At 35.0% G+C, this 72,089-nt stretch overlaps 4 protein-coding genes across 4 annotated transcripts; 1 reads left to right on the forward strand and 3 right to left on the reverse strand.

The window, feature by feature from the left end:
* The first annotated feature begins 11,870 nt into the window (after positions 1-11,870).
* LOC120334074 (uncharacterized) lies at positions 11,871-15,385 on the forward strand. Its single transcript, XM_039401528.2, has 3 exons — positions 11,871-13,435; positions 14,197-14,320; positions 14,674-15,385. Exons 1-3 carry the CDS (start codon positions 11,939-11,941, stop codon positions 15,105-15,107), a joined length of 2,055 nt encoding a protein of 684 aa, XP_039257462.2. The 5' UTR covers positions 11,871-11,938; the 3' UTR covers positions 15,108-15,385.
* Positions 15,386-24,925: 9,540 nt separating this feature from the next.
* On the reverse strand, positions 24,926-26,375 carry LOC120333992 (glutaminyl-peptide cyclotransferase-like). The gene has a single exon (XM_039401429.2). It carries the CDS (start codon positions 26,060-26,062, stop codon positions 25,004-25,006), a length of 1,059 nt encoding a protein of 352 aa, XP_039257363.2. The 5' UTR covers positions 26,063-26,375; the 3' UTR covers positions 24,926-25,003.
* Positions 26,376-31,012: 4,637 nt separating this feature from the next.
* Positions 31,013-39,721, reverse strand: LOC120334601 (uncharacterized). The gene is made up of 14 exons (XM_039402106.2): positions 39,632-39,721; positions 39,230-39,303; positions 38,670-38,772; positions 38,016-38,154; positions 37,516-37,612; positions 37,123-37,235; positions 36,607-36,758; positions 35,793-35,869; positions 35,379-35,581; positions 34,746-34,980; positions 33,783-33,892; positions 32,531-32,683; positions 31,636-31,812; positions 31,013-31,536 (listed from the first exon to the last, which is right to left on the reverse strand). Exons 1-14 carry the CDS (start codon positions 39,679-39,681, stop codon positions 31,252-31,254), a joined length of 1,968 nt encoding a protein of 655 aa, XP_039258040.2. The 5' UTR covers positions 39,682-39,721; the 3' UTR covers positions 31,013-31,251.
* Positions 39,722-52,836: 13,115 nt separating this feature from the next.
* LOC120334324 (nucleolar protein 10-like) lies at positions 52,837-65,363 on the reverse strand. The gene is made up of 19 exons (XM_039401808.2): positions 65,227-65,363; positions 64,771-64,915; positions 63,562-63,639; positions 63,453-63,490; positions 62,369-62,505; positions 62,019-62,084; positions 60,865-61,011; positions 60,334-60,412; positions 59,517-59,666; positions 58,873-58,992; positions 58,482-58,608; positions 57,661-57,839; positions 56,844-56,936; positions 56,583-56,768; positions 56,106-56,186; positions 55,748-55,926; positions 55,258-55,360; positions 53,403-54,446; positions 52,837-53,050 (listed from the first exon to the last, which is right to left on the reverse strand). The coding sequence occupies exons 1-18, from the start codon at positions 65,290-65,292 to the stop codon at positions 54,321-54,323; spliced, it is 2,100 nt and encodes a 699-aa protein (XP_039257742.2). The 5' UTR covers positions 65,293-65,363; the 3' UTR covers positions 52,837-53,050; positions 53,403-54,320.
* Positions 65,364-72,089: the final 6,726 nt, after the last annotated feature.

Consider the following 72,089-nt stretch of genomic DNA (forward strand, 5'->3'; position numbering starts at 1 on the left):
ACGTTCAGTCACGTAGCGAACTACGGTATTTTGTTCGGTAACCAGTTCATTTTATATGATGGAATAGTTGAAAGTTCCTTCTTTCTGTTGTCAGGGCATCATAGTGGAGGCCGTGACTGACAGATGATCGCCCTACACTAGAAAGGGGTCAAGCAATCCCTGAAATAAGCATTCGCCGCAGTCCGTTCGCTTTGCGCCCGCATATGACAGAGCATTAGCAGATTTGTGTCAAGAGGCCCAACTACGCACTCACTTTTCCAAAAACAGTGCTGTTTTATCGAAACTATCATCTTCCACACTTCTTCTGGTTCGGTCTTATCCTGATGGTCAGACGAACGTCGCTCTTTTTAATCTTATGCATAGGTACATTTGTATTGTATAGTAACGACTTAGATCCACACCTGTTTTAATACTCATTCCAAGTATCTTGCAGTCCAGAAGCTCTAACTAAAAATGCATTGGCGATTTTGTTTATTAATCGAATATGACAACTACTAGTCAATATTTCTGATATTTGCAAACGATCCTGTGGCTTTTGCGTTTTGGAGAAATATTCACAACACATGCAATTCGAATGTCTTGTTTTAATCACCATAAAAATATTTGTTTTAATCACCATAAAAATATTTGACAATAAGCTTGCAATCTCAGTGATAATATGTATTTCTATTCTGTACAAAACCATGGAAGTTCGACTTGATACTGGAAAGTTGAATTTACCTGATTATGCGTTCAATCTCGATCAGTGGTGACAGTACATTTTTCACCCGTGAACTCACGCAGGACATTTGCACCCACCGATTTCAGTAACCGGTTATAGATTGCACCTGTCTTTTAAACTCATGGCCGTTCGCACCATTCAACATTTGCAACTGTGGACATTTGCACTCGCGAACATCCACTCCCACGTACATTTGCACCCATGGACAATATCACGCATAAACACTTGTAAGTTGTAACGCACGGATTGGAGTTTCGAAACTGCGTTACATTACCCAACCACTGTAAATTATAATCACGTCTCATACAACTCGCAATGCAAACTTGCTGTATTCAGTACTTACTCATATTCTTTAACCCCCAAACTCTTGAACGTTCAACCTCAACCCCCCAGACAATCATATACGAACTGAAAGAACTTAGTTGTAATGTACAACATGAACACACGACTGAACACTAACACTCAGTGGCGGCGCGTCAATAGGGCCAACCGGGGCATTGTTTTTTCGGTATAATGAAAAATATTCGAAAAATACCTCAATATCGGTTGCACAGACTGTCTACACTAGCCATATTCTCCCGACATGGTTCATTTTTCGCTCGCAAAGCCTTCGCCGAACGTCGACGGGGCGACGCCGATTTTGCCCCGGTTGCTCATTGTATATCGTATTCTCTCTTTTATCTTCCACTTGCCGCGTTTGTCTCGTTTGTTTTCTGTTTCTTTTACTAAATCATCGGGGCTAGCCCCGAAATTATGACGACACAATGCCGACGTTTCTTACAACAACGTGTTGACATATTCACGCATTCCTTCTCGTTCGTTGGTTGCTTGAAGAGTTGATAGTTTTCCTCGCCTTCGTTTTTGTCGCTTGTTTCGCTATTTGAATCAGTTAGAGACCTTTAGTCCATTTGCTTTCGATTTTCCACATTCCTTTTGAGCTCCTCACTTCTTTCCGGCTTCGCATTTCTTCTTAGCTAGACCTCATAATGAATAAGGTTGATGCACTACTTCGCACTCCGTTTTCGCAGCTGCCGCTGGAACAAAAATTAGAGGTACAACGTCTTGGGCCTTTTCAACCAAAAAATTGTTCACTGGAACAATCCCATGACGGAGGAAAGCGTCGGCGTACATTCTGCGCAGAAACTTGGTATAAAAAACACGAATGGTTGTGTTACAGCGAGGACAAAAATGCACTTTTTTGTTTTTATTGCCTACTTTTTGCTACCGCCCGTGACTCACGTTGATGTAAATTTGGTTTTAGAGATCTTAAACATCTTTCCGAGCGTGCCAGGGATCATCAATCTTCTATGGAGCATCTAGACCAGGGGTCGGGAACCTTTTTGGTCAAGAGAGCCCTAAAATATACATATTTTCAATTGCATTTCCGTGCGAGCCATATAACATTTCTTCACTTAATCAGGCCTGAAACGTTTACTCAAAAGTCAACACATTCCATGTCAATATACATTTAATGTGACTTCTGATGCTGCATGTTGTCGCTGCGGGCCTTGAACAGTTGCTCACATGCAGCCCAAGTTGAAATCTACGATACTCATCACCCTTTTTCGTTTAGGCATCTCCGTAGTATTTTAAAATTCTATCGCTTTGTGATGTCACAATATATGTTCCAGAATCCCGATGTTTTGTCACAATGCCTGTCTGGTAATTCTCTTACATAACATAGACATGCGCTGGGCCCGCGTTGTCAAACGTATTAGGAATTTTTTGCCAAATTTGGCCATAAAATTGTTTGAATTCTAGCAACAATAAATAGTAAGCTTAATCTTAGAATAATAGATTTTTCTGGGAGCCATATGCCGTCACCAAAAGAGCCATATATGGCTCGCGAGCCATGGGTTCCCGACCCCTGATCTAGACAATGCAGTAAAATACCGAACATTCGGAAATGTTAATATTGCAGCACAGTTGGATGAAGGACGCGCGGTTTCTATTCGTCGGCACAACCAAAACGTCGAGAAAAACCGCCATGTTTTCGGTCGATTGATAGATGTTTTGAAGTTCATTGGTTGTCACGAGACGGGCTGGCTCTTCTAATAGAGGGGTATTTTTGGATATGGTGGAATACACCGCATCCCTAGATACAGTATTGAAAGATCATCTTGGTGCCGCAACTTTTTCGAAAGGGACATCTAAGGATATCCAAAATGATTTGCTCGACTCAATGTATAAAATTTATTTACAACATTTGGCTCTGGAAATTGAGAATTGCCAGTTTCTTTCGATTCAGTCTGACGAGACAACTGACATCACGTGCATTTCCCAACTGGCTGTGATTTTTCGGTTTGTGAAAGATGGTAAACCTACCGAGAGATTTCACAGCTTTGTACCAATCCTTGATCGCACGGCTTGCGGGATATCGGCTGTACTGAAAGAAGTGTTACAGCCTTACAACGCGAAGTCAAAATTGATAGCTCAAACTTATGACGGCGCGGCAGTCATGAGTGGGTCGAAACATGGTGTTCAAGTTTATATAAGAGAAGATTTTCCTCATGCGCATTTTTTACATTGTTATGCACACCAATTTAACCTCGTTATTAAAAATATGTGTCTTGATACCCTTCTCGTCCGTATATTTTTTGCAAATTTTTCGGGGTTTTCTTCATTTTTTTCCGTTTCGCCAAAGCGCTCTGACCTCCTTCGCCAGATATGTAGCCGCCGTCTCCCAGCTTGTGCACCAACACGTTGGAACTTCCAATCACGCGTGGTGCAGGGCGTGTCCGAAATTAGGTCTGAGCTCATTGAGTGTTTCAATGGCATTCAGAGCTCTCCGGTTTGGGACGAACGCTCTGTGAGGGAGGCGACAGGTCTAAAGCGTCTGCTAGAAGATGGTGAGTTTTCATTTTTTCTCGCTTTTTTCTCCACAATATTCTATCACGTGGATGTATTATACGGCACATTGCAGTCAAGGCTAATAGATGGAGCGTCTGTGCAGTCGTGTATTTCAGACTTCTGCGTTGCTGTATCTCGTATCCGGGAAACAATAAAATACGACGACACATGGAGTGCTTCTTTACGCCGCGGGCAAACAACGCAGCGTTTGATTTTGTCTGCAGAGGAATGCTGTGACATTCTGGTGAATCAAATAGGCGATCGTCTGCGCACTGAACACCTTGCCGCGTTCTCTTTGATGAACCCCAAAAATTTTTCAAAATTTGCACGTCAATTTCCCATCCATTTGTTGGCTACTGTCTTCAAATTTTACCCCATGATAAACGTGGGTAAATTGGGAATTGAATTGCGATGTATATACACCAATCAAACTTTTTTGAACATCACATCAACTTGCGCGCTCTATGGGTTCCTCATAGATAACACTCTAGTAACTACCTTTGCGGCGTCTGCAAAATTTCTGGACATCATTTTGACGACGCCTATTTCTTCCGCCGACGCAGAGCGAACATTCAGCACGCTGAAGCGTATTAAAACGTATCTCAGAAACACAATGAAGCAAGATAGATTAAATTCCTTGGCTGTTTTATTCATTCACAGAGACGTTATTTCTGGGATGCATGACTTCAATCAGCGCGTTATTGAGCATTTTGCTTCCAAGAAACCGCGGCGTGTTGCATATATGTTCAAGCAGTAGAAGTCTAGCAGCATATTTATCTATGAGTGAGCGACGCATGTCCTTATCTTTGCATTACCTTTCCTTTCTTCATAGTAACGTTTTAAACCTTATTTTAGGTTTTGTCTGTTTTCCCGAAGTTTCTGTTAATATGTCATGGAATTTATCTGGGTAAATATTGCCTTTCCTTTTGAAAGAGGTTTCAAAATAAACTATGTCTATATTTATTAATCCCTTGACTTGGACCGGTTTTAAAGACACTTTCTTATCGTTAAAAATTGTCGATTTTGCCGATTGGTTGTTACCGATGGAATGGTTTTTATACTCATAAAATGATGGGAGAACTTACAGCGCTCATCCTGTCCCCGTAGATGGGGTTGACTTGCCCCGCAGTAGCTTACCCGGTTGTCAAAATGACCACGCGCCGCCACTGCTAACACTCCTATTCAAAGGTGCGAATGTACATTTTTGCCAACGCCCGCGAGTGCAAATGTATGCGGGTGCAAATGTCCGTGGGTCCGAAAGTATGCAGGTGCAAATGTTTTGGTACTAATGTGAGTGCAAAGTTAATAAAACACGAGCAGTAGGCCCACCTGGTCTTTGTTGTGTGTAGCGCGAAAATCCCTATTCGTACCAGTAGGCTACATCAATGTAAATTGTAAACGATGATATCTCACAAATAGCTTGCTTTGATCATTTCCCATATATATATATTTTTGAATTGAATTTCACCTGAATACAGTATTTGGAACTTCTGCCAACAAAGCATTCAAAAGACTGTCCGACGTGCTTGCTAATAAATATTCATAGACTATTGCTGTAAATTTTACGATCATTTCCGTGACCTTGAAAAGATTCTATATCCAGAAATCACTTTTGCTCTGTAGGTTTCGGGAATTTTCAATGTCATTGGCAATCGCATCTTGCAAGTCTTCCCCCGATTATACAATCAGTTCTATATAATATGATGTGGCGATGCCACGAAAATAAGGTAAAAATACAAAAATGGACAAATTAAGTTCGTTAGTTGTGCAATAGCCTACTCGCAAAATTGCTGATTTTGGAATCATCCAAGCTGGAATTTGAGTTGGTATTGCTGATTGTTTCTATATAATTAGGGATGTAAGTTTCGAATATTTTATTTTCGGATCGAATTCCAAATCAGAATGTTTCGATTCGAATATTTCCGATTTAGTATAACATTACATTATCATTAACTTTCTTTAAATTTGGAAGAACTATAGCATAAAGTGTGATGAAATATCGATAATTATTCTAAGAATGAGTCAAGATAATAAAAAAACACATTGAATGGATGCATTAACTACCTAATATATATCTTAGAGAAAATTTATTTTTGTTACATAGAAGTACACTCAGTTATATTAACTTATTACATAAATTTATGTTTGCAAACAATACCGGATGTATAGTGATCGTTTCTACCTAAATTACTCTCCAAAATTCATCCAAATGATAAACTCCAATGAAACATGCGTTAGTACCGCTTGCGCTGTGATTTTAAAGAAAGTAAATGCTAACGAGGGAAGAATCGCAGATCTATGTTTTAAAAGGGGAATAATGTTGTTATTATAATGACATTATATAGGTAAATAAAAGAAACGTTTATATAATTTCATATTTGTAAAACTTCTTAACATTTTAAGTAGTCTAAAAAAATTGAAAGAAACCATTGGTTCCTCTAAATCTGTGACTCATATGAATTACCAGAAGTGTTAAGACTTGGAAACGCTGTAAACGGAGGTAATGACACTCATGTCGTGCCGCGGCCTATATTTCAGCCGTTGTACACCACATAATTAAACTTTCTGTATCTAGGCGTATTGCCACATTAAAATGAATACACTTTTTTTCTTTTCTCAAAATATGTGATATGTTAATATATACCTTCTATGGATAAATTGGATCTCTATATCATGCTGACGATATTGGTGGAATACAAATTAATTGCATTATGGAAATTATTCAAATATTGGAATTAAACCTTCATACATACATCATGGATTATGAATTCTATTGACTGTATAATTTGTATTATGTTAATAATCAAACATGGTGTGCTGGAAATCAATTTAATGTCAAATCCATGTAATGATATTATGAATTGGATCTCATGAATTGTTTAATTGTTACATTTTTTTAAAAGAAAAAAAAATATTTTCGACCCGGAGAGCTGGAACAGGCCTTTTTATTTAAAAGTTCGTCAAATGTGGACTACCATTATGCTAATATTGTATATGTCATATGGAATTTTATAGATTTTGATTCAAAGATAAAATCCTTCCAGCGCCCACACATGGATTGCTTTCAGTTATTATATTACTACACAAAATAGTTTCGTGAGTTTCAGAAGTTTGATATAGGAAGAATATTTTTGCACAATAACGATTCCATTTTCATGCATATCAATTGCGGTTAAGATGATGTTGAAGAACTTGTAAGAGTTTGAACATTTTATTAGTTGGTAACGCATGTTGATAATAAATAAGCACACAATTTCACCTGTCCAAAGTAAACGAAAACTAAAGTTTAGGAAGTATGAAAAAACGTAGAGCATTGCTATATCACGACTTTAACATCCAAGTTGACTCTTGGGAAAAGCGGAAACAGGTATAAAAATACAATATCACGTTGTTACAAAGCAGACATGCTGAACGTGCCTGGCTGCGATTTTCGTAGAAATTACAGGTCGGTTGGATGAAGGTCGACTAGAGTCATGACCCGCACTTGACCTTTGCCGATATTTTAGGTTTAAACTATAACTATCAAAGTTTATCATTGTCGTCAAATTTTGACCAATACCAACAGAACACAGAAAAAGAGTAAAATCAAATATATATACGGATTTTTTATAGGGAAAATATGCAACAGTTGCAATTTTTCTGAAAATTCAATCAGTCGAACTAATTTGATATCAATTCATAATGAATTTCAACCAGACTTATCTTGTAAACATAACCAAGCAAACATTGGCAAATAATATCAGAACAATATTAGCAGAGATTGTGCATTGACTTTACTCACTGAAAGTTTTGTAACACAAATGTTGGAATTAATTCATCATCGGTTTGGATACTTGATCAATGAAAAATGACTAGTATTTGTTGTTTTGTTCTGCCCAATCACGCCGTTAAGTTTTGTCTAAAAAGCATGTCTAGACACAACAATTGAGTAACTTTTTAAATTTATAATATTGAAATTTTTTATTATTCATTGTGTATTAGAAAATGTAATGCTGCAACAAATTTAGGTCCAAATTGTCGCACTGGTATAACAAAAAGTAGCGGGTGTGAACAGGACAAGGGTTAACCTCTATCGCGCTCGCGAGAAGCGAGCATTTTGCCCAGTAACCGCCCTATGGAGTAGTTAAGGCAGTTATTACTTTCAGATGTATTGACACTGGTTCCGTATTGGATTGGAAAATTCGGCTTAAACTCCAGGTTGATGCTTTCTGTTTTTTCTCACTGAGCAAGCTCTACGCCATAGCAATAATTACTAGAAATCAGTCAATAAGTGCAATCTTATCCTGAAGGCCATCATCGCGAACCGTTAAAAATACAGTAAAATCTGAAAAGTCAAATCCAAAAATAAATGAATAGCAGAAAAACAATGACTTTCACTGCACTGCAGAAGTCTCTATTGCTTTTAAACAACTTTCAATACGGTATTTTCATTCTAAATCATATGATATTGAAATATCATGAGGAAATCTGCATATAATATGAAGTTGTGAATAAACATGCCCAAAGATGTAATAAACGTTTTGAAATGACCGTAAACGTGGCTGTCACAAAACTTCTTCGAAATTTTCATGCAACTTTATGACGTAATAAACTAAAACCTTGAAACGTTGGATTAATGCGAAATATTGATTTTATGTTAGAAGTAAATCTTGTCGTTGCGCAGTCATACTTTGAAACGTGTTTTTGTGGAATCGATATTACATTATTCTTAGCGAACAAAAAGCAGTACTAGGCAAGAAAAATACTTTTATTCAGATTTAACAGGCAACAGCAAAATTGCACTTTATACCGCACGTATCAGTATCGAGAGACATTAGTATATCCAGGTTAGCGATTATGTCATCCCTTTGGATCGAAGGTGGCGCCTGTGTGATATTTCGTCGCTCTACCTTTAACAGCAGACATCTTAAAATTCCATATTATGACGTCATAATATGAACGGGTTATTGTCGACCTTTGGTGCCAAATCGCGTGAACCACTAACTTAAGTCGTTTGCTCTAATCTAATTGACTCTTTCAAACATGCATGACCCATAGATAAACCTTGAATAGTTGCCACATTACTCTTGTTTATTGGTCGATTCTTACGTGCGCACGTATTTCTATTTTCTATACTGGCTTTGACAAAATTACCTTTCAGATATTCCATTTTGTGCAATGCAAAAACTACGAGATGAAATAGACACATGCTAACAGGGTTGGGAAGGATCAGAGTTAAAGTCTGTAGAATCTAGCGATTTCGAGGTTTTGTTGTAGGCAGATAGGAATCAATGTATATTTGAATATCGGTCACCAGGCGAGTGACAAGTTTATTACTATATAGTGATATAAGCCTGAGAATAGACAATGCGTATGCCATTTAGTAAAAATGTTTGATATCCATATTGGTATGCTTTGTAAGGACATTAGATCTTATTTGCAATTCTGGAATGCTTCATTCGCATTAGACGTATTTTATTCAAACTTTTTATAGTTTATTTGTTTTGTCTTCTAATAATAGATATCAGCAACGATTTGCATTATTCATTAACTTGTGTCTACCATAATCATGTAAGTGATTAGCAATGGTTTAGCAATCAGTTTATCCGTATTTTTTCTCCATAACTTTGTATTGTTTAGAACAGTGGTTACCATACTTTTTTATTAAATTCATCCCTTTGCCTATTTTGGACTATTTAAAAAAGTTATGCAAAACTAATAAATATACAAATTTGTTGTTTTAACATATATGCAAATCAAATGCAAGAAAGCATTATTGCTAATATAACACCATAAATTATTTTTAACTATGAATTATTTTAGTCGTGTGTAAGAAGACTGAAATATGTTAATGCTACTTCTAGAAGACTTAGCACAGCGAGATTTTTTACAGCGTACTTTTTCTTTTCACATTGGTACATTTCGCAGAACATATAGCTAATATGCTTCAAACCGCAATCTTGATGTGAGATTCTTATTATTAAATTTATTTCTCGTTAGGAAACTTCAAAACTAAATATTAAATTAAATGATTAATATAAATCATTCACGATAAATGTTCCATTGAAGAATTAGTATACGTTTCCATAACGCATCGTGACGTGATGACGTCATATTTTAAAGAAATACGTCACGTAAAAACGTTCGGTAAATATGAAAAGATCAGGCGAGCCAAACTAGGTAATTTATTCCCAGGAGATCAGGTAAACTCGCTCCTTATTTCCAAATTCTATATTACAAAATTTAGACAAATTTCAAAATCTCAGTGAAGTTTTCGCAGCCTGACGTAACTGAGGTAACAATGCCTGGATTGAATTTTATTAACAATCAAAATTGCCGTCCAATAAATGCATTTATAAATTAGGTGATTTTTTGAAAATTATATATATATATATATTATAGCTAATCTGGGTATACAAACCTGTTCTAGCAGGATAATGTAGTATTATTCCACTAATTTTTAAATTAATTAAACCTAATTTATATGTATTATAAGGTTGGCCATTTTATTTTCGGTGCAATAAATCGTGTCAGTATTGACATCCATTTTCCTAATCGAAACTAATTCGCATCGTGATACAGCTCGAAGCCAGGAAATCAATATTGGGATTTTTCAAGAAATTGATTTTGGCAAAGTTTGTGGAAATATATTATAATATTTGCATCATGTGCTGTTCGTTTCAAAACTTTATTTATAATTTTAAAATATCAATTGAACATCCAAAATACTTCGAATTTTATAAAAGCAGATATCACCTCTTTGTAGTACCGTAGATATGCTGACCACAATACATAAAGATGGGGAAATAGAAATATTGAATTTGGGAACCAATAAATAAATAAACATCGTACCCACAAATAAAGTTATATGCTTCAATTTGACCTTTAATCTAATATCGGACTATTTCAACACTGCTCATATGTAGTCATGGCGTGTCAAAGACATTTATAAGATAATAATAATTTTTAGGGAAAAATATTTTACATTCAAGCGCATGATCAATACATTTTTAGATGTTATTTCATAAATTGGTATATGTTCTGGTAGGAAATCGTGACGGTAGACATTTTTCTGATAATGGTTGGTGCGTAATTTTATATATTAGCAACTTTTCGTGATATATCATTAATTTGCCTTAATATATTGATATGGAATGTGCAAATGCCAAAATGAAAATTCAAATTAAATCTAGTGGGATCAGATGAGTTGGAAAGAAAGACTCATATGATAGGTGCAGAGAAAAAGAAATTTGCAGCTGATTTACCTGAGGTTTGTTAACGATGGCGAATGAATATTTCTATGGCACAGTGCTATCTTTTTATGACGAATAGGATTTACATAGTTATTCCGCGGGTAGGAAAGCCGATAAGACGGCTTGGCGAACCACGGCCTCTCGTCCGGTTACCATTCCATGTCGGTTATGACATTAGTTAGTACAGGGTGGTCTAAACCCAGGCCCGCGGGCCACATGTGGCCCGCCGCTCCATTATCTGTGGCCCGCATCACATTCGGAGAGAATCAAAAAATCGCATTTTGTAATAAAATTAATCAGAAAAATATTTTTACGTATTGTTACATCTCCAATGGCACTGAATTGACTAGTGTTATGGCTAGCTGTGAGGCAACTAGCGAAGTTGAATGATGTGCTTTGTAGTCTAAATTAGTATCTGGCTTTCTATCTTTTTGGTCGGGAATATATGCTAACAATATAGGCATCATAGAAAACTAAGAATCGAATGCGGATTCTATTAGCCAGAGCAGGCTATGTCTTATAACTATGTGTTTGCACAATAAATGTTTATTTTGTATTGCACTGTTTACCTATTCCCGGCACTATTGTGGCCCGTGAACAGTGCAAAAATAATTTTGTGGCGCGCGGAGCCGACAATGTTGGACCACCCTGAGTTAGTTATTTGTTTTCGGAAGCATGGACTTGATGTTGGAAAAAGCCGTAACCGACCAGCGATTACGTGAACCACCCTACGGCGGCGAGGAGTTCAGAAATCCTCGCGCACATGACCATCCCCGCATGGGATTCGGTGCTGTGTCGAGCGTATTCCTAACGCTTAGCACGATGAGCCACACCGCCGCGCCATATACCTGTTTGTAACCTGATCCGAAATCAACCATGAACCACTCATGATCGCTTTGTAGTTCATGTTATTATGGGAATAAATTGTATACAAACTTCAAAGTTGAAACTTGTGAAGCAGTATTCTTTTTAGAAGAAACACGATTTGTTTGCTTGTTTGCGTGCCGTATTAAAAAATGGACGCTTTAATCTGTACAATGCAAATTGCAATTAACTATTGATTTTTTAACAGGCTGAGTATTATATAATTTGGCATAGTCAACATGCATACGTGATATTTAATTAAGATTAAAATATGGAGCCACGTACCTTGGTCATAACATTAACAATCGCATTATTCAAATTAGGATATTCATCATCACAATATACTTCTCCCCCGTTCCACAGGACGTTTTCTGATGCTTGCATTTCAGCGGGCATAAAAGATGAAAATGCTTGTCCGCGAATCGCTGGCAAAAGTCAGTGGTCAAAGGAAAAACGAACTTCTGAAAGTGACACGAGGTTTAAACCAACTAACCCTAGGAAATGTTTTTCAAAAGTATTAGTGTCAACCCAAAAGTGTAACGCAAAACCAGAATGTGTAATGACAGCTTACAAATACTCACTTCCAAACAGAGGTCGTTCAGCTGGAAAAAGCAATCCTTCTCATTGCATAAAAGACTGGTCTATCGAAAGTACATGTAAGGCAAATGGACCAGGTGGAAAAAATACCAGAACTACATATTTTAATTGTTTTAGAAAAGGAGCGAGGAATTTTTGTGGAGTCAAATTTGAGAATTGTAAACCGGTTCCTTGTTTTACTTGGACTGGTTATAAGAGGCAATGTTTCATGGAATGTAAGACGCCAAAATTCACTGGGATTGCGATGCATTTTGTAAGAAATTGTAAAGAATGTGGCGGGGATATAACAAATAATACTAATTGTTCTGGGGGAGAGGAAGCAGCAACAAGGTTAGGGCGATGCATTGTGAGATCAAAGGCAAGAGCTAGAGCGCCAGATTGTGTTTTAGACACGACAACTGCAATTGTAACCACGGCTCAACCGGAAACAACAAGGGGCATCACTACCGCTAAGATAACAAAATTAACAACCACCACAATTCAAACTAGTCCGCATACCACATATGGGAGGACCATCACAACACCAGAAACTTTCAGAACATCTACTGCTATAAAGAAATTGGATGCGACAACAAGTCATACCACAAAAGCAAAAATAACAACTGGACCAAATAACCACATAAAAACAAAGCCCACCAAAACCGTTCTTAGCACAACAAAACAGGACAAAACTGAACCGACTACAACAACTTCAAAATCCACAACTACTAAACAAACCACAGGTTTTACAAAATCAACTGCGACAATTACCACTACCTCCACAACTATAGTACCAGACTATATATCAGTGAGCTCTACAAAGTCAATTGTAAGAGCTACAACAACAAATCCTCGAACTACATCTTTAAATTTTAACCAGGAGGAATCCACAGCTATTGTAGCTGCAATACCTGGTGGTCAATCAGGTCACGATGATAATCCTTTCAACTTGGTAACCATAGCTGGCGGTGCTGGTGCTGGCATCATATTTATTGTGTTGATAGCAATCATAATATTTCTGTTGATGAAAAGAGACACTAAAACGCCGCCCGGACCGGCTTATAGCTCATCTTCGTTGTATAGATCACGAAGTGGTAGAAATCCCGTTGTTGATAGTTCTTCATTTCGCATTGCCACTTGGATTAGAGAAAGGCCAGCATTACCGAACAGAAGCCGAACGTCATCTGATTCGGTGAGTTATTAGATAGGCATGATAAATATTTCAGTTTTAGGTAATTTTTTCATGTAAGAATAGTAATTTAAATAAGTAAACAATTATATAATACTTTATGTTTCACTTACTTTGCTTGGCAATTACTGTGATTGTTTGAAAATTATATCCGCAAACAGAATTTTGTTAAATTTATATGCAGCCTAATGCCTTTGTTAGTACATATTGTAACATTCGTTCGTTCAATTTTATACGAAGAAGCAAACGAATAACAACTTCACTAGGACTCAAGACTATTCAATAATGTATATAAGTGAAGGCGGTCAATACTAATGGCAATGCAATTCACGAAGTACTAGAAATGCCAAATGATTAAATCGTGACGTAGAAAATCATTATATATACAATAGCGAATAGGTACATCTGAGCCTACATTTATTGTATTGTAAAATATAAGGTTTTATTGGTGCGTGATGTTAGTTACAATGTCACAATGCTATTTATTTAATTAAATTTCTAAAATCTTAGCCGTGTGAGGCGACCATGGACCAAGATCAATGCTTATTGAAAATGCATATGCTAGAATTCGTTCTTTGTACTCTGTCAGAACTTGCCAAATACGTTCTCCCGAATTAAAATAGATTATTTCGTCGGCTTTACAAAATAGGAAACACAAAATCGATTAGTAAACGTCAATGTTGTTAGAATCGACCCTATTCTAGTTTCCAAATGGTTTCTGCGGGATGGTGTACATTTGAATTCACTTTAATTTCTCACTTTAGGGGGTGTCTGACGCTGAATATTGGAAAATTGGAGAATCATCAGAAGAAAAAATAGCAACACCCAATAAATCACAAACATCTATAGTCCCAGATATTGTGAAAATTATTCAAGTCGAAGGGGAAGGTACTATCATTTATTTCTAAATATGCAAGAATTTTAGTTTCAACATGACGACTTACAAAAACAGACAAACTGATATTTAAATGATATTAGAACTGTTTAGTCACATGTAATAAATTCAGAATTTAAAAAATATGAATTTCATTTTGCAGTGTACAAAATGAAAAAAAAAAATAACTACTACAAAGTATCTATCACTGCTTTAATATATATTAGCATGGCGATTCTGGAAAAATTTTTAATGGTAAATATCAGAATTGTTTTGGCAACTATTATTTCAGAAGCATGATCTAAGTTAATTTTGAAAGTTGCACTATATATTTAAATATTTTCCTAATAAATTCTCATATTTTCAGAGCACATTTACGATGAAGTATCCTTTGGTATGGTGCAAGACGACATGCAAAAGTTTGTACCGATTACTCGAGACAGTCCATTTAAAAATAGTCGAACATCAGCCAAAAGCACTCATAGCGAACCGGCGGAAACGTCAACATCTCGTGAACAGGAATGGCCAAGGAGTGAAAGCGCGGTATATGCAGTTGTACGCAAAACGCGTAAGAGAAATGCGAATTCTACGAAGAAAAGTCCCTCCGAAGCTGGAGATGGAGACTTTAGGCGAAGAGTCGCCTCAGAACATTCCGCCAGTATTACTAGATTAAATGGACGACACCTTCGAGAAGGGGTTTTGCAAATTGAATTTGATGAGAAAGAAGGCCTGCGATGTAGATTATCAAACTCTAATGTTTATATGAATTTTGAAGAGACGGAACCTCCTCCGGTTATATAGCGAAATAGTTTCTCTCACCGTAAAGCGACGTATTCACCTACGGGCGTACTCGACAGCGTATGATTTGATTAATTAATTTGATTATGATTCATGAATAAAATAGTTCTACAATTGTTTTAGTTGTGTAAATATATATCAGTTGTTTGCGTAGTTGTTGTTCTTTACCTAATAAAATTAAATTATTTTTTCAAGATTTAACTTTTGGTGGATGCCTTAAAATGATACAAAGACTATATATAAAAGATAGCAGAATAAATGTACAGTTAAGATTGAGATTGGGAGAGTTGATGAAAAATATAATTATGTAAATAATTAGATTAATTAGTAGTTGGCCTGATCGGTACAAGTGCTGTTTTGGTTTATACGCTATCATCCTACCGACTGATGCCAAATTAACTGATAAAGCAAAGACGCGATTACGCAAGTCTCAATCATGCAATACAGATGGTACTTTACATTCACACTTTGCGCAAAAGAAATTTGGAAATTACGGTAAACAGTGTACGTGAACGTACACCAACTTCTACTTACCTGAACCAACGCTTTTATACCGATAAAATACATTTTAAACGTATGAAATATGATTGCGCAACATTCATCGAGGTTATTAAACAATATTGACACAGTCGATCATGTCATTCTGCGAGATAAATTGAATGATTATTACAAAAACGAATAGAACTGTACAATATTAACTAAACGACCACAATTACTTACAGTCTGTAGCCTACCTTCAGTTATTTTTTGATCATGACTTGATTCTATGTTCACATCACTACTCAAAGTTTCTACGGCGTCTTAGTCAAGGAGAATGTCACTGAAACCTTAGTTCAGAGGTCATTAAAGATAATTTGTGACCTTTTCACCATTATGTGACTTTTTGTAGTGACCCAAAATCGCAATTGATATTAACCAAACATTCTTCTACCAATGAATATTTATGTGGGTAGTTTATGCCATTTTCTGTACGTTTATATCGTTCGTAAAATACCTGCAATAAACACTCTTTCTACTCTTTTTACTTTCTGAAAGTTATTTCGACTTCAAACTATCGCATAAACTAAGATTAGTATTAAGAATTATCGAAACATTTTGTAGTGAAATCGTCAACTGCGGTTGTTGCGCATTCTCCACAGAATGTCTTCATTTTCTTCTGCAAAGTTTCTTTAATACGCATGCGATGCATTGCAGATGAAGCACGATCAGATTTGTTCCTCGGTCCGACTTAGCAATGATTAGAAATGTAATAACTCCCCACTTTGAAAATTCCTGTCTAAGCCCCGGCAAGATATTCGGGAGTGTTACAAATGTCTAATAAAAACTTTGCGCATTTTCTCCTATAAAGTCAGCTTGTTAACGCTACATCTGCAAAAAAGTACCCTGAACTTATCACAGCCCTGGACCAATTGCTTCTAAATTTTCAGTGGTTAAAGATTGTTGTTATCGCTAGAATGCCATTAATTTTATTTATTTCAAAATTTTCCTGCGGGCTTCATGGAATTCGATTTCACTTCGACGTCTTGAGTGGTGACGTCAGCACAATTTAAATCAAGAGAGCGATACCCGAATATTTGAACACGAAAATTTCATAGCAATTGGAATAGTAGTTAAAAAAATGCAAATTTTTCATGACAACGAGAAGAAAAATACCAACAACAACAACAACATAATAACAAGAAAGCTATGCTCAAATATATGGATACGAAGGTCAAGACAAAGTAGTAGGAATGTGAAATCTGACATATTTCCCTACGGTACCACAATCCTCAGGACTAATAGAAACCCGGAACCGCCAGAAGGTGCGTAATTTTGGATGACGTCATGGCACACAAAGAAACAATCACGTGGAGCCCACAACAATTTTTGAAATAAATTAAAGAAATAGCTTTTTAGCAAACAAGAGAATCTTTGACCACTGAAAAATCCAAATTAATTGGTCGTCCAAAACAAAGCAATTTTTCCTAACAATAAGAAGAAAAATACCAACAAGAACAACAACAAAATAAAAAAGAGAATATCGGTCAGAGACCGAAGACTTATCGATCGAAAGTTAGGGGATTCCCCAAAACAGCGCTCTTACTCCATAGTGACACCTTGTGTTCCATCACTAATTAATAAATAACTCGCTAATTATACGACATAATTCGCCCAAAATCAATAGGCTTCTGGTCCGAGATATTATGAATGCACATGCAAAATCTGGTGCAGATTTAATCTCGCTTTCGGAGGATATCGCGTGCATCTAACAGACAGACAGACATACAAACAGACAAATACCTATCAACATATTTACCGATTAAAATCGATAAGTAACAAAGGAGCGATGCTTCAATATATGGACACGAAAGCCAAAACGAAGTAGTAGGGGTATGCACCCTGACACAGCACACTGCCAGTACTGCAATCCGCACGACTAATGCGAACCCGGAACCGCCAACAGGCGCGTAATTTTTGATAGCATCAAAGCACTCAAAAACATAAACCCATGGGACCCAGACAATTTTTGTAATAAAAAAGTAATAGCTTTCTAGCAAAAAATATTACCTTGAATCGCTATAAATTTTGAAGCAATTGGTCCAGTAATTGAAGAGAAAAGCTATTTTTTAGAAAGGAATAAAAAGGACTAGGATTGGAAGAAAAATACCAACAAGAATAAGAACAACAACAAAATAATAACACAAAAAAACGATGCTCAAACACGTGGACACGAAACTCAAAACGAGGTAGTGCGGGTATATGCAGTCAGTCACGTGATTAGACCATACCGCAATCTTCTAACTATCGACTAACGCGAAACCGCCACAAGGTGCGCAATTTTTGACGAAGTCGTGGTACACAAAAAACGAGCCCACAGAAATTTTTAAAATAAAAAAAAGTAAAAATATTTAATGATATTAATGACTCGGATCATTAGATATTTCAATTCACACTGAAACTGGAAGTATGAATCATTATCGTCACAGGACATGGAAAAGCTAGGACTCTCCGGTACTCTGATACTCGGTACTGGTAAATTACCGTAGCTCTTTCAAAGTTCCAGCTTCATTCAGGATATGATTTTGTGGGAATTGTTGATAAAAATTTTATTCCAATCAAAATTTCAAGAGGTTTCAAGATTGTTGTTGTCGTCAAAAGACTCTTATTTATTTCAAAAATTTCTGTGGGCTTTATGAGTTTCGTTTTTCCCTTTTTAAACGTTTTGTTTGCCGACGTCATCAAAAGGAAAAATTGCACACCGTGCGGCGGTTCAACGATCGCATTTCATCGATCATTCTCATTCATTCAGGTGTTTTATGATTTATTCTACCGGTACTGTGGAAGATTTGCTACTACAGTTGTGACTCAAATAATGTGGTACTTCAATTCAAGTTGAGACTGGACTCCTGAATTATCATTGTTAAAGTATACCTGGGAAATCTAGGACAGTCCGGGTAGGCTTACTGGTAAGTTATGTAGCTGTTCCAGTTTTGTTTAGGATATATATATATGACTTTTGCAGGAAAGTTTGAGTAAAACATTTCGTTTTAGCATTCGTGTCCATTGCTCTCTTGAAGGAAAAAGCGATTTTTTACAGCAACAAGAAGGAAAAATACAAAAGAGAATTCTAATATCAGCAACCTATTAATACCAGTGAAACGGTAGACCTCTTGTCAGATAAGAAAACCATGTACTTTCACGCTACGTCTGGATTACTATAAAACATCTAAGACGATTTTCCTACAAGAGTATCGTTTACGAAAAATAGGGATCCAACAGAAAACGCAACACGGATGCTGTTCACCATCACAATTCTTAATCTAAAGTCTACCCCCGTATCTTTTTTAGGTTTACCCTGAAGCAGGGATGAAACTCCTCAAAATCGTGTAAATAACCGTGCACATAAATCACAAGCTGGTTTTGAACAAAGTGGCACATATGTGTACTTTGCTACGTGATATAAAACTAATACGTCCTGGAAAAAAATTCCAAAATTTCCTCCTATGCTGCATTTGCTGCAAGCATACCATTTAATGGCAACTAGCTCGTAGTTGTGATTAGCGCATTTTAATTTGCAATGTAGTGTTAATGATATGGACCATATAAGTCACGAGCTATTAAAGTATTTTAAATTGTGAATATTTGATCCAAAATAAAGCTGATTAAAAACTTTATAAAACTGATCTTTGTGTAGTGTAGTTTTTTAATCTGGTCAATACTTTGTGTCCCTAGTATTTACCGTTCAGAAGGTTATAAATTTAATAGGTCGGATAAAGGAATTTGATAAATTTCGAAAAACTTCAACCCAGTGGCTCCCAATCTTTTATGACTCGTGGCCCAATTTCGGGCGCTCTTAGCATTTGTGTCAATTCTTCAAACATTCTGGTCTTACCCTGGTTAAGGCAACGTAATTATCGTCTCATTTCCGTTTCATGGGAATATTATGAATTAAAGTATATTTCTCTGTGTCGACAATACGTTTACCACGGCTATCTCACAGTTTTGTGAAACTGTCTTTGTTTGTAAGTGAAATAGGTTCGACCATTATCTGCAGGCCTGCCAAATAACTACAAGGGTTAGAACTTGCAGAGCATCAAAGAATTCATGCAAAAGAAAGTGAAATCGCCTTGTGAAATAAATTTATATCAGGAAATGAAAACAAGGAATTTTCTCACGGAGGAAAAGAAAGCAAACGAAATTGCATTAAAATCAATTTTGCGTCTATTCTTGTGGCCGCTCCAACTGCTCTAGTGGGCCAGGGGCCTCAGTTTGGGTACCGCTGCTCTATCCCTACAGCATTGAAAAACAAGAGATGTTAATTGAAATTATTTCAACAGATTTTACTGTAATAAAGCCTTTATGTTTTTGAAAAAGCTAAGCTGTACTAATTTATCTAAGTCACTAAGAATTGTATAAAATATTATTTCAAATCTTTTTTTTTTTATCGTAGACCCGTTTATTTAAAAAAAAATGGAATGACATTTTTATTTATCAGTAATTGGACGATGCCCGTCCACCTCCCGCGACTAGAAACGAGTATTATAACTTCGAGTCTCGTTGCAGCCTTGAGATTTTTTTAGGTGTTTTTTTTAAATTGAACCTATCCAATCTACTTCGGTGAGTATCTTGCCTGTCGTGTATCACGCAATCTAAAAAATTCGCCATAAACAATAGCGTTATACATGAACAATATGACGGCATAATAGATTATTTATGACGTCATTGTTAAAGAGGGCCTCATAAATGATATAGCCTTTCATCGCCTAAATCCGGTCCTGCACCCAGGGATATCTGAAACAAATCGAATGTTTGAATCGATTAGGAATTAACCATATTCGATATTTTCATTTTAAAGAATAATTTAAGATGCTTTCATTTAAAAAATTATTACTTCAGGTCTTTTTATAAAGTAAAAAATACCAAACTAATCGCATCACAGTTTATCTCAACTTTCTCCCATTTTCAAATTTAAACTAATTCATTATACATTGCAATATTTTGGTGTATATTTGCTATTTCATATTTAAAATATTATTCCAGAATGTATTCGATAAAGTAGATTATTCGGTTTCGAACATCCCTGGACTAACTACTGCTATTTTACAGATCACAAATATATCATTGATTTTACTCCTGTTAGGCTAACATCGTTTAGCCATTTCCTAATTGCAGAAAATTAATGCGGTTATTGGTTAAGGAATTGAGAATGAACTGAATTGTATCTTATATATAGTGTAGGGATTCCAATTTTTGTAAGCCTGTTCCATCGCACAAATGTCATATTTTTCAGCCTGTTCTGTTACAAAAAGTCATGCTTTTTTCAGTAATGCCAACCGGTTCGCTGATCTCATAAAATTCCGTGAGACGGTTCTATAGAACCGGTGCGAACCGACTGAATCCCACTACTGCTTGTAAGCCTTATTCACGTACAACATATAAGAATGTAGATGCTTTATATTCTACTGCTCTCTTCTAGAAAAGCAAATTCAGACCAGAATTGAAACGCTTTATCGCCAGTTTACTTCGTCCAACTTGAATACGTTTAAGAATGAACTGAATTCTATTGATATTGATGACTTCAGCAGCATCCAGGATCCCAACACTTGCTTTGAAAATTTTTTTGAAAAATTCTCCACTGCTTACTCTCAATCTTTTCCTTACAAAAAACAGACAAACAGATCAAACAAACCTTGGTATGATACTGAGTTACGCAAACTCAACAAAGTCAAACAAAAACTTTATAAGAAATTAATAAACAATAAAAACATAAATGACAAGCACAAATTACAGTTCAATGAATGCAGGAACCTTTATACTCGATTGCTCCACAAAAAGAAATCGAATTATTACAAATCTAAATTTGCTTCTCACAAAGGCAACATCAAGGCAGTGTGGAAAACAATTAATGAGCTTATTGGTAAAAATAAAACAAATTCTTGTCCTTTGATTGGACTTGATTGCAGTAATACACAAACTGCAAATAAATTTAATGAACACTTTTCCCAAGTGGCACAAAGCCTGCTTGACTGTATGCCACAACCAGCTGGCTGTGACAAAAATTACATTTCATATCTTGGGAAGCAAGAATCCTCATCCATGTTCTTAAGGCCAGCTACATCATTAGAAATAAAAAATATTATACGCGATATGAAGCCCAAGTCAAGTTTTGGAATCGATGGTATTCCATTTAAAATATTGAAATATGTTCCAGAACATATTATTGATATCCTGACATATATATTTAATCTTTCACTATCTAGTGGATTATTCATTGAAAGCTTCAAGACATCCAAAGTTCTTCCTCTGTTTAAAAAAGGTAGTGTTTCAGATCTTGGAAACTATAGACCTATTAGTCTTTTACCATCGTTTTCTAAGATTCTTGAAAAAATAATGTATAGTAGAATGTCAAACTACTTTGAAATTAACAATGTTTTCCACTCGCATCAATTTGGTTTCCGCAAGCATCACTCCACTGCTATGGCTGCTAATGTTTTGGTACACAAACTGACCAATGCGTTTGAATGCAAACAACATGCAATTGGAATATTTCTTGATATCTCAAAAGCTTTTGACACCATTGACCATTCCATCCTCTTAAGTAAGCTCTATCACTATGGAATTAGAGCCGTTCCATTCAATTGGATCAAGAGCTACCTTCAAGACAGGAAGCAAATTGTGCAATATGACAACTCATTCTCTACAAATATTTGTGTCATGAAGCACGGAGTTCCACAAGGATCTTTACTTGGCCCATTATTTTTTCTAGCTTACATTAATGACATGTCCAGGTGTCTGAAATCCTCTGAGTCGATCATGTTTGCTGATGACACTAACTTGATTCTTCATGGGGAAAACCTTGAAGATCTATTCACAGTTGCAAACCAAGAACTAACCAACATTCATAGCTGGATGTTAGTTAATAAATTATCTCTGAATGCTAACAAAACTAAATTTGTATTATTCCATCCAAGCAAGCATAAAAGTGTGAGTTGTTCAAAAAAACTACTGCTCAATGGCAATGAAATTGAAAGAGTGAAAGAAATAAAATTTCTAGGAGTTATCTTTGATGAAAATCTGTCATGGAAATCACAAATAATGCATGTTATTGGTAAAACAAAAAGAAACCTAGCAGTTTCTGCCAAAGTATCCCAGTGTGTTGACCAATCAGCTCTACTAGCAATGTTTCAATCATTACTACTTAGCCATATTCGATATTGTTGTTCAGTCTGGCTTCATGGTAATAAAACACTTGTCTCAAAACTGCAGAGTATTTGTAATAATTTTTTAAGAATAGTTTTTGGTAAAAGAAAACGTGAAAGTGTAGACTCTTACTTCAAATCACTAAATATACTTAAGGTTGAAGATATGATGAAATTTGAAATATTATCTCTAGCTCACGACTTCCATAATAATGCGCTGCCCAATTGCTTTAATGACATACTTGTCAAAAATACCTCCAACCGAAGAAGTAGTTCTGATTTATTCGTACCTTTCATGAGTAAATCCGTGAGTCAGCATTCCTTGTCTTTTACTGGACCCAAACTTTGGAATTCTCTTCCCTTAAATTTGAAGACGTTAAAGTCCAAAAAATCTTTTCAAAAACAAGTCAAGTCTCATTTAGTTTCCAAATATTAAATATTAAAAATTACTACTGGTGGTATTCGATGACAAAAACTTGGGACACTCCACACTTGCACATTATTGTTTTAATGAAAATGTTGAACAGCTATAATAATATTGTGCCACGACTATAATAATATCTTGCCACGACTTGGCCAGAACTAGTCCAGCACCAAAGAAATGGTATTGTGACATGCATGAGTATATATATATTTTTTTAAATATATAGGTAGCTAACGTACTCGGATGATATTTTCTTTAAATAACTGCACACATTCTATCACTTCACGCTCGTGTTTTTATCTTTTTCTAGCTGTGATGTCCCTTTCATACACGCTTGGTCTTATGTTTGAGTGTGGTATAAGGGTTGTAGATAGTACAATATTGTTCCTGCAAGGTTACTAATTATTGCAACTAGGCGAGCAGTAGAGCTATGTTGGATTCTCCCCTTCAGATTTTAATTTGCTGTGGGTCATTGTAATTGGATGTGGTTTTTATATCATTTATGTATGCATGCGTTTTATGTTAAGGCATGGTGTTTGAGTTGACTTGTTGGCCAAGGTATAGATAGTAAAATTTTGTGTGTTTTTTGCATGGTGTGATAAATTTTTCTCTGTCCCAAGCAGAATGTCATCATAGATCATCTATCCATCGCTATATAATGACAATACATCCCATTTAATTAAACAATTATTTTTTGCCTGTAATAAATAGTTCAGAGCGTTCCCCTTCACCCAATCATTGAAACATCTACTCGCAGTTTTATTTTTTGTTTTTCAGGTTACTTCAAAGTGATTAAATGAAGTAAAACACATAAGGAAAAAAACAAAAAAAGACTCCCGATATCCTGTGAAATAACAACCTCATTCCCATATCCTTGTCTGAAATCAATACCCAAGAATGAAAAACCTCACTTAGACCCTTTGTAACCAATTTATTTCCACATCCTACTTTACTTAATTATAGTAATTTTACTGTTACCGGTAACTTAATTACTTATTACAATCTGGACTATAATTTGGCAATAATAGGCTCTAATTTGGGGAATGGAATGGTCTCGCCCACCTCTTCATGCACCCAATTCTGGCAACTTTGGTTGGGCAACTTGGCATTTGACTCCAACTATAATCAGCTTGACAATATGTTTTCAATAGAATCTTCCTTTTATATACCTAATTAACGATTAGAAGATCGATCAATTTGGCAATGGCAACCATTACAAAAATATCAATATGGTGTGGCAGATAATTTTCTTTTCTAGTATTTATTTATTTATTTTTTTGTTTACTGTATAGTATACCCTAAATTTATCGCGTTTCATTCTTACTTAAATAACTTCTCAGTGGTTGTGTGTGTGTGTGGCTGGTGGGTGCATGTGAGCGTGTGTGAAATAACTTGATAATTTTAGGTGAGTAAACACGTACCACTTCCTCTTGGCAAAACCTTTCATCTTATATTTTGTACGTTATAAACCTTATCTAAGGTTTTGTTTGCTCCCCTGATTTCATAATCAGATTTTATTTATTTGTTTTTATCTGTCAAATGTATTGTTATGCTGATTATGGAGTCGAAATAAACTTATACTTATACTTATACTACGTATACCTTAACTGGGAACCAAAAAGTAGATTGCTGTTGTGTATTTGACTTACGCACTTTCCATTTTTACGACAAAATATTATTTACTTGAATAATATGTAAATGTGCCTGCTTAACACAACTTTAGACGTGAATACAGAATTTATTTGAATTCAAAACAAGTAGCGGAAATATATAACGGAAGCACGGCACATATTGCATTATAAGATATCAAGATGCAAATATTCAGAAACAAACACAACAAAAATTTTCGTTAGTCTTTCTATGGTAGTGAAGTCCAGGTTTTGCATGTTATCTTGCAAAGTGTGCCAATGCCATGGAAACGGTGACGGTATAACGTGCAAAACAGGTACATTACGCGTGTAAAACGGAATGTGGTCATCTTCAACGTAAGAGTTTGCAATTTTTTTCTTGAAATATAGATTTACCCCAAATATTTCTTTCTCAATTCGAATCAAGTCTGCGAAGTGTTCAGATTTCACAAATCTGTTGTTATAAAATTTCGGATTCGAACTACCAAGCAAATCAAGAAGTGCCAGCAGATCAATTGCATCTAACATTGTGTTGTTGGACTCAATATTATTGAGAGGCCATCGAGTATTGTGCCATTTTTTAGCCAAGTGCCTCGAACCGTATAGTGAATCTGTGTCAGTCCATTTTCCGAAAGCTTCTTCTCCGTCGAAAAATATGAGTTGTAGAGTCAAATTTTTTTTGTAAAAAGAAGAGTCGAGGTAATTACGTAACACAACAGCAATTTCTATCAACATTCCACATGGAACAGCTGAATCGGTGGCACCTATAAAATGCATTGGGGTTCTTTTGGAATCATAGTGGCATGCTAACACTAGACGTCTCTCTGCTCGAGGGTTATAGGTTGCAATGATATTTGTGAAGGAAGTAGGTCTGTGTGGATATGGTGGATACCCGACGAAAGTATCTAATTCTACAGTCCAGCCCAGAATTAATTGGAGGAATGTGATGATAATGCGACGAACATATTCAATATTGCTTGTTCCGGATGGTCTCGTAACTAACAGATATGGCAGAATATTATTCTGGAGTCTTTTTATATTTACAAAGCCTGTGATCTTCTTGATTTCGTTATTCTTAAGTGAGCGAAGCGTCCAATTACGTTTAGCATTGTACCATTCAGTTTCCTTTGCCGAAAGTCCACGTTCCAAGTTTGCGGCGGTGAAAGTTAAGCATGAACAAGCCAACAACATTGAAAGTAAAGAAAGTCCGAGTACATGGTTGCTCATTGCAAGTAGATAATGTTACATCAGCCAAGTAATCAAACTGTGACAACATATTTTGAAAGAAAATGAAGTTTTATGTTATAAAGTAACAAATATTATTTTATTTTATCAAACAAACTGTCAGGCCAGAGTAACAAAGCCATATAATGAATTTTGCTAGCGCATGACGTTGTTCAATAAAATTTAGATTAATGTTTGAGTTGTAAGGGAGGGTATTTGGACTTCGAATTTATAATTATTTTGTTATGCATCCGGTCGTCGATCAGCAATCTGTACATACGAATACAAACGTTCATTCTCATGAATAATGGATTGGACTGACGCGTGGAATAAATTCGCACTAAGGAGATTATGCTTGTAGTATGCAATATATAATTTCTGAAAATCAATATATACATCTATATCGTATAGCATACGTTTCAAATCTTCGAAGGAATAAGAAACCTAGTGATACTTTATATTTCAGGTTAGGTATATCTAGATTATGAACTATTTTATAATTAAAAAGAACACCTCGACTTAAATTGACATTTCGATCCCTTGCTAAGAAACCAATGTCAAATTGATAACACTCCAATACATATTCATTTCACTCATACTCAACTTCACAAAATGCGTTATTAGAAATTTAACTTGGGATTACCGCGGATGCGGACAATACTACAAAATAAAGACATTCTCGGCTTTGCAATATAAAGTAAAGAGCTCATTGTGCAAAGATTTCTTGCCTTTGATATTCTTAGAACAACCAACTTCATTTCCAACATTATTTCTTACACCGTCTCACGACCAAGATGCTGAGCCCTTTTTTAATTCCATGATAAATAATGAATACCGAAATGAAAGTGCGCAATGATTTGTATTTATCATAATATATTTTATTCATGAGCATAGTCATCTTTTGCAACATAATTTAGAACGACACTTTGTACAATTTGTTTTTGCATTTTGAGACACCAGAAATGTAAAACGTCATCGAGTAAGGCGTAAATTGCTGTGAATATATATCCTTAACATTACATACGCTAGTCTGTCTGCTCTACAAAGATTTGGGTTTAAAGTCTAGAAAAACTATTCTACACTGAAAAATGAAGTATATCATCATAAAGCTGCGTTCTAAATAATAAAAAAATTCTTCTGAGGTGATTGGCTTTCTTCCCCACAATCTAGCTTAACTTCCCAATCCATAGCTCTGACTAATAATTCCCAATGGATTAGTCATATGACTAGCAAAGCAGAAATATCCTGATGTAATTATACTAATAAGCAAAACCCCACAAAATCGATAAGCTCGATGAAAATATCAAGAGTATGGCTGGGAGTTCTAATTCCGTATACTTGAGTCCCTCGAAATCAATATTGAAATGTGCATTACGAAAATCGACAAAAGTAAATCAGAGCAAAAAACTCTACGGAAATTAGGTCAACCAGTATGTAAAGATATACGCGAGACTTACTACGAGCTTCGTATAACAGTTATGCTAATTTTAATGATCGGTCATTTTTTGTGATCTCGTAGACAGACGATTAAGAAGCATATACGATTTTTGACTTCGATATACTGAGCTATTTTGTTGCTGCTATGCTATGTTATCTGCTTCGTTGTAATCACAGTTTTCTTTCGATGTAACTGTTGCTATATAGCGTTTCATAAATATTGTAAAGTAAGATAAATCTGACATGGAAATTTATGCATACCCATTTAGGCATTCACTTCTTGTTTACAAAAATGGGTTTTCACTTAACTCGACAATTCAAACATCTTTAAATATAGCCCCCGGCGACTCTATATGCCACAAAATGCCATTACGCTCTTTCACGGTTATGCAATCGAAGACTAGAACCGTTTCAATTTTGCGTGCCAATATTGACTTTCGCAGGTGGACAACCGTTTGGGCCGGCGTTTGATTTTGATCCAATACTTAATCCAATACAGAATAACAGTTGACATAGTTTGTAAAGACGTGAACAATTTCCCGTACTTCTCTAGTTGCGCAATTCTACAGACATCTATGAGACTGCGAGTTTCCGAATGACATCACTAGCCCAGTCGAACACATACTTGCCATACCTAGAAGGAAGGCCCCTATATGAAAAGGCACTGCATAAGCAGTCTACGTCATTGCTCCGTGCCCGATATAGCATAAATTATCCCTGAATGTGTTACGCAACATTAAATATTTTTTCACTAAAAAGGCTTTCACACTACGTCATGGAATGTGTTGATGTGCACGGTACAAGTTGAATTCCAACTTTCAAGTTGAGTTCATCCTAAACATACTAATGTCTACATTATGCGCTTATTTACCGCCATTAAGCATGAGAAAACCTTAACAAAATAGTCGCTGCAATCTCGAATATTTACGGTATATGAAATCAAACCGTTCAGTATGCAAACCGTTCTGAAATTTATCCATTTTCTGTAGGCATGCCAGTTCAAAAGCAACATCTGAAAGTGGGGAAATTATTGAAAATATATTTTCATGAAACGACCACGATGCGTTACAATCATGAACAGAAAATGGAAATTGACGATTGGGAAGCTATCGAAAACGTTCAGCGTTATAATTTAGCTGAAGTAGGTATGCAGTACAGCCAACGTAGAAGCTAGTTGGAACAAATCAACGACAAATCGGTCGCTAATATGCGAAACTGGTCGATTGCTCAATTCCCAACAGTTGAACAAAATGAGCAACACACCTGCCGCACATACCGCCAAGGAAAAAAGCTAGTAATATTTCTCGCGTCTCATGCCTACTAACTTATATCGACACGCTATATGTTTTTCTGCAGATAGATTATTGCGAATGCAAAATCGGCTCCTTAACTATTTTATTGAAAGAACAGTAATAAAGACGAACCATGCAACCATGTCAGCAAATAGATATTCCAATGCTACATTTCACACGATAACGCAAAAAATTGTTGATATCTGCGACGTAATTACAACTGTCAAACACCAAACCAACTCTTATATATACGCACATGGATGCATATTATGAGACAGACCCACTAGGAATATTCGATGACAGCGAGTTCCTTACGTTATCCATTCAATTATTTTCGAACAAAACATACTTTTTCGTATGTCGACAATCACATCATAGTGTGTTTGTGAGAGGTCTTAATCACCAATCACACAATTTCTGCTATATATACCGGTGTATAATTGATTTGTGGTGAATGTAACATGAAAATAGAAGTAAGGTCTCAGTGAAAAACAGCGTGCGATTCGATATTGAAGTCCTATAATTGCGTCCGTTTCCATATCTCGGCCCATCCATGCTATCCAAAAACGTAGGTAGGTTCCTAAGCATATATCTTGAATAGATGGTGTCCTTTATTTATCTGAATACGTACGCTAAGGCGTGCACGACGCACGGGAAATAAATAATGCACAAGACATATTACAACTGTCATGTGAAAGCCCCGTTCAATTTCTCAAAACATTCCAATTTATATTTTTCCCAGTCTGTGTTTTTTCTTTAATCTATTTTGTGATATTAAAGCAGGATTTTGATTTGAATTTTGTGTTTAATGTTATCCATAGCACGTCGTCACCTTTCAGTTTTTCTTGTAGCAACCAGCATGGGCAATGTCGTTTGTAGTAATACAAATGCTTCTATTATTGATGAGTCATCATTCAGCAAAACAAGATTATTCTGCTCAATGAACGATTGCACTACTTAGCCTCGTTTGCTTGTGATCAATATCAAATAATGTTTTGAGCATTCAATTCACCACATATCATTGTTCAACTCCCAAAGCAATTAATTACGTGGTGTAGGTTGCCTCTTGTTAAATTTATTTCAGAGCTGTATACATTCACTATAAAAAAAAACTTCTGTATTGCTTACATTTACACCTGATTCTTTTATTGGCCCGTTGAATACATTTGACTTCTATTTTCTGAAATGTTTTTATACCGATGTTATGATATCTTTTAAACTTTTACATGCAGTTTTCAGATCTCCTAAAGCAGGGGTCGGCAACCTTTTTTCGCTCGCGGGCCAAAATCAAAGGTTGCAAGTCATTGGCGGGCCGCACATAATTTTAGAATGTTAAAAATCGAATGGATGACCGATGAATCACATTTAATCACACAGATCAGAAGTTAAATTTTAGGCAGCGGGCGAAGACTGAACATTTGGAAATTTTTTGCGCCATCAAACCATTTGCATCTAGCATCAACCTTTCTGCGTTTTGTTGTCATTTGTCTAAATTATATTTAAATTATAGGCTCATTAAACGAGTAATTGTGAATTATATACTTGTTACGTTATAATATAATTTAGTCTACACGTAAATTCTTTTGCGTAAAGAATATAATCGACAAAACAGCTATAACTTGTTATACTATAATTCAGTGAAGCGTTGCGGGCCGGATTTGGCCCGCGGGCCGTAAGTTGCAGACTCCTGTCCTAAAGGTATCTTGAGGGCTGTGTGCACGTTTTCCATCATCCTAGAGATTTTCTGACCTACCTTATGACTGTTTATATACGCCAGTTTAACGTCACTGTTTTACTTGATATTATTACAGTCTGTTTTTTATATACGGTCAATGAATGATTCAAAATTGTTTGTGCGGTTGTTGCAATCCTGAGCATTGAGGCAAAAACTACTTATACGCGTGTCGGATACTGTCTTATGATATATCTTACCAAGTTTGAAACGTTTATTATCTTATTACTATGTGCGTCTGTAGTTTTTGGTCACATTTGAATTTATTTTTTTATCGCCTGACAAATCTTTTGAGATGCAGGCGACAGCCGTATATATACAACAAGTGAGGCTTTTGAGATCGTAACTTCATAAGTTTTTCCATACTCATAGTAGTGTTTGGTGTATAAGGTAAGTATATTTGCCGTGTCAAAATAATTCTGTGTGAATTCACGTGTCTCGATTTTTAGACAAGTTTTTTGCTTGTCGATTGAGGCAGTTACCAACTAGTGGTAAAGGTAATTCATTTCTTTAATAAATATACAACTTGTTGTGCCTATTTTTTTGGCACTACTAAAAGTATCAAAACATGTCATAAATAATAGTATAAAAATATATGATATAACAGCAAGATATATAATCACAAAACTAAAAATTGGCATGGTAAAGTGTGAAAAGAGGTGTAGAAATACAGAATACTTTATAAACGTGAAGAATTTCGACGATGTCGATTGTTACTTTTTTTTTTCTCATTATCTCGGGGTTCGAAAAGATGAGTTGACTATTTGTGACACTCTCTCGGTTAGTAATCCCAAATTTGCTTTGTATAGTTTCTCATTACTCATGTCTACGGGTCTTGGAAGACGGACCATGATGCGCCTCACTCGCTCGCTGATACCCTCTGGTGGCCAAGACACCCATCGAAGCATTACTGGAAGAATGGGTTTTTGTAGACTCATCGCTAGAGCAAGATCTTGCTCGCAGTTGGCGCAATTTGCATATTGTGGAGTAATACAACATAGCACTAAGCTTGCTTCCTGTGAAATAGATTTAATCCAGTAAAATCTGTATTTTAACATGTTTCCTATTGACAGAAGAGGTAACTTGTGAATATGTAAAATCATTTATACAAATACCTTCATATTTCTTTGAATATGCGTTTTCAAAGTTTCCGATTGCATGAGATCGGCATAAGATGCGGATGACGATGTAGTGCGTACACTCATGCGTGACAGTGACGGCCTTGTTGACATTGTTAAATCCGCCCAGCACGGCATATCATGTGCAAGAAAGTGGTCAGCAATGTGAAGTACCTGTGAAATTCACAGTATATCTATTTATTTTAATATGTTGAGATTCATCTAATTGGCCTCTCATCGTACGAAAATGGCCCTGCCTGTCGCTCGCGTTTGTGTGGTGACCCAAAATGCGCCACTGCTGGATCTCTTCCCAATTTGTACTTTCTGAGTTGGAGTCAATTTGTAGGTACAGATTTTCGGAAACTGGTAATATTTCGTTTAAAATTCTGCAGTATTGGAATTGGCTCATTTTACTAAACTGTCACATCAGACATGTGTCAGGAAAATACTGGTAATATTTTATTTCCCCGATTGCTATATAATATTTTTACAAAAGATCTGACGTCTTCTTCGATTAATAATCAAAAACAAAGATAGTACGATGTGTATTATTGTGGCCCAGTAAACATTTCTATTGCTATTGACATGTTCTGCCAACCGAGAGTGCGTTTCAACAGAAGTTCAAGTGAATGATTGACAATTTTGCGCAACGGATTCAAGTCAAGTCAAGTTCAAGTCTTTAATACCAAGGAGGTAATTTGTAACATATTCTAGAGAAAACATAACTTTTGTACAAGGCATACTATATTTTTGAAACTTTGGGGTATAATTATACACAAACAGGTTGTTAACCTCGAACAAAATTACATTTTGTTTTGTTACAGCGTTAATATAAAAGCCGAATTATTTTGAAGAAGAATTCATAAATACAAATTAGCAAAAATCTTTTCACCTTTGCTTGCATATCCCACTGGTAACTTATAAATACTTTTGCGTGTAAAGTTTCCTCTTCGAATGGAGACATTGTGTGAGCTCTCAGATTTGCGTTCTGAGCACACAAGGCTCTCAATGGCTGGATTCCATCATTCATTCTGTCGATGTATGTCTATAATGATGTATAAAATGTTTAAAATAGCATTGATGTTATAATAATTCTGAAAAGATTTTGTTTTAGCTGTGATAGATAACCATTTTCAAATATTACAATAATATATAAAAGATTTTGGTTACCAATGTCTGAGAGTATAGCAATTGTGCTATTAAATTAACACCGTGAGGCCATGCCTCTCATTTTATATCTTTTATTTGAGTATACGTGTGTAAACGTTCTGTAATTATACGAAAAAGGGAGATATATACAAAATCTGAAGCTATGTTGAAGGTATATCCATAACGCCTCACGATATTTATCCAATAAAAATGAAACTTGAACAAAACTGATGAGACAGAGTTATTCAAATGGACGCTTGAGTGATATCTTTCATTTTCATTTAGACAAAGAAACATTTTTTGATTAATAAAACCCCAAAAACTAGGAAACATCCTCATTCGTCCGCATGACAATCCCAAGTCTCAATAAGATGATGATATGATGAAAAATACGTAAGAACAAGAGTGGGCAAAGTTTTTGCATGACGGGTTAACATTTTCAAACTTAGACTGGTAAGTTTATAAATATAATTATTCTCAACCCTATTACAGAAGCAAAATTGCAAAAGAACAAGCCTTGTACCAGTTTGTATTCATTATCAATATTAATAATAAGGCCCTCATTGTCTAAAACTAAATCATCGAAATTTGGGATGAATGTCAGTCTATTGATATCCGATGTTCAATTTGGAAATCAGGCACCAATCAGCGAAGTGTAACAGTCATTGAATATCGATGGAGTTAACTATATCTCTCCCAGTTACTTGCGACCAAAGTGACTATAGTCACTTTGCTTGCGACAAAGAAAAAGTGACAATTTCAAACGATTATTGAAATAGGTCACTATACGCTATGCACGCAATAGTTTGTCCTGCAGGCCAGATCAACCTCTGCACCCAAAATTCATGTATGACGTTGTTCAGATGTAGATATACGTGCCCTTTAACCGTGTGGATTCGACACGCGGACCTTAGTTTGCCTATGTTTGCCTTAGAATATTTTTGAGTGGAAAAAATGCTTGACTAAAAAAAAACGATTTGGCATCAAACTCCCACCTGTTCTAATACAATTCCCGCTATTTTATCTGGTGGTTTGATCAGATGCTCAAGAACATCCAGACTCTCTGAATACATCTTTGTCTCAAAGTCAATTGAGGGTGAGTCACCTAAAAGAGTAAAAATATAAAATTAAGTTTCGTATGAGTAGTTACTTATTAGCACATTAACTACAAATCAGGCTTTCTAGATCTAGGTTTTAAAGTACATGGATATTTCGCACGTAAATATTCTCTCCACAATTTGCCCAGTTTATACCATTTCAGAGAAAAGATTTTTTGAGACATATGTATGTACGAGAATGGGGCGCTCTTTGATATATCGGTTACTAATTATTATAACTCATCCTGTGACTGCTCAGAAAAATTCAAATTTTTTTTTCCGGAAAGAGGGAAAGTTGTGGCGTGTTCAGAATAGCAGTACCTATGTGATTTACAACAATGTTTGTTGTAAACTGCTTGTCTGAGGAAGTCTGACTCTGGTCGGACGAAACGTTACAGAAATACATTTGTCTGGACTCTTTAATTGGATAGAATAGTCATGTTTATTCCAGCTACAGTATCCTTGCAGTATACGCATACGGATCCACTAGCATAAAGGCATAGAGAAAAGATAGGGAGTTAGTCTCGCGCAACCCAACTCAAACCTATGTGATTAGCGTCATATTCTTAATAAAACATAATAGTGATATATATTATTTAGCATGAAATTCTATTTTTACGAAACTATCTCGACAGAATTGATGTATTTAGCTTCAACGTATTCCGTTTTAAGGAATCGTATTACTAATTCTTAGTTTTTAAGTGAGTTTTTTATGTACATGATTTGATGGGTATACATTTTGCATGTACTGTCAATTACACACGGTTGCGGGGGCTGGAAGGTAATAAAATTTGATCCAAAATTTTAGTATTATTATGTACAAAAACTTGCCTCCCAGACAGAAATTTTAACGCAACTTACCCAGTGCGGCTTTGAGTGGATTTTTCAATTTATCCCATACATTTTTAAAAGCTGCTGTTGCTATGGTCCGTCCTCCACCAAGCCAAGACGAGAATAAAACTTCGTGAAAAACAAACGGAGATGCTGCAGCTGATTCTGTTAAGATGCATATGACGTGATTGCATTGGGCTAAAAGCCCGCCGTTAAGCTTTAGAAATTCAGATCTTGACTGTCCCAACTTTCCATGAGTAATTACCTGATAATATTCAAACTCAGATATTATTTTATTTCCAAAATGGTTGAAATATTGGAAAGAAAACGATAAAATTACAGAAACACTCGAATATAGTTACTAGTTTTATTTATTACTATTAAACAATTGAATAGTAATGTCGAGATAGGTTAAATGTTTAACCTGATATCTTAGTACTTGGCCTCTGTTAGCAAGATACGTGTTTCAAACGAGTTGAAGTTCCCGATTTTTATAAAAGAGTGCAGACAAAGCAGCACCGGTAGGTCAGGACCATAAAATATTTGGATGGTATCGATTCATACCTAACCGAATTTTATATTTCGGGGCATAAAATATACACAAAGTTATGAATATCAGCTTATAATAACTAAACACTATTTCTGTACAAGGTTATCATTTACCTTGAAACCTCGCCTTCCTATGTCTGAATTCAAGTTTGTGGCCAGTCTGACGTCTTGCGGATCATAAATAATATAAACATGGTCTTGTTTTGGACGAGTGACCCGCGCTCGTAAATGCCAGTTGTCGTCGATTTTTTGCTCTTTTTCCAAGACTTGAAACAATTGTGACGTGATTTTTTTCCTTATTATTTTTGAATCAATTCCTGAAATTAGGTTTATTATCTCAATTTCGTGAAAAGGATGAACTATAAAATAGTACAATAGGACAAACTTTGTATCAAAAAAGCTAGTTGTATTATTAAAAATATTTTCAATTTAAATAAAATCCGTGGACGAATGAATGAATCTCTGGGTTAAGAGAGCCGATAAGACAACGTAATCATATAGCGAATCAACAAGATGGAAAAAACTTACCTAACGACCACTGCAATTCTGAGTCAGACGACGCGAGCAACAAATAGCCGTCCACCGCTTGTTCGGAAAATGACTGCCTAAAACAAGGATAGAAATGATATTTTGATTAGAACATAATTAATTGAATAATTAGCTGATTTAGATCGATAGATAAGATAATTCCTTTAAAAACTATTCCATAGTACAAAAATAGACTACAACATAAACACAGAACAAAAGTTCAGGAAAGCTGCCGAAACCCCAAATAAAATTTGAAACGTGAGACATTTAGTTACTTCACGGACAATCTCGCCTTGTAGCATGAGAGAGAAACAAATTAAGATACTCCATTGGAGGCTTAAGTCTCTGAACTAGTGAGCAATAAAACATGAACACGCAAGTGAAAAAAATGTTATAAAATAATCTATAATCATCCTCTGGACTTGAGAGCATTGTAACAACACATGTCGGTAATATACGAACACAAATAAACTATAGTTATTCCGGTCTACCAGAACGCAAACTAACAATAAACAAAACCAATGTACGATATCACATGGGTAGTATATACGCAGAACACTAGAATATACGAACAGAAAATTGAAGCATACTGAAATATAAGACGGGCGGTTTATACTTTTTCGCTATGACTTAAACTACCAGTAAAAGGTGTGGGGAATTCGAAACAAACTTATACAGCTTCACATGATGATAACTGACAATACGAGCATGCCTACATGAGAATTTAAAACACCTCAATAGTTATTCTAAACATTTCTCAACAGATACCAAAATTAAGGTTAGATTTACTGTCTGTCAAGTTTTGTGCATTTACCTGTAAAATTCTCTAATTCCAATAGAATATAACCATTCATTAACATCATACTGTGTCCAATGAACGACATGTTTACTTTGATACGCTCCAGTAAATTCACCATCACTTGGTGGTACAATTGGTCGCACGTATGGTGTTTTCATTGATGCAACCTGGCAATATAGAAGTCATCAAATCATTCGTAACATATGGGGCAGATTCAAAGGTTTCGAAAATTTAAAATCGTAGTATTGGCTATTCGTGTATCGTTTTGTGCGTTGAAAGTTCATTTTAATTATCGTTTTATAAAATAATGTTATATAGCAGAGACGAACATATGGCTGTAGCATGCAAGGACAATATTTGGCACAAAAATGTTCAAAAGTAGTTCCCATGAAAATTCTAAAAAAGTGAAAATTTTCAACAGAGTTTGAAATAGAAAATGAAGTAAATTTACAGTAATTTTATTCATACAAATACTGAGAATTATCCTAGAGTATTTTCTCGAGTAGAATGTTTTAAATCTGATCATAGTACCTGCTCCAGTCTTTCAATAAGAGCTCCAACCGCAAATGATGATTTCTCTGCTGTTGATAAGCTGGAAAATTCAGTCAAATCCACGACTTCTGCCTGCGCTGACATCAGAGTTTCTACAAAAAAGGGAAATAAACGACATGTTTTTGGTGAAGCTAGTTCGTAGGATTTTTCTTAGCAGTGAAAATAAATCAACGAATGAATGAAGCGTTAAACCTCAAACGAACTTGAAGTGAACAAAGTGCTGAATTAGCAGACAGGGTGATTTTATTCATGAATATCGAAATTGTCTGAATACCACAATTGGCTGCGAATAATCCTTGTTTCATTACAGCTTATTGTTGTATTATAGTTTACCATAAAACCAGCAAGTACTACACCAGAAAAACAACTTGCCTGTGAATGATCTTGTCAGTGAAATCGGTTCCAATAAAACACAAAATACTCGAGGTTGTTTTGCCACTTCGTCTGTGGTAATTCGTTCAAGAATAATCTGCGAGATGAATGAGTTTTAGTAATTTCATTACATATTAAACGTTTATTTTTGAATGAAAAATATTTCGATTCTTACGATAACGTTTTAGCTAAGTTCTAATCATAGTCATAATTTCATAAACTTTAATTAGCTCTATGATGAACTTTGACAGCATTTTTAACCGACAAGAGTCTTATACAAAATAAAAAAACATGAGATCTCTTGGGAATCGGGAACCTTTACAGCTATCTTTAAATCCGCATAACAGAGGTGGCGACAGTACTTTCCGTATAGTCTTATCATGGATTTATACAGGTGAAGAATTCATCTAGATTCTAGGCGATAAATATTTACGATCATAATGAAGTGAAGCTTGTATCAACTTTGTTTTGATATTTCGTGAAGTATTTATTTGATTTACCTTGCTTTCATATACGGAAACTGGACATGTCATGTAATCTCTTGAAATCAGTATGATTGCAGCTCGGCATCTATCAACTGCTTCTAATCGCAAAGTCAACCAACTCGGATCATTAACTATTCCTTCGTCTTTATCGAACCTGTTATATAATTCTTAAATAAAATAGGAAATTTTCAACATAAGATAGAAATTTAATAGTTTTCCCTGGGAAAGGTAAGCCATAAGACATTTTACTCAGTGCTAATCCACGGCCTCTCGTTCGGTATCCAGTCCATGTCGGGCATAGGAATACTAATGTATGGGCTTGATGTTAGAGAAAGCCGAAATCTATCAGCGGTTACTTGATCCGCTCATCTCGCTAATACTTACCCCCACGTGATTTGAACCTGTAAATTTGCGCAAGGTTATCTTAGGTGTGATGCCTAGGGTATTCGGTGTATTCCTGACGCGGTAACCGAGCCAATGATTTTTATATACGATAGTATCCATAGTGATATCACCCAATGGTAACATTTATTTATTTATTATGACCCTCTCATTTTAATTGAAATTCACCCACATGGGGTCTTAAAAACATTTTTTTTCACTCAGGCATAGGCAATTACAAGCATCGAAAGTATATTCAAATATACAATATATATTATTAATAAGTACCAAATGTCTTCTCCTAAGTTATTTTCTTTTATTTGCTGTACGAGTTCAACAACAAATTTCTTCTCATTGAAACTGGAGTCGGGCGAGTAGGATATGTAAATACCTGCAAAACAAATATTCTCTCTTATACGTATACATATATTCCGATATTTTTTGAAATTTTTGGCTTCATGTTATTCAGTTTGGTTATAAAATCTAGAAAGTTAAAATTTGAAAAAAAACTATAATTAATGTTGAAAGAAATGTTTTGATCTGGTTTGAGCAAATTAATTATTCAAAAAATTCCAACGTATATATGTAGTAGTCACCATAATAAATGGTACGGACTCAATATATGAGCTTCGTCGTATGTATCTTCATATATATATTATATATAACAAAATATTTTGTTTTGCATCACATGTTTTGTTTGTTCACAATGGTCGTCTTCTAATTGAAGGAACCTGATTGAGTGATTGCGATGTATTTTTGCACACAAGCACAAGTATGTTTTTTAACGAAAATCTTTAACGACTACCTGCTTATTGTACAATCAATCAATTTTACACAACCCAACTTACTTTTTTTGGCCTTTTTCGGCTTTTTCAATTTTGTATTAGCCGGCTGTTGCGTTTCGTCTTTCTTTTTGTCTTTTCTGAAAATAGTTGCTTATTTGAGAATCACTAACGCCACATTATTATGTTTCAACTTGTCTGGACGCAATTGAATATACAATAATCTAAGCTGTGCCTCAATAACTCGTTTCATTTGCAGTAAGTGCATGCTTGTTAACAGACCAAAATAGCGTAATTTAACAAGATCATTTAATGCGCTAAATTAAGTACAGAATTACGCTAACTTCAGGGTAGCCTATTTGTTATCATAAGATTGGTGAACTAGAAAAAAAATTCCATCAAGTTCTATTTAGTTTCTTTCATCATAAGCATTGAACATTTTTTGAATGGAACATGAAATCCACGTACTTTTTCTTTTTCGCTTTTTTGTCGCCATTTTCATCCTTTGCGTGAGGCATTTTAAATAATTTTTACAAGTGTTAGACGCTAATTTAATCTGGAAAAGTGATTAAAATATTAAAAATTATGCAGGATAAATATATTTAACTCTACTATCAAAAACGGCTATTGGGTTTATGTTGGTACAATGGTCGATGTCTACATATAGAACCTTGGGTAAAATAACTGCTTGCCTATATGGCTGTTCGGACAATAATTCAACTTGTCAATAAGAAGAATTGCGGTATAGAGGCCAATTGTGTAATATTAAACAAAATCCTATATACCTGCTGTGTACTGAAATCGTACGGATTTAATTAAGCTCTGAAAACAGATGCATTGCATCGTCACAATTGGCGTTACGAATAATGGTATGAAACAGTTGCCTCTCAACCTTCTTGTGACGCTACGACAAAGATACGCATACCTTGTAGTAGAATAAAACCGCATAGAAAAAAACAACAAGAAAGAGCATCTTTACACGTGGGTGATTTACGCTCCGGCAGCTTCAACACATTATCAATATCGACATTTTAATGTGACAACTTCAAAACAGTTTTTGTTGCACAAATATTCAACGGCAACAACGCTTATTTTAAACATTTAAGAAATGCATTATATTTCATTCTAGACGCCACAATTTCTACTTAACAAAAAGTCCGTTTGCTTCAAAACAATATTTACGGTGTATGTTACATATCACCATTATCGCCAAACCATTCCTTTACGTATTGTCTACACTACACCACGTAAATTAACAAAATAGTCAATTGAATAGAACCATGAAGAACCAGAAACGTCACATAAATAACTCAGCGTTCAGCTCATTTTATTGACCACGCACGATACAATATCTTTTCATACATAGCGGTAAACGGTGAAAATGTCGTTTTGTTTGTCTGTGTTATATCACCTTGATTTGTTACTTAGAGATATACAGCTACCAACTAAATAATACTTTTTTTCCAGTGTATTTACTGACAATTGTTACACAAGTTGTAGAAAACTAGAAAATTAACTACTGTTAATCGCACTGCACGACTTTGGTACGAAAAAGATTATGATGATCTTGAACCTTCGCTGATACAAGTGTCTGAAAAATTTTATTGAGACATTGCTATTCCAAGAAACTTAAAAGCGACGGAACCAAGAAGCATTTCTGTTATTAGAACCTAAGCTCAACTAAACTCCAACACGATAGGCCAGAACAGGCGTACGTAATCGCAGGTGCTCGTGCTTCGTAATATAAATCGTTTTCAATGTATTGTTCCAAAATTGGTAAGCATATCATATATCACAGTACATCAAACTTACTCTCGCCCTATTCAAAATTCTAAATATATACAAGCTTAAAGTTTTATGGTTTATATTACCCTTATATCTTATATCATCTTATATAAAAGGCTGGCGGAAATTTGATAGAAAAAATCGTCATAAACATTGATCCAAAAGTGAGAATTGAGCAATTCAACTTTTAAAATTTTTGATAACTATGCGACGTAGCCAGAATAATATACCATTTCATGTATTGAGTATCGATCTGTTTTAGTATAACTTTTAACCTTAATGCGATAAAGTAAACGGAGCAGATCAAGCTTCTTCGGGAAACGTTTTCTTAAACAGTTTAAAATGATATTCATTTATTTTACTAGCCAAATACCAACACTATATTAAGTCATTTTTTAAAATAATTTGGGCATCGATACCGTCACTGTATTCCAATTAGAGCTAAGATCTGAAGCTCGACCCGACCCAAATTCGGGCCGGGTCGGGCCTGAAATGTCAATCATTACGTTCGTGTCGGGACGGGCTTCTCTATCGCTGACTTTTTTTTAATAGACGAGAGACCGTGGTCTGTAAAAACAGAAGTTGCTTCATCAACACGACACATATTGTACTAAACTCTTGCAATGACAATTCAAAGAACCCACGGGTTGGGTCTGGCCGGGCTGGTCCCGATCTTACCTCTAATTCCGATTCCATAATACATTATTATAAAGGTATTTTTAAGCCAGATTAGTTTGCTATATTTAAACAACATATGCACTAACTACGAGTGCCAAAAAGAGAACAAAAAAGATAAAATATGGCTTTCTACGAATCTAAACTTAATTGATAAACTAATTAATACAAGTTAATCTTTTCGATTATAACAACATAATAGAATCTTGATTGCCACAATCTGTCAAACTCATCCTATTCTTTAAAAATATCAGATTTTAAGTAAACAGTCATAATTATCCTCACAAAAAGACAGGTTGAAATTACACCATCAAACTTTAACTATTTCTATGTTGAATCTCTCTTTTTGTGCCGTCTGTTTATATAGATTCATTGGTATTATAATCGTATATGGAGGTCGAATATCAGATGGCACGCGGTTAATGACACCCGATCTGTTTAAATTGTAATGCGGAGAAATAATCACGTAAATAAAGAATGTCGACTGTTGATATTGTACACATTAAAAATAATACATAATACAATAGGGATTCTTCTCGTCAGCATGGTATACGACATGGGAATGGCTTTTTTAAAAGGTTTCAGTGGTAACTCTGATATGCGTCTGATCTAAATTCTAAACCATGTCGTTATATAGCGAAATATGCGTATTTCAACATTCTTTACGAACCTAAAATGCAACACAATTCGACTCACAATTTGTAAAAACCACATTGCTGATTGCATTGTTAGCAGTTCAAGCAAATCCCGCCAGCCAATGATCAGCAAAAATGGCGTCATATTTACTTCGATCCAAGCTATCGTTAAAGATGAGACAATTAGCCAAATAGCCATTGTGTTATAAATAAGTATGAATAAGTGTATTTCGATTACGATAAAGCATGATTATACATACACACAGAAGTAGGTATGCGTTAAAAAAAGATTTGTTTTAAAACAGTTGTTTTAAAGCTGTGTACAAGTATTGCGACAAAAACATTGTTGAAAGTTGTGTTTACATTTTTATTTTCCGATATATTTATTCTGATGCTAAATTTGATTTCCCTAGGACAGCGGATGCCAAAGGGCGCTCCGCACCGATTTGATAAATGCGCCCCGAAAATTAACAGAGTTGTGTTGAACATAACTGACATGTGCATAACAATAACGAACGATTCATGGGAGATTGAATAAATAAAGTAGTTTTTATGAATAGTGAGGGACGAATAAAGAGTTACAAAATAGGCGAACGGGGGAATTTAACGAATACGTTTAGGAACCACTGGGTTAAAACAAAAAAAGTTAATGTGAAAACTTGCCCAATCTTTGTTTCATCGTGAATATACCCTTCGAAGCGCCATAGGTATCAATGACTTGCCCGCACGCGCCCTCTAAAGCTGAAGCACAACACGTGCACAAACGCGGTTGGCGAACGAAGCCGATCCACCTGCATTTGAACTGTGTTTAGTAGGCCAGTGAGCTATGTTTCATGCTTTATATTGGCTCTTTCAATCAAAACTTTTATCTGATATTTTTTCCTTACATTTTTATAAGTATCATTCTGACAGCGCGCGCAACTGCTAGAGCGCACTTCTTTCACGTCGAAACAATGGGTATTTCAATGAAAAAATACGAAAGATACAGAAAAAATTTGATCCAAAACGAGCCCATGTTTTAAAGCAGGCAGACATAATTGATGAAAAAACAAAACTCTACTAAGAAGCAATAAAAATATAAAGTGATTCTAGATATTACATTGTCAAACCGAACTAAACATCTTACGCCAAACCTAAACTCTCAGCAAAATGAGTTTGGAATTCACGAAAAACTGATACAGCTGAACTGTCGACTAGCCATTATTACATGCTGATAAATGAAGTCATACTGATTTGTATGTCCAAAGAATTAGAAAAATATTGTGTCGTGAAATATGTACCACTAAACCATGCCACGGCACTGACAAAACCTCTAAATCTAAGAAACAACCGAACAGAACACGGTGGCAGCAACACAACCATCCCGCGCTGACAACGAGTCGATATTTGACGTAATAAAATGATAAAACCACAATAACAATAAATAAAACCGTTGGACATACCTGACTAAATCCCAGTACTATCTTCAAGATTTTTTTTAGTTTATTGCTAGACAGTGTTTGTGCGAATAGGAGCTATATCAGCCCACGCTTGACGTCTACCCACCGTGCTAAGTGTAGAAGTAAGGTTGTCAATTTGTCATCGGTCATCATGAGCTCATGTATTCTTGACGTACAATTGGGTACGTTATAATGCAATGTGGTATTCGCAAGAACCCGTTCTTGGAATTTCGTGATAATTAGCGAAAGCGTTTCTTTTGTTTCAGGAGTTAGAGGATCGTAGCGCAAGGACAACAAGCATCACGACGACTGGTGTTAGATTTGGCGTTTATGAAGAGTAGTACGGTATTAAATTTATGTAAAACATGTCATGTTGAAACTTTCGTAGTGATATAGCCTACATACATGTCCTAATATGAGAAAATCCGTTGTTGGTGATTCGCATATTTCTTTTCATTGTGCAAGAATCAATGTGAATCAATAAACACATGCAATGAAAAAACTAACAAAAACGGAAAACATTGACCCATAGCAATTGATGAAGGGCCGCTAGACACTAAGGGCGCCAACCAGTCAGTGACACTTTGTTGTTTTCAAGCGGTGCAATCGCTATAAAAGAAAAAACTTTTTATTTTAATTGAAATATTGTAGGCTGAACTATTGACAAACTGAATTGATGTTGCCATCTAGCCAGTCAAAACTAAAATTTCCCCAAACTCACGAATCAACTCGAGGGATGAGTAGATAAATTTAAAAAATAGGTATATATTTGTTGAGTAAGGGGATATATGCACTTAGCAATGATGTACGTTTTACCTATCCAAACTGAACATTTAACAAAAATAAACAAATAGTTCAAAAGACATGAATATTTCAGCTGCAACTGACGAGGACTATCGAAAGACTATCAAGTCATCGGTGACATCGTTTTGCTGAGTTCACTCGATTTATTGTGACCGAAATCGGATAATTTTCATTGGTACTCCAGAAAGAATTTTATACGGCTAAGGAAATTCAAAAAATAAATCATTGAATAACGTACCATATGCTCTGAACCGTTAATATCTTGTTATATTTTAATAGTTAGGCGATGTCTTTACGATATCGTATTTTCGCACTCATACTATCATACTCATCGCAATTGATGTTAAGTTTTTTCATTTATATTTCTTCTGGAGTAATATGGTTAATTTTCAGTCCACACTTGACAGAACACTCAAAATAATACGCTATTCTAACAATTCACAATTTTATATGATGTGCATCTCTAGGTGTCTACCAACTTAATGTCAATTTTGTTTCAATTCATTTTTGTAACATTGTTTCAAAAATAAATATGATTTAGACAACCTGCATATTTACATTTAATAACGCTCCAGCATTACTGATGTCGGCAGCATACCCGTGAAGAATCTAATTTTCACAATTCATTATTATAAAAGCCAGTGTATAAATGTATTGCTATTTCATTTCCTTTAACTGAGTTTCTCTAACTTATATTCTCTCTATTAGTGCACATTGTCCAACACTCCATGATTATAACCACGTGAATAGCTAAGACCAACTTCAAAATTCCAGATCTTATTTTTCTCAGCGGGAGTGCTTTTGCTTCAAGTAATCCCGTTGAAACTGTGAATACCCGTGAATACCACGGATCTTTAATACAAACTCCACTAGTTAATTTGCTAAAGTCACTAACGTTAAAATTAATACAAATCTAAAATTCCTAATCGTTCAAACTTCTATGACTTGCCTCGCTCAGTATAATTGGATGATTTCCTTCTTCTCAAAATCCTTGTGTACGATCATTCTATCGGTTGTAACAAATTTATGTGACTTTACCACCGACAGCCTTGGCGCGGGATGTGGTCCAACTCGGCGGGTGTCTCAACAACGGTTGCGCCCCAACAACCCTACTGAGTGAGAGACAAATTTGTAACGTATTCTCAACACTATTTTGCACTATTCGCGATCGACTTAACGATAACCCGATATTTTTTTGCTTACTCAGACAGTCCGAACAGCCAATATGTTTGACGTTCTCCTCAAATTGAAAATGTATATTTCTCTCATTTATAACTGACACAGTTATTTTTTTCATTAAAGTTTATTTGCATCCATAAATCACCTTGTTCGGAACAAATCATAAAATCATGTACATTAAGTATACACAACAAGAAGCACCAAGAGATAATAAACATAAAATGTCGAAAGTATGTTTTGACCTCGTGTGTTCAGTTGCCAGATAATAAGGAACTTTCGCATGTCATGGCGACTGGGCTATTATATAAACAACCCATTTCTAAGCAAAATTTCATTTTCCATTCAAATATTCAGGCTCTGAAGGAATATAACCAGATTGGAAATTAGAAAAAAATTTAACCTTTTCTTCGCCATGAAATTATGAGCCAATGTAGTTATTTTTTCCCAACAAAAAAAAAATTATTTCAATATATTCTCTTTAATAGAATATTGATCAGGCCGTGTATTACTATTACTAATCCAGTCACTTGGCTGTTGTTGCAGGTTTTATGTAGTTGTTATTATTCTTCATCTCATTGTAAGTTTCCAATGTAACATATTCCGTTTCGTGTGCGCATCCAGCAGCATTGCTATTTTTCTGGGTCAAACTGGTTAATTCAGTGCCTACACATTCAAAAAAAATTACCACCTCAGTATCACAAGCTGTTCACAGTAACAGACTGTATCAGTTTGAATAATAACATGAACCTAATACCCAACTCTTTAATTAGATTAGACAAATTACCGAAATCCCAAAATTAAGAATTTACTTTTATTTTAATTTCAAACTAGGGATTTGCGTGAAGTGGTGGGTTGGAGCTGGTAGAATTGTTGGTTTTCTGACTACGGCATCCATACCTAAATCTTAGTTTTCTGTCCAAAATGCCTAATTTAGCCTTGCAATTCCAACAAAAAGTGTTAAAGTATGACTTTCTTTTTCCTATATAACAAAGTGGGCAATGACACTGTTAATACCAACATTACGCAGATTTTGACAGGCAAGCTATATAGAAAAAGAAAAACTTCTTGTCAAATTCATAACACTGACTGATGTAGGCTTCAGATTTATTTTCAATATTTATGACCAGTGGTGGGATTCAATTTTGCTGGTGCTCCTGAAGTATGCGAACCAAGATGGCGGACATCGAAACGTAGCATGGGTAACAGGTTAGGTTAGGCCATAATTTTATTCCAATTTCTCTTATTTTAGTCCTACTATGAGTTCGAAAACTAGCCAAGTGCCTCTCGTAGTATTTGTACCTAAGATTATGGCCTAACCCTAACCTAGTACACATATTACACTCCGATGTCCGCCATCTTGGTTCGCATACTTCAGGTGCCCCCAATTTTTTTGTCAGCTGGTTTCATCACAAAAGACATATTTTTCAGCCGGTTCTATTACAAAAAATAATTGACAGTAACCAGTAATGCTAACAGGTTCGCTGATCTCATAAAATTCCGTGAGACGGTTCTATAGAACCGGTGCAAACCAGCTTAATCCCACCACTGTCTAGGACCTGATCACAAAAGTGTAAATAAATTCTCTGAAACTCAAACATTTTATCATTTTTTCAATTGTGAGAGAACATAATTCCAAAATATAGTATCTTTTTCAGATATAGCCACATCATAAGCTTGGATAAATAATCGGAGCAGAAGTCACCAGCCATATATAGTAAACCCTGGATTCAATTTTATTTTAAGAGCATGTTCTCCATAATAAGAAATATTCTAAAATAATAATTTTTTTTAATCTATAATTACCTTGACCATCAGGATATTGTTTTTTGGGGTCGTTATTGTGTGCTGTGATAAATGAAATGCCGGGTTTTGAAAATACATTGACATATCTTCTTTTAGGTTTCTGTATTTTAAGTTTCTTTCCATTTACACCAGCAAATTCTGAAGAAAAAAAATTAGTGATGTCAAAATTTTAGTAAGCGAAACATACATCATATTGGTATCCCAACTAAACCTGCAAATTTCATATATTTGTCTCTATAATGTCTGGCGTCAATACATAACTGTGATTGATAGGCTACTTTCAGGGATGAAACAAGCAGCAAGTTTTTGGCATGACAACACCAGTTGCAGGCGAGCCACAGATTGCTTAGCACTCAATAAGTGAGCCGTTTATCTATCGAGTATAATAGCAACTATCACAGGCAACCGTCGTGCCAGTGCTTCTCCAACATTGGAATGATGTTCTCTTTTAATAGTAGGCGAAGATTGGAAGCAGATATGTTTCACAATATTGTCGTGACAAATTCACATTCCACCAACACTGAATAAATGAAGTTCTGCATTCACTTGAAATGAGATATATTTATGTTACGATTTACCCTTTGCACAGAATATTCGATATATTTTATACCCTCTGACCTACCATGTTTCTGATTCTTGACGTAATGAATATCATTTTGCATTGTATTACTGTTCGAGAAATCCTTGCTTGATTCTTGTGATTTTGAATTAACTTTTGAAAGTCTAAAATAAAACATCTCATGGCTAAAATTGATATATAAAGATGATTACATACGGAATGTGAGATGCTTACAACTATAGCCGTCCTGAAGCGTTAGCTTTCATTAGTGGCAGTAAAAGTAAAATGACTTATTTTTGTATTCTATGCTAATATGTAACTTGCTTGACAGATAATCAGATAATAAGGTGCTGCAGCCATACTGAAATAAGCATTTTGGTTTGATTTCTGATAATATAAAAATGAGAAACATTACAGGTCGGACTGAAAACTATAGAGAAATATCCTCTGGTTATCTAAAGTATATCAGCAAACATGATCTGATGCTGGATCATGTACGGTATATGGTTAAATTTGGCAAATTCAAAACAAAAAATGAAATGTAGTTACATTACAGTTGATGAATATCCAAAAAAAAACATAAAAGGAAAATTAATCGATCTAAACTGACCTTAGGCATCCACAAACATATGCAATTGCCAATAACAGAAAAATCACAACTGCACAAAATACTGCGGCAAACGCAATTTTTGTATTCCTTTGTTCAGCAGAATTGTCATTGCTCGTATCATCAGCACAATTTACATTATTCACATTATCTATAAGAAATCAAGTATCCAACTAAATTAAAGCATTGAATAAATGCATTGTCAATATTTGAAGAGACAAAAGTACAAACTTTAGGCACAAGAAGTAGTATGCTTGCCAGACAAAAACCCATTTGTTATGAGAAACCACCATAATGAAAAAAACTTGGGGAACAATACCGTATAGGTTTTGTGTATAAGATATATATTGATGTACTAGAATTTATTTAAAACTAATGCTTAAAATATCTCAATAAAGAACAATATAAAAAAATCTAGATAGGTGCAGTTTCATTTGCTCATTTTCAAACTGTTTTGATTCATTTACGTAATCTGATGCCTAACGCTCAGAAGGTCGATTAGTCAAAAACTCTCTTTTGAATATTCCTTTCTATTAAGACAGTGTTATCACCTTGGTTTAAAAATTTTATAAAACGGACTCACCCTCTTTCCCACAAGTTGCAAATCCGATGAATGAATTTGAACTTTTTACGAAAAAACCTTTGTGAACCGTTTTCAGAATAATTCTGCAATGAGTCATATTATACCACCACATAAGACATGTTTTGCCATGATCTTGAAAATTCATGCACAACTTTTTGCATCCTTGAATGGAGCTAATACCTGGAATATTTTTATAGAAAAATGACAATATTGTGATGATTTATTAAACTATCTTAGTATTCATGACTCAGACAGCAAAATTTCTACTCGTATGATACATTTTGAATTTATTCATTGTGAAACAAAACCTTTTGTTGCATTGAAAGCACAGCGTACAGTGTTTCTTAAACAGTGGGGCGCGTCTCACCAGGGGGGTGTAGATAATTTTTTTGGGAAGCAGGAAGCTAATTTAAAATAAAATCATTTGTTGATTTTTTGAGAAGATTTGATCTTGTCCGCCTTATTTTGGATATTAACATTTCAAAACTTTACATTTATTTCATCATTCATGTTCAATCCACGTATTTTCAACGTGTTTTTTGAATAAAACCTACCGGTACATTTCGCTTTAATATCTGTTATTTGCAGCTTATTGTTAGCTAGTTATTTCTGAGATTTGGCACGAGAAAGGCCCGACTTTAAAAGTTCAGGACAACTGAACTAGCTAGCATGTTGTTTCTAGAAAAATTGCTACTTCGGTATTTACTGAATCATCATAACTAACTACAGATCATATCGATCATATATTTAAAATTTGCAAAACCTCACGAACCTGTATGATAAATTGAATTTTCTGTCTCATAATCCATATTTGAACCAATAATACATAATGTAGTGTCTGCAAATTCAGAACCTGAAAAGAAATATAATTCAAAAATAGGTTGAACTGGGACATGCAATAAATTTGGATAGGAACAGAAATTTGAACATGTTTAAATTAAAACTCGTCCATTCTCAAAAAAAACAATCCAATATGGCAAAATGATTGAAGCTGATGGGTGAAATAATCCATGTGTTAAACTGAAGTTGTTGTTCACCAAACCAAGTTTGATAAAATGCCGTCAAACTGACTGAATTTTTATTTGGTCAAAAAGAATTAAACAGTCATCAATACAATAAAAATCAAGCAACTGGAACAATGTTCTTCAAGTATATTCCAGACGAAGCGATACAATCATCCGGTCATCAAATTCATCCTAACCAAGGCATATGAAATAATGACTGAAATTATATTCCTTAGTATATAATAATTATAAGTTCTTTCATAACATTTATTCACCTGTTTTATAAACTGCAAATCTGTCAGAACTTTTCGATGGTAAAATGCATTTCACATTTTTATCAGTGATTTGTAGATCAGGGAACAGATTAGCACACTCGCAATACTTTGAATCCTGAGAAAAAATGCACTTCATTAATGAAGGAATTCATTCAGAATTTATTGCGAGATATTTTGTAATAATTGCAACTTGATATGATGCAAGATGGCGTTAATTAAATTCAAAAGTTTTGAGCATAACATAGAATAAACAATGCAAACGTAAAAATAATTTCCGCGACACCATACATGTTCAGCTTTATAACAGCAAAACACACTGGGAATCTCGACGTCATTGAAAATCGATGTTTGCAATCACAAACATTCTTTTCTCAATTAGGAGAGTAAAATGAAATAGTTCAAAACTATATTCTTCAACTTTGTCTATCATTATAAATCAGACAAGATACCCAGTCATTGGCAGTATGAATCCACTACTAATAGTTAAAAACAAAATTTCTTGAAATGTAAAAATTACCTTAAATATAGCATAAGGGTATTCCATTTGCTTACATTTGTTGATGCATGAATGGACTCCATTGGCTGTTGTAACAAATTCAGCATTTCCCCTGTTTCTAATTCCAATATAGCAACCTACATAACCTAGGGCAGAATAAAATTAACATCAATTTAAAAAATTGACTATCCATTGTGAAATACAGCAAAGCCGGGAAGCAAATTTTAATCAGATGCAAATTGCAATGAAAATGCACTGAAATAGTCAATACATTGAAAAGATTAATATTGGCCAAACCTAATTTTGAGGGAATATCAGCGTTTTTCAAACTGTGCCTCCCAAATTCTCTTATGGGGCCATGGAGTGGTTCTCAGGGGAACACAAGCGAAAACCGTCAATTTTCGATCGATAATTATTTAAAGTAAATTGGCTGCACTTTGTCTAGTTCTTTGACTGTAACGAATATATTCTTGTACTTTTGTTTGCTGGCATTTTATTATCAAACATTGTGAATACTATAACTGTTCGAAACCTGTTAAAAACAAAACTAGGTGGTATTATAGAAAAGCATGGGGTCATGGAGATGGAGAAAGCCCTTGGAAGGGGGCACGAATAATGAAAGTTTGGAAATAACTTAGTGGTGTGAGGCATCTTGCTAAGCGTTAGGAATACGCTTTCCACCCCACCTCCAATTACCCTGTGTGGGTTCACAGTTTCTGTAACGATAAATATATGAGAGAGGATTGTTGGACTCCTCGCCACCATAAAGTGGTTCACGTAACCGCTGGTCAGTTATGGCTTCCTCCATCATTAAATCCATGCATCTGAAATAAATAACTGGCTAACGAATTTCCTACCCAACATGGACTGGTAACCAGATGAGAGGCTGATTGAGCCATCTTATCGGCTTCTCTCTTCTTTGTGATAAATATATAAATCTTTATCAGAGGATAAACAAGAGTGTAACATATATTACCAGAGTGGCAGGTTCTGAATTCAAGGTGAGCATCTGGGGAAGAAACAACTTTCAATTCATTCAAATAGTCAGTTTCCATCTTGTAGTAACAATCTGAGTCATCTGTGTCCCTGTGATTGAATGACCACATCTGGCATATCCCATTTAAAGAACATATTGTCTGTAAAAAGGAACAACAATAACAGTGTACAAAATATATTTTAACATACAGCGCTAATATTAATTCTTAATAAATGATGAATGTCCACCTAAATTTTGATGCGAATGTCAAATGAAGATATCCTTACCCTGCACTTTCCGATATTCAACTTCCCATTTTGTGAATTGGAATTGGCCCTCTTTCCTTTCATAATAACATTTGATTTTTTGAAGCATCCCCAAAACATAAACGTATTGTCATGAAAGTTTTCTTCTAAATAGAATAATATACAGTACACAGATCATTTTCTTACTAAAATCATTTAAATTTATCATCTTCAGTCCAATACAATAAAACTGTTTAAAGCGGACAGTTCCAGAAAATGTATTTATTTTGGATAAATTGTCTTAATATGGTTTTGTATGCTGATAAAACTTTTTTAGTTCGCAAAAGTAATGCAATAAAGAAGAATTGATCTGAACAAGGAAGAATTGACTGAAACGACATTCCATTTTCAAAACGAAATTACCATAGTAAAAAACTTATGAATTTCGAAACATTCTTAGAAATGACTGGTAATATTTTTGAGGCAAAGTCATGCTAAATTTGTGACTAATAGAATAAGTAACATGATTAGTCACAGGCAAAAAAACAATTTTGCCATTTTTTCAAGTACTTTATCATGGAAAATAGGACAAAAACAAAATTGAATACCGTCTCGAGACACATCGCCTGGATTCAACAGATAATAGTCATAGTCAGGCATCCGATCAAGTAGATCCGAGAAATGATAAATGTGAACGCTGTTGGGATCACTGGTGGTTGGATACGGGGGTGTTGGAAGTGCTACATTACTTTCAGCTGAGGATCCTTCTTCGTTGCTTATTGTTGTTGTATTAGAAAAGTCAACTGCGCCTACAGTTTTGACCTAAATAAACTTGAGAAATTGGTTCGGATACAATTTTGTATGTTGTTGTTGCATGAAAAAATGAAGCTGTATATATATTTTTAAATCAGAATATTTTCAATTTCAGTAGACTATCACACTTTGAGCCAGAAGTCCGAATCACATAATAGTTCAATCAAATGAATGAACGACTATCTGGTCAGCACAAAAGATATTTAAAGCAAATTACTAAAGCTCAGAATTCATAGCAATGGAACTTCAAACCATTGAAGCACAGGCACCAATTGAAACATGATACTTTTAAAATTCAAAGTACACTTCCATCCAGTTTATTCATATTCTCCAATGATAAATATCATAAAACATGTCTTACCATCAAATATCCAAGCAACACCAGACAAATCTTCACCATTTTATTCATCTGCTTCATCATATCAACATCAAAATGAATTCAGAAGAAAAATGGTAAAATCACAGAACGTAGATAATTGAAAACAGTTTGTGAACTATGCGATATTCAAGCTATATCGTTTGTTATCCCTTGCTTTAGTCCCACAGAAGGACTTTGACCAAATCACTTTTCGAAACAATTTATTCTTCTTAGAAAACAGAGGAAACAATCAAAACACTTCTCAGAATTTTCCAGGAAGTAAGACGATTCTCTAAGAGGCTTCATTTCCGATGTCTTAGGAGTTGACATGCACTTACCAAATGGATGTCATAAACATTTGATGGAATAGTAAACTTATCTTAGGCCCGTGCACGAACAACAACTAAATGCCTCAATTTTAGAAAGCTCAGAAAAGAAACCAATATCTGAGTTCATTATAACTGCAGCTCAAAAGCCATTCGTCAACAAGGTTTGCAACATATTGATGAAAGTATTTATGTCATGTAGATTTTTAAGAGCTCAGTAGAAAACCAGCAATTTAACCAAACACATATAGCACCAATTAACAGCCAGCTAAAATATATTGCCTTTCAAAAACAATTGACTAAAATCTAATACTTCTAATTGTCCATTTCATTTTCGAGCTCGACTATCTAGCTCTGACATGGGAAAACTACAGCCTGCGTACCAAATCCGGCCTATTGGGTAATTCAATCTGACCCGCCGACGCTGCCACAACCAAGGTAAAACTAAAGTTTCATAAAAATATCCCAAGGAATTTGTTGAGATTGCAATTAAATTTAGTTTTATCACAAGGCTTATTGTTTTCCACTTTCGATTTGTCCCCTTATCTAGCTGGTACTAATTGTATAAAAACAGTACATTTTTGTATAAATTTCATTATTTATTGAAACCAAAATCAGATTTAGCTTTTATTCTTGATAAATGTTTGGCAGTTCTTCGGAGTTTTAACCTTTCTTCCCTATGTTTTCTTTGTTCTTCTTTTCGTTTTGATTCTTTTTCAGACTAGAAATTATAAAAGTAAAGAATAAATAAGTAAAAGTAGAGAAATAATTTTTAATTATAAATATTATGGGAATCATGGGAGAACATTAATAAGAAACCTTGAATATTTGTAACCTTTTGAGTAATTAACATAAGTAATTTTCAATCACAAATGACACGACTAACACACAGTGTACTGTGTGTTAAGAAGTGGCCAGTCTTCAAATATTTACCAATATATTATGAGAAGAAACTATCTAATAGTTATTCAGTAATTTGAAAATATCGGGAAATAAAACTTTGTTGATGTATTTGTAAATTATTAACAATATTTAAATTTCCTTTTTTATATCTGGCATTACATAATAACAAAAAAATTTTTGAAAGAGCTGATCGAAGCTAAGACGAATGTAACTCATTTTTGTAAATGAAGCTTGAAAATGTTTTTCTCTGATACAATTGTTTTGTTGCAAGTTAGCTAATCAAAATTCCCTAGCATTCCAATCTAACATATACATGATTGGGTACTCCTGAAGTATGCGCACCAAGATGTCGCATAACCTGAACCCTAACCTGGTACACAACCTGAGTTCAGGTTGTGCGCCATCTTGGTGCGCATACTTCGGGAGGTCCCATGATTGTATATTTAAACCTTCTTTGCATGCAAAATAACTACTGGTGTCCATTTTTCATTTCAAATTAGTGGTTTATGCCGAAGGCAGACCATTGGAATACACTTACTCATAGACAAATAAATGTCAAAACACAGCGAAAAAAATTATTATTTATCTGTCATTGGTGCTCTCAAAAATCACTATAGAATGAGACTCACTCTTTGTATTTTAAAGGTAGCTTCTTTTGATCCAACTGCATTTGATTTTTTATACGACACAAAACTGCTTTCTGTATCTTTTATTCTATCTTCAAGAGTAGCTCTAAAAATTAGGTGTAATACTCTGTGGTGTAAGGTAAAACATAAATAATATACACTGGTAGTCTGGTAAATATAACAATTTTTTAACTGGGAGGATACATAAACATTAAGTTTAAGACAACCAATCACAGACAGTTATCACTGTCATGGTGTACCAAGCGCTGCTCTGAGTATGTGTATGCACGCTCTCATCGTGAGAACTTAGCATGGTTCGAATTGTAGCTGTTGGAACTAAGTTAGCATAATTTCATTTTGTTTGAGTGCGATCAGAGTTATGCGTGTATGAGCCGACCCCTTAGTTTGGCAACTTTTTTTTTAGTTTTAAACTCTGCCTATATACGAAGAACACTGGTAAATAAAATTCTGAAACAAATATTTTTAAACAAACTTTAAAGTCTTTCTTTGTTCTTTCCTTTTTTCCTTATTCATTTTATCAAGGTCTTTCATTGTGCTGAAATCAATTCCTGATTTTATTTGATATAATTGAGGTTCTAGTTTGATCTGTGCATCAGCTTTGGATCTCTCTTCTCGGTCGGCTAATGTTTTTCTGTATAACTTCTTGTGAACCTAAAATATAAGTGAATAAAGCAATGGGATTTAAAATAGAAATGACTGTTGTATATGACCACTAATCAGCAAAATAGTGATTCTATATTTAATTTGGTTTAGATGTTAGAAAACGTTTGAGAAAATCGTATAATGATCAACACAAATGCTGCGGACATGTTCCAAAAAGCAAAGCTTACAGATTTGACGTCTTTTATCCATTTGCTTTTGTCATCATCTTCAGATGACGATTCATCCGAGCCTTTGCCTTCAACTTCACTCTGTAAAAAAATTTATAGAAAATTCAAGATGAGTTTTCATATCAAGTTTGACGAAATGATGGTTCAAACGAAGACTGCACATTCAGGAAAAGATTTACAATGAAACTGACTGGGCTTTGAATGAATGTCTCTTCCAGTTGCCTGAAACAGAAGTCTATGGTCGTATTACCATGGTGCTTTTCCTTTAATATTGAATTGTTTGCAACTCCTATAGTTTACGAATTAAAGGTAATTATTCGACAAATAGAAACAAAACATTCAAAATTGTTCCCAGATTCATAATAGACGATTTCCTGTAGACTGAAAAACTAGGATAGAATGTAAAATAAAATTTAAAATGTTTGAAACATTGTAAATTCTACACCATAATGAAAATCTGCATATAAACATGCATACATCTTCACTACTGCTATGCTCCCTTTGCACTTTGACTTTTTCTGATTTCTTCCGATTTTTTTCCAATTGTTTTGTAACCACAGGATTAAGGAGTTGAAATTCTTCTGATTCCTCGTTGATTTCAAACTCTGGATTTTCAAACATAGCTTTAAACCGTGAATCGGCAAGAAGACCTTCCGCTTCTCTCTGAAAATGTAGAAAACCATTTTAAAAAAGGTTCATGAAATAAAGTGAACGCCATCAAAAATTGGTAAAATTCACCTTTTGTTTTTTTCTTTTCCCACTTTTCAATTCGGTGTCTTCAGTATGATGTAACAATCGTTCTGCTAGTCCTTTGTTAACTTTTGGTAATTTCTGTAAGAATGAAAGATTAGTTTGCAAAGTTATGTTATACTAAATACTGTTTCCGTACCATAAAATACAAAATCAACCATGTCCATAGAAGAGTCATATAATTAGAATAACTTTATTCAGGAATATTGAGTAAATTAACTTTTACTTCAAAAGTTTAAATGAACAAGTAACAAATAAATATTGGTATATTCCCACTAATATTGTACACCCTTAAGCCATGCTCTAAGTCTCAGAGTGTTATAAATTGAGTAGGAAATTTCAAAATGCGAATGTCCACATCAGTGGTTGGCAAACTTTATGAACATCTTGGCCAAACCTACACATTTCCGGTGAAGAGCGAGTCATATCAAATGCAGGCCGCCGATGAACAAACAATACAATGAACTTCGAACTAAGATGCACCTGTGTTAATTACAACTAAAGAAAAGCACGTTTGACTAATTATCCCGAAACAAACATTGTACGGAAGTCATTTTTACAACAAATATCCTTGCGCAGATGACAAAATATTCATGTTGTTTTATACATTAAAGATGATGTCGTTTGAGGTCAAGGGCTACAAGAGATTTGTTTGCGAGTCGCATGTGGCCTGTGGGCCGCAGTTTGCCAACCACTGGTCTGCATAATCGAGTTACACATTCATTCCAACCCAATAATCAGCAAGGAATAAAATAGGTTCAATAAATATTAATTCATTTCCGAATAAAGAAGGTATTTATCATACCTTGATTTGTACTCTGTTTGCTCTAGTTTCTTCCATTTTTTCTTTGATTTTCTTTTGTCTGTAATCATTGTAGGCAAATGGATTTGCTATCGCTTTAGCTTTGTGATAAAGTCGTATGTCCATAAAATATCCGTGCATGTATGCTCGTAATAACGAAGAACCGATTAAATTTGATAAACCTGAAAATTTAGTTTCAGTAAAAATCATATCAATCATATCTTATCAATAGATTTTGTACCAATCAACTGTGAAAATTCTCTATCCAAGGGCAATTATCATATCATGGTAATTTTTATGTGGGTTGCTCATGAAGCTTTTGTGACAATACCTTGCTAGCTAGTTAAGCCTAATAAATCGAAGTTGTTGCATGGTGATGATTTTCTGACAAAAGTGACAATGCATCTAGCCCAAGAATGGGCAGTGTTTTTCAACCAGGGGCCAAAAAATTTGCCCACCTACACTGGTGGGCCATGTAAATGTGGCGTAAAAAGTTACATTTTCAAAATTTGGTTTGAGTTTGATTGTGGCAGCATCAGGCTGACCAGATTAAATTACACAAACAGGCCGGATTTGACCTGCGGGCCGCAGTTTGCTCATGTCAGATCTAGCCCAATGTACATGAGTATATATATAACTAAATGAGATCACTCAAAACATTCTTCAACCGGTTGATTTGGAAATTATTTATCACTAAAAACTTTTGTACGCATCATATTTACATTAATATATAAAAAGCGGCTATAAAGAGCAATATCAAAGTTTCTGAAAACAAATATATATTACACCAAAAGTAGGTTTTTGAAGATATCAAAATTGCCAACCTAAATTTTCCAATTCCTTTTCTGTAACAAATTTATAATCATCATAGATTTCTTGAGCTGGATTTTCTTCCAATTCTTCAGTGAGATTATCAAGAAATGAAGCCCATTTTGGAGCAGGTCCAAGCATCTATAAAAAAAGGCAAAGACCATCAGCGTTGGAAAACAGCTATGACATACCAAAAACAAAGCAGATTAACTCAAGACACCAGGTATGTAAAAGATTGTTTAAGACTTTAAGGCAAAGAATGGGTACTCTCGAAGTATGTGAACCAAGATGATGGACACCGGCATGTGGTATGTGTACCAGGTTAGGGTTAGGCCATAATTTAATTCTAATTTTAGACTATGAGAGCTTTTGAAAGTTTAATCATGAAATCAAAAATAAACTTACTGGAATAAAATATGTCTGAACTTTCGTGCACTCACTAGCAAGGAAAATCAAACCAGAATTGTTGACAAGATGCAATTGGTTTATGTCATTTTCAGGTTCCAACGCAGTTACAGCTGTTCCCTGGAATATTAAACAAAAACAAAATGACATGGAAAAATAGACTTTTTATGTCACAAGCAGGAACAATTATCCAACGAGATGTCCCAAGTAGAAACGCTGTGTACATTTTTTGTTTTTTTGATAAATAAATGATAGAAGAGGCTTGTTCGAAATCCTTTATAACATTCGAAGTAAAAAGTCAGATTGAAATTAAATTGTTAAATAAGTTGGAACCCTTCAACAAATTGAAAAACAGCAAAAGTAGTGTGAAAATGATAATTAATAGAAACATATTGCCTGAGATGTGTTTCTGCACAAAAATCAGCCTATGCAGCATTGCAACATGCCTATGTAAATTCTGTTTAATAAGAAAAATATAGTAATTATTCTTGTTTTTAATTTTCGAACACAAATAAAAATAGATCCGTGAGACCAAAATAGCATGTAAATTACTATGGTGAAGATTGTAGAACACTTTTTCTCATTCAGGGAAACAACAAAGTTGGCAGATTACAGAGGAAATACTTAATTTCATTGATACTTACCGTTTTTTCGTCCCACAACTTCACACATCGTTGATCAGATGAAATAACAAGACCGTTTTCATCGTTGAATGCGATAGAATGAATCGGTAAATCATAATAATGATCTTTAGTCGAATATGGTTTGTTAGCACGAATGTCATACATCAGAATCTAGACAAATTGTACAGAAATATTATTTAAACACCAAATGAAAAATACATAAAATACGCATATTCCATAATCTACATCAGGGGTGTGCAACATGCGGCCTGCGGGACAAATGCAGCCCACACGAAAAGTGTGTGGCCCATGGAGAAGTGCCAATTTTGAATGGTGTGCAGCCCGTAAAACAAATTTTGAATGTAGTTTAATCTAGTACATGCGAGTAATTCCAATCCATTGCGTTGCAAAGTCTACACCCGAGTCCAATTTATAATCTATGCCTATCATGTTACGATTCCCCAAAAGCTAGCTTGTGCACAGCGAACGACCGATGTCATAAAATCTCTAACCCAAATTTTTGTAAATGCAATTCATAGAAAGCCTATGTTAAATAAAAATAATTTTGTATCTGGTCTTCTTGTAATAAAGGTTGCACACCTCTGATCTACATCAATCCAATCAATCAAAAAAAAATATGGTCTGATGGGATGAGAAACTTGTAACCCCAAATGTGATATAGAAATTTATATCGAATTGGAAGTTAATTAACTTTTGAAGCAACTTAAAGGATTTCCATTTAAATGAAAAACACATTTTAGACAAGCAGACAATGGTTAACTCTAAATTCAGGAATTGTACTTTATTATGAAAAATTACTATGAAAAAATATTCTCACCTGTCCGTTACTCATACCAACAGACATGTGCAAAGGACCTTTGAATTTAAGTGCAGTTACTTCAGGACAAGCGCTGATACTGTTGAGAATAATGATAAATTAAATCCCTTTGTGGGCAAAACCAAATGCATAAGGCATAAAAAGATGTTAAAAAAAATTAATATGCAATTTTCAAATTAAACAAGTTCAAATTGTTAGATAGAAGCGTCTTCCATTGCCATGTTCCAATTTGATCAATTTAATATCATTGCTTGAACAGGAACCTCCATGTATATATATTTATACATTTCTTTCTCATGTTTCTCTCAGTAAATTAACAGAAATTAAATTTAGTATTGTAGAATAGTTCAGACAAGAATTGTTTTATTTGATTTTCTATTTTTACACTGTCACTGTGTAGTTGACCCTATATTTTCATTCATGTATATAATACAAAATATACCATTGTCACCTATATTTACATAGGTTTAGGATGGCCAATTTTTATCCAATCCAATAATTATAGCCGTAGGGACTATTTTACATGATTACCTTTTGTTTTCTTCAGCAGCAGACATTGCGCAATCAAGAATACCAACTCTTTGTCGTGATCTGGGATCCCAGCATTCAATTTTCCCATCAGATGTACCAACGGCAAGTAAATGATGGTGATCATTTATATCACATACATTGAGCTCACTGAAATGTAAAGAATTATATTTTTCTACACTTTGGCATTGCAATACAGATACTAATTGTGTAAGACGTAACTCACTAGAGCTCAAATTATGTTATGATTCTTGAATTTGAATCATATGAAAGAGTATTAAGTTGAAGGAATATACATGCAGGATGGTTCATGCATCTGCTTGTAAGGTACTGTTTGCTCAATACAATGATATCTCTGTAGTCGAAAGACTCAACACTTGAACAATGCGGTAGTCGACCAAAAAATTTGAGTCGAGAATGCTGCGTTACTCGAATGGACAATTCGAAGCTCAAACACCTGAGCCGAGCAAGGTGAGGTGACGCCCCCGAACCGCGCATTTCAGCAGTCTCTTGGCCATTCAACGAGCATCATTTTAAGTAAAAACGTTAGCGGGATGACACAATCAAGAAATTTTTATTATATAGTGCTTTTTGCCATTGATCATGGCTCCAAAGAAAAGTAGTGATAAAGGGAAGGAGAAGAGGAAACAGTGAGAACAACTATCGAGTTGAAAGTAAAGCCTTACTTACAGTATGGTATGGCAAAGTCTACCATTTCCACATTATTGAAAAATGAGGAATGACAGAGAAAAATAATGTTGTGCAGGGAGTGACAGCAATTAATAAGCAAATCCTCAAATAATTGAGGAAATGGAAAATGGCTGCTCATCTTTATCATACTCAGTGATATTTAGGTACACGTTTTATTAATATTTTAGGCATTTTGGAATGCGCAAGACCGATCAAAAAAATTAACATCGTTTCTTATGGCAAAAAAGTTCAAAGATTATGGCAAAACTCGAACACCAATCCCGAACGAATTATGTTCAACTACGGAGGTATCACAGTATGTATATCCATGTATCTCGATCATAAATTCATAACAAATATTTTTGTACGACAATAGACGAATGTGTAATATTTACTAATTTGCAGGGCTGCATCATTTTATTTTTTCTTGTAAAATTTGTAAATTAAATGGATTTTTCACAACTTACAGAGCATTCGTCTTGAATGATTGATAATATCTTCCAAGATCCAAATTAAGTCTGTAAATTTCAGGTCTGAAAAAAAATGTATTTATTAAACGACAACTAAATGAGTAGAGAAGCGATATTCATATTTTTTTTCATCCACATCTTCTCCAAACAAGGCACTAGACCAGTACTTTTGCTTCAAATTGTTCTCAAAGGTAGAGATATGACACAAACACAATATAAAATTTATATCCGATAACGAAGAAATTTATTGTCAACGAGGATATATTTACAAAAATGCCTAATTATGAATGTATCCCATTTATTCTCAACTTATTACCAAACAAATTTTAATTTAACATTTAACCTACCCTGTGCCAACTAAATACAAATCGCAATTTCCAGGATAATATTTCATGTGCCGGCCAAACTTTGGCATTCTTACTCTGTACCACCTTCCTTCTTGTGAGTGGAATTCCACATAACGGTCATTCAATAACATAACAATCTAAATTTAAAAACAATTTTAATCAAAATGGTATGATAAAGCTAATAGTTTAGATACTTTACTAAATAGCCTAATAGATTCTGATCAAAGAAATTCGTAATTTGAAAACTCTAAGACAAAACTAATTAAAAAGGATGATATTTTCGTTGCAGTAAGATTTCTTAGAATACAATAATTCATATGAATTGTGTTGGTCCTGGTGATTTTTTTTATTTGATATAAGTTTGCATAAAGTACTGACATGAACAAATATATCACGTATATATCAAGTAAATCTTAGTTGAATTTGACTCGAAGCTCAAAAGTTCTCCAAGTCACAGTGAAACCCAGAAGACAGATTCCCACAATTATCACGGCAGAAAATGTGGTGTGTAGTTTAATATAGCATAAAGTTAGTAATGTAGTTGGTATTTCTCCAATCTGTGAGACAATTTTTTCGCCCATACATCATTCTAAGTTTCTTTGTAACACCCCACTGTTATCATAGTTATCAGTTCTATTTGCGAGTTTCCATTTACGGTATATTACCAATTGGATATAAATCAAAGAACAGAAGAATAATAAAGCTTATAACAAAATCGCTCAATTCTTGAAAAACCACTTATAGTCGGATAAAAATTTTATCGCATGTCAATTTAATGAGCAAAGTTATATTCATATCAAATACCAATAGGCCATATGAATCAATATGCTTGGTACAGGCATGAGCACATCTACCCATGTCCTATATGTGCCGTTAGGATCAACTTTCATCTCTCAAAAATTATCAAAACCATATGCAAATGTATATAAATTTGAATGACAATTAAATTTGGATACATATTATGCTTCATAATGCCAGTTGCTTGTTAATCAATCGAAGACAATTTCTTTAATTCTATAAAAGTATATTCGAATAAAAAGTTAAAGCGGTATTTAAAAAAAAAATGACAAAATAACTTACTTACTTTCGAGTAATCTTCTGACAAAACCTCAAATGAAACAACTGAAAAAAAAATTCGATAAATCAGAAAAATACTTTCATATAGACGGAGAGAAATATTATTTAAAAATTACCTTCAGCATCAAGGCATCTTTCAAATTTCAGGGAAAGTTGATTTACATCAAAGCAACGAATCCTTGGCTTGTAGGTTCCTTGAAAGCAAAAGGAGGTTTTGTTTGTTTCATTAAAATATCAGTATATCACAGACAGACTTACAGACAGACAGACAGACATACAGAATTTTTGTAAATTCGAAGTCGCAATTATAGATAGATGGAACTTAGACCAGCGGTTCTCAACCTTATTCTTTTATGGCCCACTTTCATTGCACAAAAATCATGTGACCATTACCTTTCTCACGCAAGGGAAAAACTAAAAGAAAAAAATCTTTTCGCAATGATGGACACCTCCACTTTATTAATTAAAATTTAAATTACCACCCAGTGCCAAAAAGCATAATTCATTGCTAAAGCAATCGAAGATTGACTAATTTATCAATAACTGAAAATTTTTAAAAGGTTTGTGGCCCGCCTGGAAAAGTTTCTGTGGCCCAGAAGTGGGCCATGTCCCACTGGTTGAGAACTGGTGTCTTAAATCCAATATCAACTGAATTGAAAGCAACTTCCGGTGCTTATTAACTGTTCATGTTACTAATCAGATTAATATATAAAAGCAAGCTGAGAACTCGACAGCTTTTTAATATATTTTCTAATATTATATTATACTTCAAAAAGGCATCTTCAAACCAGGATGGAATTTTATTGTTTTTGGAGAGAAAATTTTATACAATCTATTTTATTTTTTCGGGGGGAAATTTACATATACCGGTAGTCGTAGTCCTAATTATATTTTCCCTTATAATTCACCATAGTACTGCCTGCTTATTTATACACAGATATACTATTCAAAATGTATGAAAGCTAGAGTGTGGGTCGCTCCGTCATTGTATATGAAATAAAAACTGGAAACAAGAAGTAGACTATGCATAGTGAGGAGGGAATGAAAAGTTAATTAAGGAAGGAAAGTCGAACAAAAGGTTTGGAACCACTGATTTAGTTAGATTTACATTTTCCATTACTTTTCCAAATAATATTAGCTTTACAGTAGCCAATGGTCCGTGCCAAATTAAATATTTCAGATATTTATCAACAAAATCACTTGATTAGTAATTTCCTTTTTATAGAATTTCATCTTTTTCTTGGCTTTCTAAGCTATTATATACAGTAGATTTTGTAAATATGTTTGGAAACATAACGTTCTACTAGGAAAACAGAATTTCTCACCTGCAACAAAGACATAATTTCCATCTCTTGTCATTTGCACTGATGTACAGACAGTTGGCATCGTAAAATCTTGAATGAGTTCGATTCTTCTACGTAAACTGACATCTTTTTTGAGAAGAGCTCGCTTTTTTTGTTGAGAAAGAAACTAAGTGAAGACAGAATCGGGAAGATGATTATTAATTAATAATACCAACATGTAGATTAGGACACAAAAGAAAACCTGATCCAATAAGTTGTTGTAAATCTTGAACTGCTCCCAATCGAAGCAATTTTACTACAAGCAATTTTACACAGCTGTGTGTACTGCAATACTTGCATCTCTAATTTGTTAATTTATATAAAATGACCAATGTTTGAACACATCCACTAAAAAAATTAAACATTCTATATACAAGACAATAAATCTTGTGTCAATTCATTAATAAAACCAATATCAAAGTTGAATGGTGCACTTACTTGTGGAAGTGAATTTCCGCTGCTCAAATTATATATCTTGATACTGTTTGGGCTAGTCACCTGCATGCCACAGCTTTTGTTTTGTATTACCTTGTCAGAATTTCAAAGAACTTGGAAACTAAGAATATAAATCTTGAATCTGTAAAATACACCAAAACACTAAAAACTTTTCTTGTTAAATTACTAGCCATAGTTCAATTAGTCTGTAGATATGGGATTGGGGGCGGCAAGAAAGGTACCAGTAGGTACTTATAGAAATCAAATATATCTTTCATAAGACTTGTATAACATAAAAATGATTGCCATTACAAACTGGGCATTGATCTCAAAATGGAGGACAAGTCAAGTCAAGTTGAGTAAAGAATGCAGTGCATAACCAAAGCTCACATTGACAAAAAGAACTGATTTGTATAAATTAGCAATATTGTAATAACTCCCAATGAACCTTCATCGTGTATTGCAGTATTTGCCAATGCGAGGAATTACTGTATTAGAAAACAATGACATATAACAAATTGCATTTTACTGGGAAATGTGAAAATTATCATTGAATCTCAAATCAAATCTCACTGTCAGTTTTTCAAGTCTATGTCTCAGTAGAGTCGCTCTATTACAATGAGATAAGTAGTAGGCTAGTAGTAGTAGTAGTATTTTATTTCGTCAACAATGACAAATAGTATACATACAACATTTCAAAATTATTTTCAAGGCATAAGTGACTATGAGTTCTAACACAGAAACAATGTCCAGTAGACTGGTAGAGCAAAACCAGGTAACCAATACTGCAGTTCAAATATCTATAATATGTTACAGTGTTGTGTACAACAGAAATAAGAGCTGAAGTACCAGAGCAGGACCTGGATATCAGGATGTTTTATGATGTAACTGCAGTTACACACTTCCGGTCTACAATGACAGGATGAGAATGAAAGTACTGCAGTAGGGGACAGTTCTCTGATTTCAAGATGTCCCGACATTTGTTTCGATAAAACAAACATTCTATTTGTCTCTGAAATGAGGGCATCTGGAACTATGGAAGATGCACCAGATCGCATCGTAAATCATTAAGACTGAATAAATCTTAACAAATGTGACCAAAATTGAGCGTTTTTGCTATAAACTCGGGAAAGCTAGAATAAAAAAATTTTTCTTCAATTGATTACCGGAAAATCGTATATGGCAGTACAACACACTATACAGATCAAGCAGCATTGTCTCGTTTCAGAGAAACCCATTTTACTGATGATCAGACACCCCTTCTTTGGGAGAGGTCTGGACAGGACATTGTTGTCCCTCAATATCGGTACAAATACAGTATAATGAGGTTGCGCAAAATACAACAAAAAAGCGCAACCTAAAAATGTCATCATTGAATTCCTCGGGAAAAAATAATCCGATTTACCAAAGGAAAAAATTTTTACCGTGGCATTCGAGAGTTTTTAGAAAAAAAACGGCAATTTTGGTCGCGTGATGGCCACGGTCAATTTAGATTATTATTGAGACAAGCATGGCGCGATATGACTCATCTGCCGTCGTGCCAGATACTCCTCGTTTGTGAGACACATGAGTGCTTGTTTATTGAACCAAATAGAGGGAAATTCTTGGAATTTGGATAGCGTGCCGTACTGGAAGGGGTCTATTACGTCACTGTGACATAATTTTTGAATGGCGTGGTCAGGTGGGGGTTGGGATTGACAGGTGAACATTTTTTTTCCAAGCCCACTAGAAGTACGTTAGGTACAAAACAATCGTACATGAGACCCGTGCCGTGCCCTCAGCCCCACTACTGCACTAGAATAGGATTTACATGTTTATCCCGGGGAAGAGAAAAGCCGATAAAACGGCTTAATCATATGGCGAATCACGGCCTCTCGTCCGGTTACCAGTCCAGGTCAGCGGTCAGGTACGGTATGGGATTAGTTAGCCAGTTATTTGTTTTCAGGAGCATGGACTTGATGGTGGAGGAAGCCGTAACTGACCAGCGGTTACCTGAACCACTCTACGGCGGCGAGGAGTCCAGCAATCCTCTCGCACATGATCATCCCTGCATGGGATTCGAACCTGCGATCCCACGAAGGGTAATCAGAGATGCGGTGGCGAGCGTACCGGTACCGGTATCCCCAACGTTTACCAGGCTGTTGTAGTGCACCAGTTCTAAATAAGATTATACTCTGATGGTACCAATGCAATCATACCAAGATACTACTAGCATATAAATACAACCGACAGTACAGTATTAACGGTACAGTTACCGGTAACTTGTAGAGTCAGAGGGACAACACTAAAAGGCTGAAGGAAGAAACGGATGAAGTGGAGGGAAAACGGAAGTTGAAGTGTTCCCAAAGGTGAAAAATTAAAAAACACTAAAAGGCTGAACACTAAAAGGAAGAAGTGGATGAAATTTCTTCCGACGGGTAGTTAGGTGGCTGAAGTCACTAAAAAGCTGAACACTAAAAAGAAGAGGTGGATGAAATTTCTTCCGACGAATAATGAGGTGGTCGAAGTCACTAAAAAGCTGAACTCTAAAAGGAAGAAGTGGATGAAATTTTTTCCGACGAATAATGAGGTGGTCGAAGTCACTAAAAAGCTGAACTCTAAAAGGAAGAAGTGGATGAAATTTTTTCCGATGAATAATGAGGTGGTTGAAGTCACTAAAAAGCTGAACACTAAAAGGGAAGAAGTGGATGAAATTTCTTTCGACGAATAATGAGGTGGTTGAAGTCACTAAAAAGCTGAACACTAAAAGGAAGAAGTGGATGAAATTTCTTCCGACGAATAATGAGGTGGTTGAAGTCACTAAAAAGCTGAACACTAAAAAGAAGAAGTGAATGAAATTTTTTCCGACGAATAATAAGGTGATTGACGTCACTAAAAAGCTGAACACTAAAAGGAAGAAGTGGATGAAATTTTTTCCGACGAATAATGAGGTGGTCGAAGTCACTAAAAAGCTGAACACTAAAAGGAAGAAGTGAATGAAATTTCTTCCGACGAATAATGAGGTGGTTGAAGTCACTAAAAAGCTGAACACTAAAAGGAAGAAGTGGACGAAATTTCTTCCGACGAATAATGAGGTGGTTGAAGTCACTAAAAAGATGAACAGTAAAAGAAAGAAGTGAATGAAATTTCTTCCGGCGAATAATAAGGTGGTTAAAGTCACTAAAAAGAGGAACACTAAAAGGAAGAAGTGGATGAAATTTCTTCCGACGGATAGTGAGGAATACTTGAAAATTTAATATATTAGGAATTGGGTAATTTAATGTTTGTTCTGTTCGTATTTATAAGACAATGTCCTCGTGGATTCGTTTTTTGTTAATTTTTTTATATGTTATGCTCAGTTCGAGCCTGGCGAATTGAAGGCCATGACATTCTCGTTATATTCTTTTTAATTTTGATGTAATGTGCAAACAAATTAATATATATATATTTTCATATCTAGCTGTTCTAGATCAACAAACCTTGTAATTTATAATATGTTTGTGGCCCAACTCAAAATGCCTCTGAGGCTTACCAGTGGCCCATGGCCAGTGTTCCCTCTAAGGTGTGCGCGTGTGCGCGCGCACACAGCTTTCAGAGGCTGCGCACACGCATAGATTTACTGCTCACAGACGTATTTTGATGTAATGTAGCAATGTTCTCGGTTGGCAGGTTGAGAAAGTTTGTTGTTGGCCCACCCATTACCCAGTTAGAACGCCATAATTTCTTCATTGGTTTTTGCACAAATATTAGTCATTTCCAAAAAAGTGCGCACACACCAAAATTTCTGCGCACACATGCTACAAAAATTAAAGGGAACATTGCCCATGGCCCATTGGTTGAGAACCAGTGGTCTAACAGGACTTCGATTTGACTAATACATCATTATTCAAAGTCTTCGTGCGTGAACTGCTTGCAAAATTTATAAAAACAGATATTAAGTTCAAGGAATGAAATACGGAATCAAAAATAAATTATATTCGGGCACAATATCACGGCAATCTATGTACATAGATGTGTGGTCAACTGCGCGATTATTATTAATTTTTGATTCCTATTTTCGTATTTACAAAATACAACGGCGATCCATGGACTTAAAATGTGTGGTAAACTGCCCGATTATAATTAATTCTTGATACATATTTTCGTATTTATAAAATAATAAAAGATATATATGCGGACATTGAAGTGCCCGAATATAAAAAAAATCCATTCGTATTTACGTACTCACGAAAAAATTGTCGCAAGTCAGAAATATAATTTATACTTTATCCCGCTTTTTGCAAATAATTTGGATAATGGTTGGTATTTAAAAGTATGGACTTTTACTAGGATGATTTTGTGTTGCGCAAAATGTTCAAATCTATGACCGATAGCACTATTTTAAATGCTTGCCGTATTAATTTAATTCTGATAACGTAACTCATGGTATATAAAAATATATCGCAGTAATCTGCAAATATGAAATGCATGGTAATATAGTCATGTTGTAGATAACAGTTATTCCATTGTTTATTGTATGCAAATTCCTTCATATACTATAGATCAGTAGTCGGCAACCACCGGGCCGCGGCCCATCGCCGGTCCGCGGAAAGGTCACTACCGGTCCGCAGAAAGGTGACATGAAAACGTACAATGCCATTGTTATCTTCATGTGAGGTTGGGTTTTTAAAATGGCAATTACAAAAACGAAAGATCGAAGTGGGTTTAACGTAAGAAATACGTTACGTGAATAGTATCACCTTCGTTTTTGAATGTATTGTCAACATACATTTTCTAACGCATATTAATTATTAGATTAGTTCGTTTGTATAAAGGTGGTCCGCCAAAATTTTGGTCAGGCTTTACCGGTCCGTTACTGAAAAAAGGTTGCCGGCCACTGCTATAGATCATTGATTTTCAAACGGCGAGAGACCTCCGGGTGTTCCGCGGAAAATTGCTTTTTTGCAGTATTATGACGTCATAACTGATATTTAACCGTCCGATGGATTTATATAAATTTCACAAAGCGCGGTTCACAACCTCTTCCAATCTTGCTATCATTTTCTACTACCTATCTTTGCGAAATGAGTTTTTTAAGCATGGCCGGTCTAGGGCTGTGCAAAATATTCGAATAGCGAATACAATATTAAAATATTCGAATGCCATTTTACTATTCGTATGTACAATACCACATAATCTGTACCGCTTTGCTTGGGCACGGAATTCACGCCGGTAAATCGATCGCTTGGATTACGCGAGAATTCACCCTCGGCCTCCACTGTCATTTTGCAAAAAGCGTGCCGACACTAGTCCGTAAATGTAGAAACGTCAACCCAAATAAGATATCTAAAATAAAGTTACCAGCCTCCGCATGCATGACCCGAATACAAAATCATTTTCGGAAATTAAGAGTTACAAAGACGTTTTCGATACATGGTGAAAACGGCAATTTTAGGTCGTCAGAAAATTCGAGTTATATAATTGGTACTCCTGTAATATGCGAACCAAGACGTTGGACACCAGGACGTAGTATGTGTACCAGGTTAGGCCAAAATTTTGTTCAAATTTTCCTCATTTTAGTTCTATTACGAGTTCGGGGACTAGCCAGGTGACTCCTATAGTATTCGCACCTGAAGTTATGGCCTGACCCTAACTTGGTACACATACTACGTTCGTGTGTCCGCCATCTTGGTTCACATACCACGGGAGTACCATATAAATAGCATAGATTTGAAAATGGCGAGTCAGAGTTTTGAAAAGCCGGTATAAAAACTTATAACCAGATAAGAAATGACAGGCCATACTTTCTTTTAATGGACTTTCTAATAGCTCGGCGTGTATTTTTAGTGATCCATTTCATCCTTGACCAAATAATGTTTCAAAAATGTGAACATTATACTCGACCATGGATGGAGTCATCATCGGAATTGACTACATTTGTTGCATTTTGAAGCTTTTCTTGCAGTATTAATTAGGGCGTGGCATCATCAAAATCGTCAAGTGGAGTGTTGAATTTGCAAATTCCGTAAATAAAATTATGAATTTCCCGGTAACGATATTAGCTATGATGTTGGTCGGGGTATTGATTTGTTGTAAAATAAATGGTGACTTGAGGTGATTAATTATAATTATCGTCTTCCCTTCTACTAGGTACGAAAAGCACTTGGGCACAAAATTGTTTACAATTTTTTGGTATCAGGTCGCGTATGTAAAATATCGTTCAAGAGTGCTGCCAAACGACAACGTAGAAATGCCTTTATTTCAGATTTTAAATCAACATTCTTTATTCACGCAATCACAGCTTCACAGATTTATCTAATCACAGTATCAAATTGATTTATTTCGAAAATAACACTGAGCCTAAGAAAGTCAATTGTCGTCTTAATAATAAATGTGTGCATCCCGTTGACGATAATGATAATATTATTTGCTTAAAACTGGGACGTTTAATTTGCAAACGGCGATAAGTTAGATCAGAGTCGGCGCAAAAGATAAATATCAGAATACAATTAATTTGGCTTTGAAATCACTCCTTAATGTCATTAAAATCTGTCGCTGATGTGAACTCATAGTTATATCAATAATATGAAATCTCGATCTCCGCCGACCCACGGGAATTAATAGTTGCGCAAAAGAACAAATGGCGGGAATTTAAAAACGTTCAGGGGGACAAAATATCAGCGCATATGACGAAATTAACCAGTAAAAATCGCTTTGTTGCCGATTTTCAATGTTTCCATTAATTTCCAAATCTACCTCCGACGTTCTGGACCCTGCTGCGTATAAAAAATATTCGGTATTGGACTATTCGGTATTTGTTAAGAATATTGAAATTATTTGATTCGAAAAAAATATTCGATTTTGCCCACCCTTTTCTTGGCCGCCATAAGAGTATAAGAACAGGAAAA

Source organism: Styela clava, chromosome 15 (genome assembly GCF_964204865.1).
Source record: "Styela clava chromosome 15, kaStyClav1.hap1.2, whole genome shotgun sequence".
In the NCBI taxonomy this organism is placed as follows: domain Eukaryota; kingdom Metazoa; phylum Chordata; class Ascidiacea; order Stolidobranchia; family Styelidae; genus Styela; species Styela clava.

Excerpts from the sequence above, each read along its gene's own strand:
- LOC120334074 (XM_039401528.2), top strand. The coding sequence starts at position 11,939 with ATGGAGCCACGTACCTTGGTCATAACATTAACAATCGCATTATTCAAA. Across the intron at positions 13,436-14,196 it reads GCCGAACGTCATCTGATTCG|GGGGTGTCTGACGCTGAATA; the intron begins GTGAGTTATTAG and ends TTCTCACTTTAG. Across the intron at positions 14,321-14,673 it reads TATTCAAGTCGAAGGGGAAG|AGCACATTTACGATGAAGTA; the intron begins GTACTATCATTT and ends TCATATTTTCAG.
- LOC120333992 (XM_039401429.2), bottom strand. The coding sequence starts at position 26,062 with ATGAGCAACCATGTACTCGGACTTTCTTTACTTTCAATGTTGTTGGCT.
- LOC120334601 (XM_039402106.2), bottom strand. The coding sequence starts at position 39,681 with ATGCCTCACGCAAAGGATGAAAATGGCGACAAAAAAGCGAAAAAGAAA. Across the intron at positions 38,155-38,669 it reads AACTTAGGAGAAGACATTTG|GTTCGATAAAGACGAAGGAA; the intron begins GTACTTATTAAT and ends ATTATATAACAG. Across the intron at positions 35,582-35,792 it reads AGAATTGCAGTGGTCGTTAG|GAATTGATTCAAAAATAATA; the intron begins GTAAGTTTTTTC and ends ACCTAATTTCAG.
- LOC120334324 (XM_039401808.2), bottom strand. The coding sequence starts at position 65,292 with ATGCAGGTGACTAGCCCAAACAGTATCAAGATATATAATTTGAGCAGC. Across the intron at positions 62,506-63,452 it reads TGTCAGAAGATTACTCGAAA|ATTGTTATGTTATTGAATGA; the intron begins GTAAGTAAGTTA and ends TTTTAAATTTAG. Across the intron at positions 57,840-58,481 it reads AAAGGAATTGGAAAATTTAG|GTTTATCAAATTTAATCGGT; the intron begins GTTGGCAATTTT and ends CTAAATTTTCAG.